At 42.8% G+C, this 57,338-nt stretch overlaps 1 protein-coding gene and 1 pseudogene across 1 annotated transcript; both read left to right on the top strand.

The window, feature by feature from the left end:
- The first annotated feature begins 4,395 nt into the window (after window positions 1-4,395).
- Window positions 4,396-5,823, top strand: LOC147897292 (uncharacterized; annotated as a pseudogene).
- Window positions 5,824-10,114: 4,291 nt separating this feature from the next.
- Window positions 10,115-51,491, top strand: LOC147897291 (uncharacterized). The gene is made up of 4 exons (XM_087380844.1): window positions 10,115-10,227; window positions 26,934-27,358; window positions 49,723-49,763; window positions 49,996-51,491. Exons 1-4 carry the CDS (start codon window positions 10,115-10,117, stop codon window positions 51,010-51,012), a joined length of 1,596 nt encoding a protein of 531 aa, XP_087236970.1. The 3' UTR covers window positions 51,013-51,491.
- Window positions 51,492-57,338: the final 5,847 nt, after the last annotated feature.

Here is a 57,338-nt window from a genome sequence, read left to right as displayed (position 1 = left end):
GGTAGAGGGGGGATGTCGATGGCTACAAAATTTCCCTTTTCATTAGTATGTATCCTCAATAATTCTTAAGACCATTTTAGGAAAAGTGGGAAAATCTCATAAATTCAGGACTATCCAAATTCTTTAAGTAGTAGGAAAGTGTGTACATTTGTACAAATGGACCATGCTTCAAATTCTAAACTTTTGCTTTTTCATGTTAACAACTTCTTGCATCTTTTCTTCTAGCTTTTAGAATGTTCCAACCAAATTGAGCTAAAAGGATTTCTATGCATTTAAAAGAGCTAAGGTCAATTTATCTTGCATGCTATAGCTACTACTGTGGATCATTCATGATGTGCTACATACTAAATGTGCAAGATAGGTGCTTCCACTGCAAAAGGTTGCATGCATAAAATTGTTGTCATGTACTCATAGTTAGCTAAAAGGAGTTATAGTATCTTAACTCTCTATGCAACTTCATTGGTTTAATGTTGTTAACCCCTAAGGGTTAACGAGGTTAGCCCAATAACATAAGCAATAAGGAGCAAGCATGAAGAAGACCTTGGTGTCCAAAAGAACCAAGAGTAATGTACTATTCCATGTAAAAGGGTTAGCCCTCCCTTCAAAAGATAGAATGTAATCAAGGGAAAGAGTATGCAACACCATATGGGACAAAAGCCATCAAGACCAAAAGCAAGACCTAACCTAGTATTGTGCTCTTCCCTCTTCTTAAGATAACGCTTGCGTATGCCCATGACAGTGGGCCTACTCATGGTGGGAGTGGCATGTGAGAAGGCATGATCATCAACAAGTGAGCTAGCCCCGTGATGTGTGAGATGGGGTAACCATGACACAACCATGTGTAGGCTCCCCAAGGCAGTCCCACTCGTTGCGTACCCCCAACGAACCCAATTGGGCTTACCAACTCCACCTCTCGCGTCAAACCAAGGGGCAAGGCTACCACCCACAGGCATGTGTAGGACAACTGAGGTGCCTCTACCACTGCCTGCCAGAACCACCCTTGCCTAGAATAACTCCGGTGAGCCAAGTCACCATTGAAGAAGTGCAAGTGGGGAGTGAGGAATACAAACACGAGGCATATGATCAAGGATATTATGCCTTGGAGGAACAACCGAGCTGTCCAAGTTATTACATTTTGCATGACAATTTCTCACTGATAGTTTATCAAACCACCATTGAAGAAGTGCAAGTGGGGAGTGAGGAATACGAACACGAGGCATACGATCAAGGATGTTATGCCTCGGAGGAACAGCTGAGTTGTCCACGTTATACATTGTGCACGACGATTTCCCACTGACAATTTATCAGACAACTCCTATTCATTCACAAGGGACATGAACTCCATGACCCAACAACCATTGATCCAGTGCTACACCTACATAGGCCCTCACAAGGCGAGTGAGTGTCTGCACAACCTGCCTCAAACCCAACCAATCCAATGTTACACTTGCCAAGGGGAATATAAGGCCACAGTGAATGCCCGACTTCAGGCTACGACAACCACAACCATGACCCCTAACAACAATCCTAATGTACCCACGTGTACGGGTTGTGGTGTAGACCATCTGTATAAGGACTGCCCAATGAGGAGACGAGCAAACCCATCTCTTGAGACCAAGCTGATAAGTATAAATCTGTTGAGCATCGAGTGGGGACATGTCACTACTATTCCCATTCGTTGATAAGTATAAATCTGTTGAGCAACGAGCGGGGACATGTCACTACTATTCCCATTCGTTCAATCACTGGGATTTAGGCCAAGGCATTCAAGAGGAGACTTAGGAAGCATGCCAAACAAGACAAGGCCAGTACTTCCCATTAGGCCAAGAGAAAGGCCAAGGACCTAGAAGCTGATAGGATCAATATCGTCCATAAAGGTAAGGACTGAGTGATCATACAGAGTGGGTCCGAAGGAGACACTGCACCTCTTGCATCAACTTCTTCATCTGGAAGTGCAACCACACAAGGTCGAGAGGCAAAGTCTCCCAGACAAGGACTAGGGTGTCAACCACGAAGCTAGCCATGTATAGGACCTTCAACTCCAAAAGGGTTCGATGAATATCCATACCTCATGTTAGAAAAACAATGACTTATTGAAGCTCAAAACCTACTGGTACGTGAGTGCTAGGAGAAATTCGAGGAGAAACTTAGGGTTAACAAGGGTCCAAACACGGTCCACCCAAGACAAGTATTGAATGCAAAACCCCAAAAACCCTTAGAGTTCTAGATAGGGTCATAGAGGAAGAAACGATACAGTCCTCCAATCAGGGTTTCACCCTCATGAATCGGATTTTTGAAGAGTACCCACTGATACAGAAGCTAGATGAGGAAGGCAACATGTCATTCTATTATTTCATGGAACTAGAGTCTTCCTCAATCTGAAGGCTCATGTGACACGGCTAGTATGGCTGCCGTTCTGGCCATAGAGGTCAAAATACCTCTTGTAACACTACTAAGAGGTAGCCCGGCCCTCTGGAGGGACCTCTCAAATTGGATGAACGGAAACTTTGGAGCCAATGAACCTACAGACACTGAAGTTGTTGATCTAGACCTCCCCAAGGTTACCGTCAACAAACTAGGCCAGTATTATGAAAACGATGACTCTAATGCAATGCTGCCCATTTCCTACCACCATCACAAGGCCACACCTATCTTAGACAAAGGAGCAAGGGTTAGCATTATGACCAAGGACTGTTGGGAAAAATGGGGTCAACCTCCCCTTGAAGGCACATCCCTAGTGGTCCAAGTTGGCAAATGGAAACATGGCTAGCCCCATCGGAGTTCTAAACGACCTTAAGGTGAAAACCTTTGGATTCACCTAAGAGTCTAGTTTGTGATGATGGATTTGCACAACCACAATGAATCTTACGAGATCATTCTCAGACAACCGTTTATGTGCAATGCCGGATTGGTCCATGATTAACTAGCAAATAACATTTACCTATGCAAGGATGGCCAAGTCGCAAGGCTAGACATGCATTAGGAGAAAAGGGAGATCATTTTGGGGCCCTAAGAGAAATTCATGATTTCTTGATGTATTTTGGATCCAAAATATGTAAAAATAATAAAATAGTTAATAAAGTAGGTAAACATGTCAGAGAATGATAGAATATGGGTATTATTCTTTATTTAACACACACCTTTTTGGATTCAATGCTCCTACACTCCACTTCTTTCTTTCAATCAGCCACCTCCACGATTCATTTAGCTTCTTTGTAATGGCACCGTAACGTGTCACCATCACCTCGTTTTTCAAATTTTCCAAAGCTTATCGCCATCTTGAATTGTTTCTATAGGGAGATTTCAAAGCAATGGAACTTCACTACTCTCAAATGATAGAGTCCAACTATAACATGACAAAACAAGCAAACAAGAGACGGCTGCACCACCTTCATATTGACTTAGCAGAAGAATATGCACTTTTGCCAAAACGACAGTGTATAAGCACGATGCAAAAAGAGAATATGAGGAGAGAGGGCTTACAACATATTGACATATGGTGCGATGGAAACATTTATCCAAAATGTTTGGTCAAAAGATCTATGCCTCCATTTTCAAATCTGACAACTTTACTAAAATTTGTTGGCAACAGAAATAAAGGTATGTTTGGATACATTAGAGCCCAATCTAAAGTTGTGCATATGTATAAGTCTTTATATGAGCAAGAAGCACACACAAATATGCAAGAGCTAGAAGAAAGCTCCACATTGAAGAACCAGCTACAAAATGAAATCGAGGAACATACAAGGATGAAGGAGAAGTTACCGAAAGCAAGATCAAAAGCAACCCCATTGGGGGATAGGCTTATAAAAAGAAGTCTCTGCAACATTGCAAAATTGAAGGCAAGAAGTGGAGGATGCAAGTGAAGAGTTCAAGAAGCACGGCATGTTCCTTTTTACTATTTTTTGTGTGAAATATACATAAGTTTTGTTTTGTTAAGGAAAAAGTGGAGCAAAAAACTTAGGTGCATGGTACTATTTGCAGGAAAATATTGGAGCTGCAAAAGGAGAATGTTGATCCAAAAAATCTTCCAGTGAAACTAATGAAAGGTCTATTTTCAACCACTATTGCGAAAGGGATGATTGAAGAAAAGAAGTTTAAAAACATCAAACATAATGTTGTGCAGCAGTTTGTTAATAGCAGCAAAGTCGATGTGAACTTAATCCAAGAGGTTCTCGATGAGAGTGGAGTTAGCAAGAAAGGTTACTCTTCTATTTTCAAAGCAGTATCATCAACTTTGAAAGATCAAAGGATCAAATGTGTGTTTCTTCCAAATCTTGCACAAGTATGGAAGTTAAGATGTTCACTCAACCAGGAATTAGATCAATTTATCAAAAATTGGTTTCATATTGATGGTGTGTATGAAGGCAAAAAGGGCAGCACTTTATATAATCCATGGAACAAATCTTTGCTGATCTTGAACAATTACAGAAAAGAATGGTTGAATCCTATGAAATCACTTTTGAAGAGTGCCAAGGGTGGCTTATATTTGTTATTAAGCTAGACGAATGTGAAATTGTGAAGGAAAGGAAGATTGAAAGAGTAACCATCACCCTTATGAATAGAGCTCTTGATCCATTAATAACAAAAGCAAGCTCAAAGTTTTTCAGTGTATAATTAGAAACACATATTTGGTGGTTGGGGGCATTTGAGGTAACTTAAGAATTTTAATAGTTTCTCGTTCTTATAATTTGTTGATGTATGATTCTGTCCACAATGTCTAGATAATTCATTAGTTTTTCATTTTGTAATGTCAGGTTAAGAGAGAGATGGTAGGTTAAGAGAGAGGACCACGAAACTCTACTTTGGGTATTCTATCATATGGATATACCAGCAGTTATCAAAAACCAAGTGCAAGGAGGGCAACTAAATGTTGAAGGTGTAGGTGATTTCCAAGTTGATTGGCATATGACAGGGGACCTCAAGACTCTTAAGTGCATGTTCAATATATGCAAAGGAGGTAATTCTAAATCTCCATGCCTTTACTGCAAAGAGCCAGCACATGTTATGGATCCTAAATGGTGGCGGAGAGCTCCTAACAGGGATAAGATTGATCCATAATTCCATGCAGTGCTTGATATTCCATTGTGCAAAGTTCATATATGCACATTGCATGCTTTGTGTCGAATCATTGAAAAGTTGGTTTTTATATATATTGGATTTGCTTGGGAGATTAGACTAAAAAAGCATAAGAAGAAAGCAATTACGGTGTTAGAGAGAGTTTTATCAGACATGGGTCTCCATGGAGGAGATGTTCATATCATAACATACATTAAAAATTCAACAAATGGAAAGGATGTTCCAATCAAACTTTCAATTGGTGGTGTCAAAGCTAGAATGTTTTTATCAAAACCACAGAGAGAAGGAAAGCTTGGTAGATGATCAAGATAGGTTTTGAGGGTGAGAGCCTTTGGAAGCTTGTGCATAATGCTGTCAAAAATGATGAGGTAGATGGTGTTGCTGGAAATGTCAAAGCAGAAGTATGGAGATCATTAGATAAGCTTTTCATACTTTGTGACAAACATACATGGATTAAGTGTGATCACTGTGCCTTGAAAGAGGAGCTTAAAACCTTTGGAAAATCTATGAAACAAGCATGGACAAGTTGCAACATAACTCACTACATGGTAAGAAAAAGTCTTTCATTTTGCAACTCACATCTATTAAATCCTTAGCATACAATAGTGACTATCTTTTCTGTGATTGCAGCATATACTCTACAACCATCTTTCATTTTTTGTCAAAAAGTACGACTACCTTGCAATTTGGTCCACTCAAGGAATGGAAAAGTCTCATTACATAGCAAGGAATGCATTTTTCTAGCACACACAACATAACAGAGGAGCACAAAAGCAAATTGTCTTCATGAAGTCTTTCAGTGGTTCTACGAGGTATACTTCAAAGATTACAAGTTAGGAAAAAGGTTGCATTAGCACAAGTTAAACTTGCCTTTAACATGACCCAAAAGACAAGAAGAAGGCAAATCCTGGAGAACTCAACAGTTGCACAAAAACATGCAGAATGGAGGGAGTCAAAGATTTATGTGAATCACAAGTGGACCGATAGACCTTAAATTCTTATAGAGCAGACCAATGTACACCTCAACAAAATGTAATACAAAATTTGAGTTTTTTTGGGTTCCCTAACCATGGAAATACAATTGTTTCACTCTTTTGTTTCTTCATCGACATTCATTCCTTTGATTCATTTTGGCCTAGAATCTACAAGAGCCTCTCTAAATCTAATCAAATGGTGCTTCTCGTAAGTATCTAAATAGAGAGGACTTTCTATTCCATTTGCCAGAGCATAGGTAGTGTACGTGAGAAAGTACCCTGCCGTCAAGCACTGCTGGCCAGGATAATACCCAAAGATGTCCATTGCAAATGTTTTCTTGATTAAAATCACTTTGTCTTTCTGACAATTCACCTGGTAACCACCAAGGACCTGTGACAAACATGTGAAAAAATAGACAATAGCCTCTCCATTGTTGCTTAGCAGTCTATGGTAAATAAGTATCTTGGCAGAAGACATCTTCTTAATGTAATGTGCAAGGGCTGACAATTGTCCATGTCCCTTTTCTCTACTCCCCATGGATATTCTAAAGAAAACTTTCATATTTAATATACAGCTGCAAGACCAAACAAAAGTAATAAGAAAAAATCTTTACAAGGAATAATAAAACTGCACTAGGAAAAGAGTGACATCATACCTTCATGTTCTCATCCTCCCTTAGAATTTTATTCGTCCAAAGGTTGGTGCTTCTTTCCACCCCAATATCTGCTTCCCCTAGTGTCCTGTGCTCCTGTACCTTTGGTTGGAGATTCATCTGTGCTTGGACCTAATCGAAGGTCTCGTTATCCATTTCCTCAAAATTTGTAGCTTCTTCAAAGCATATGGATAGTGCTTCCTTAGGGTCAAACGTGTCTTCTAAAACCATCAATTTGTCATCTTCAATACCAAGATTTTGTCTAGGCTGCAAGCCTGAGCAATTAAAGCAACGGCATAATCTTTCCTCAAATCAAAGAGGATGGAAGCAAAGGGATTGCACTAGGACCAATTTCCAAATCTAGTCTCTGAGTAGAGACTGCTCCTTTTGACCTCAAAGCTACCAGATCTAAAGCTGAGGCCTCTTTTCTTTCTTCTTCAAGATCAATATCTTGCTCTTCAATTCTTTGGCCTCTTCAATACTCTTGCCCTTCTCTTCAAAACTGGATTTTGAATCTTCCTCCTGCTCTTCTGCCATGTCTTCCTCCGCTCCACAATAAAAATGTAAGAACATTGCAAAATCAAGGCTCTCCTCTAAAAGCCTACATCATCAAATCTCCTATTCAAAGATGTCCTTTGCTTTGGGTCCTTGATCAAATCCTTGATGTGAATGTAGGACTTGTTTTGAGATGACCACCCTACCCTTCTCTATAACCCTATCAAATTCTTTTAGCTCCTCTGCTAAGAATTCTTGGTGCATATCAAGTACAACACTATAATCTAGCTCTTTATTCCACATCTCAAAGAATAGATGGAACTCATGAGCAACATCACACTTCTAGAGAAATTCGAAAAGCAATAAATCAGGTTGCTTCTCATGTTCTTCCAAGGTTTTGCCCTTAAATGGCATTTTTCTCTAAAAGGGCATGCCCTTGATAGTATCCTCTTACTTTCCTGTATCATTTGTTTTGCCCATCAAAAATTGATTCTCTCAAACCAAAAAATTGCAGCCAATCACAAACATGAGGAAAAAGAGATCCATGCAATGTGAGGATGTGGGGGGGGGGCTACAATGAGAGCTATTAAGCCTAAGAGCTATAGTGGTTGAGGGGCATCACATGCAAGAGAGAGAGAGAGAGAGAGAGAAAGAGAGAGAGAGAGAGAGGCTGGTTGTGGTCCTAGATTGTGACCACCATGCTAGTTATATGTGGTCCTAGATTGTGACACCACCATGCTATTCCAGATCTGTTGTTCCTTGGCATGTAGGTCACAAGTTGAACATGGATGTGACCATCCCCTGAACAAGGATTTCACCATCCCATACAACCAAATCTTAGGAAAAATATGCTCAAGAGAAAGGCTTTAGAATAATGTGCAATAAGATGCGATTTGGGGTTTTGGAGGCTCCCAACCCCCTAATCGCATTCTACTGCACATATGGGGGAGGGGATGATTCAAGCTCATATGGGACATGGAAGCTGATGAGTAGGGACTAACTACCAATGTCATTGACATTCAAGCATCTTTGTTAAACATATGCTCTCTAACATATGTGCAACACTTGAATGCAAATGAAGGGGGCTAGGGGGGGGGCTTGGGTGAGTGGCAGATGGGGGGCAGGACTTGGGTGTGCAATAGAACGTGATTTGGGGTTTTGGGAAGCTCCCAAACCCCCTAATTGCATTCTATTGTACAGGCACCATATTGGGGATAGGGGGGGGGAGGGAGAGGGAAAGGGACAGAGGGGGAGAGAGGGAGGGAGGGAGGGAGGGAGGGAGGGGGAGGGAGGGGGAGAGAGAGAGAGAGAGAGAGAGAGAGAGAGAGAGAGAGAGAGAGAGAGAGAGAGAGAGAGAGAGAGAGAGAGAGAGAGAGAGAGAGAGAGAGTGGGGAGGGGGGGACGTGGGCTTGGTTGAGTGTGCAATAGAATGCGATTTGGGGTTTGGGATGCTCCCAAACCCCCTAATTGCATTCTATTGCACATATGGGTGGGAGGGAGGGTTTAGGGTTTAGGGAGCACGGGGAAGGAAAAAGGTCTTGAGTGGCACATGGGAGGTGGGGGGGCTTGGGTGAGAGAGATGGGCAAGGGGGGGGAAGGAGGGGGGGAGGGGAGTTTGGGTGGTTTGGGTGTGCAATAGAACACGATTAGGGGGTTTGGGAAGCTCCCAAACCCCCTAATTACATTCTATTGCATAGGCACCATATTGGGGGGGGGGGGGATATGAACAAACGGACAGAGGGGGAGGGAGGGGAAGAGAGAGAGGGGGAGGGGGAGAGGGAGAGGGAGAGGGAGGGGGAGAGAGGGAGAGAGAGAGGGAGAGAGAGAGAGGGAGAGAGGAAGAGAGAGAGAGAGAGAGAGAGAGAGAGAGAGAGAGAGAGAGAGAGAGAGAGAGAGAGAGAGAGAGAGAGAGAGAGAGAGAGAGGGCGAGGGGCATACCATGACACTCCATGGCAAAGGCACGGACGGCGAGAAGTGAGTGGCATTGGGAGTTGGACAACGTGGATGATGAGGAAGATCTCAATGACCCAAACCCTATATCAGAGGAATAGAAGGTTGCTGAGGCACAAGCCTTAGTACAGAAGTGCTAAGATAAATTTTAATAGTGATCAGAATGAGTAAGGGTTCAAACATGGTTCACCAACAAGGGCTAGTCATAGGAAGTCCATACAAATACCATCCCAAGTGACAGAAGAGAGTGTCCTAGACTCTTCCAAAGAGGATTCCACCCTCATGGATAGAGTGTTTCAAGAAGACCCTAGGGTTCAACAAAAGCAAGCGGAGGCAAGGGACATCATATGATTAGCTACATTCTTGTCCACGAAAGTCAAAATGCCTATTAGATCTCTTTCAAGGGGAAACCCAATCCTCTCGCTTCATCGTAGATTCTAAGACAAAGGAACTTCCCAAAGTTTTTGTAAACAAATTGGGCAAATATTTTGAGAGGGATGTCACAAATGCCATGCACCCTATCTCTTATAAGCATCACAATGTGAAAACCATCTTGGATGGAGGAGCAGGGGTAAGCATCATTACCAAAAAATGCTAGGAAAAATGGGGACGACCACTCATCAATGCCACCTCGTTTGGTAGTGAAGCTTGTTGATGGAGGTATGGCTAGGCCAATAAAAGTGTTGAATGGCATTAAGATCAGAACCTTTGGCTTCATATATCAACTCTCATTTGTATCAATGGACTTCAAGAACCTTTCAAACTCATATGACATCATTCCAAGTAGGCCATTCCTCAAGACTTCCGAATTGGTCCACGATTAGTTGACAAGCACCATCTACCTGAGTAAGGATGGAAAGAGAAACAGGGAAATCATGAGGATACACCTGCCCACTGAGTAAGAATGGAAAGAGAAACAGGGAAATCATGAGGATACACCTGCCCACTTGGAAGTCACACCCAATGGCTGGAAATCTCTTTGCAGTGGAATTTAACATGATAGACCGTAAAGTTACGATAAACAACTTCCAAGCATGTAACGAAAAGGAGAAGCGCACTGATCATGATGATAATTGGTACTTCCTTAGCCCGAGCTCTTGCACAATTGGATCACCTGTTAGCCACCATTGATGTGCCAAAAGGAAGAGGGGAAAAAATATCATCTAATGAACAAATACCAAGACGACCAAGTATCATCCCACTAAACATGATTAATTTGGCACGACAATCAATGGAATGAAAGTGGAGATTCAAGGTAAACTCAAAACTACATTGGCTGAGGTATCTAGGAGTTGTCTCTGCCACAAACAAGTTCACTAAAGATTGAGGTACCCAAATGGAGAAACTTGTCGTCCCAATGGGATCAATCACTATAGAGAAGACACCAAAAACTCAATTGAGGCATGATAAGGCTAAGACCCCAAAGATCAAGGCCAAGCTTGGATCCCAAACTACGTAAAGTTGAGAGTGAAGATGAGGAGGATCTCAAGCAAGTCCCCCCTCATTTAAATTCTTACACGATCCAAGATTGTAAGATCTGATTCAAACAGGCAAAAAGATCTACTAACAAAGGCACAAGCAATGGATATGATGCCCCACCAAAGTAAAGGAACTTGACTTGGTCGACGAGAGGGAAGACCCAAAACCTACATTCATAGTAGCAGACCTTATCCCTTAGTAGGAGCATGATCTGGTCTCCTTACTTAAGGAGTCGAGGACTACTTTTCCTAGACCCACAAAGATATAAAAGGTGTTCCACTTGAAGTGGTCCAACATACAATCCCTATGAAGGAGGGATTGAGGACACTCCGTCAAAGGCCCTACCTGATGAATCCCAAGTATGTAGACCTCATCAAAGAGGAACTTCAAAAGTAAATAGATGCATAATTCATCTATGAGATTGAGCACATTGAATGGGTGTCACCAATCATGATAGTGATCAAGAGGAATAAAAAGATACGAGTCTGTGTAGACCTCAAAAAGGTCAATGGAGTAATATGAGGTGATCACTATCCCTTAGCATTCATAGAGCACATTTTAGAAAGAGTATCTAGAAAGGAGGCCTATAGCTTCCTAGATGGTTTCTTAGGCTATAACTAGGTTTCTATAGACCCTAAAGACCAACACAAAGTGGCAGTTAGAACCAAACGGGGGTCTTGCCTTGAGGGTGATGATTTTTGGGCTAGTCAATGCCCTAGCCACATTTCAAAGGCTGATGATACTAGCTTTCAAGGTAGTCCTTTGAGTTTTCCTTGAGGTGTTCCTGGATGATCTATGCGTCTACTCAAAATGGAATGAACACCTCAGTCACCTCAGATTGGTGCTAGAATAATGTCGGTTCTACATAATCTCCCTCAATATAAATGCCACTTCTAGGTCAAACATGGAGTGCTACTTAGACATGTTTTGTCCAAGAATGGCACATCCACAGATGTCAACAAAGTGAATCTCATTTTGGAGGTTCCCCCTCCCACCAATGCAAAAGGTGTCCAACGTTTCACTAGTCACACTGGTTACTATTGAAGGTTCATCATCTTCTATGCGAACATAGCTCAAACCCTCTACCATCTACTGTTGTATTCATTTGGACAGAGTAGTGTCAATAGGCATATGATATGTTAAAACAACACTTGCCATTGCACTGATCCTTAGACCTTGAGCTAGGATCTAATATTTCACGTGCATATCAATGTTTCAGACTATGCGTAGGATGCGTATTAGAACAACCTGGTCAGAAAAACTTGGACTTTCTAATATACTTTGCTAGTAGCTTCCAGTTGAATAGTGCTGAGAAGAACTAAGATCTTACAATCCTGAATCATGTAGGCCTTGTAATGGGATGGTACCTACTGTAGGTCTTATTTATCTTTAGTTTCCTCCTCTACTTCTGCCAGAGTAGTGGTCCTTTTGGCCTTAGCCTGGCTTGCCTTTGCTGTGCCTTTGGATTCAGGGGGTTTGGGACCTAAAGGGGGCTCTTCCATTACGCTTATAGAGCCGACGGAGGAGGTTACCTTACTCGCCCTATTTCCCCACTTGGAGGAGAACTCATGGTGAGCAGTCATGGCACCTACGTAGGATAGCCAGTGAAGATATGATTTTACCCTCAAGGTTCCCTTGCTTACCTCTCAGGGTTTGAGCATGTTAAACATTCTTAGGGGAACCACCAGGGTCAAACCCTCTAGCTCTGGAGTGGTGATCTGAAACCCTACTCTTTTTGGGACATCTATATTGGCTAAGATGTGCATCCAGTTTTGTGAGAATTTTGGCTTGGGGAGAGGTGCATACCAGAAGTCGTCAGACTCCTTCTCATCCTCTTCCTTGTCACAGGGTTGGAATAGCTTTATGAAGGTGGTTTGGGCGATGGTGTTGGATTCTGTGGCAAAGAGATGTCCTGAAAATGGGTGGGCCTTGTAGGCATCCAAGTCCACTCTCATGGTTTGCTCCTCGTGCCGCAAGTAGATGTTATCATTACGCCAGTCATGCACGAGTCCGGACATTCACAAGAAGGGCCTACCTAGGATATCTTCATATCTCGGTTGCCGAGTGAAGTCCATGACTATGAACCTGAGTGGGTACATGAATCCAAATACCTTAATGTTTGTGCCAGTAAGCACTCCCAAGGTTCAGCAATTCCCCCATCAGCTAACTTTACTACTAGATGGGTCTGTTTGAGTGCAGGTTTTCCCCATTTCACCCAGCATTCCTTGGTGCAAACACTCACTCCTACTCCCCCATCTAGGATGGCTTCAATCTTCTGGTTTTGATAGACTATGGGGATAGAGGCATTCATGTCATCACCCTCGAAGTACTGGCCTAGCTTGTTAATGGGAACCTTAGGTAGGTTTTGCCCCTATTCTAGAGTCAATTGGTTGGGCTTAGGGCTGGCAGGGGCTAGAGGTAAGAATGGTCTATTCATTCAATTGGATAGATCATGCCATAGGATTGGATTTCCTCTTAGCAGGGAAGCGATTGGAATTTTCACCTCTGTTGATAGGAAGGTAGCCAACTCGGCATTGTCACAAGGCTCTTGTGAAGCTTCTTCCTCCGTGGACAACATGTCCTTGAAGCCATACAAGTCTCCTGCATCTTGGAGGTTATGCAACACTAGGTCTTCTTGGAACATCTTCTACATCAGATCCGAAGCTTCTGATTGCTTGAAGCTGATGTGTTCCTCTTCCTCCATCCTCTCCAGTACCTTGAGCAATTTTGCCCATCAGGTGGGTTGGATGAATAGTATCTGACCCTCTATTGGCCTTTAGTCGATGCTCAAACTTTTCTTGGCAGTCCCATACCAAGTTCTGGGCATCTTTCACGTATTGCTTTTCTAGGACCGGGTCAGGATAGGTCTCCTTATAGGAGGGCGAGGGTGCTAGGCCTTGATCCCGCACTGGGTTGTTTACCTCTGGGCTCAGAGGCACTTCAAGGTCACCCTGGGTGGAAGCTTGTTCGAAAGCAAAGGAGGTGGCAAGAGTAGCTATCTCCTCATCAGAACCATCTTGGATGAGCACCTGGTTGGAGTCGTCACCTACTCGAATGGCCTTCTTGGACCGGGTTAGGGGATGTGGGGGAATCTCGGGGCTGGGCAATGGGGATCCTTTACCCTTCCTTGTGAGCTTCCTCATTGCTTTGCCTAATGCCTTGGCTTGCATCTGCGTGACGACTTGTAGGGGCACTGCGGCCACATGGCCCTACTCGATGCTAAGAAGATTAAGGCTGGTACATTTTGGCAAGAGGATTGGGGTTGGTGGTCTCCTTGTGGGACAGTCCTAGAATAGATGCTCAGTTCCACACCCCACACACAAGGGTGTGGGGTTGGTCATGGTTGGAGCGCCGGGGGTACGATCCCTGTATGGATAGTCCTTCAAGAAGTGTGGGCCCTGGCATTTGAAACAGGACACCGAAGGGTTTGAAGCACCTCAGTAGGGGCATTCGCTTGCTCTATGGGGACCTTGGCAGGTGTAACATTGGAGCGGAGGTCTCCGAGCAATTGAGTTTAGGTCTCTCGCCCTTGTGTTCACGAGGGCGGTCTAGAACACGGGAACTTGTTGATCCTTTGGTGGGAGGTAGTGGATCAGGGTGCCCTTCCCTCCTCATAGGGTCGTACTCGTGAGGTCCGTGATCAAGATTTGTCTCCTCCCAGTCATCATTAGGCACTTCTTCTACCAACACTTGATTGACTAGGGCTATACGAGGTAGCGAGGACTGCGGACCCAATATGGGTGGGGGTAACGGAGCTAGCTAAGTTCTGTATGGGCTAGAACTAGCCATGGGACCACCTTGAGTGATCAGGGGGTTAGGTGGGGCCATTAGGGCTAATGGGGGTCTCATTTGATACATGGGTTGGGGAAGGGACCTCAGAAATCAACATTGGGAGGTATCATGATTTCCCCACCTATAGCAGTGTGCACGGTAGAGTGTCGGCCTTGCCCTTAGGCATGGGCACTCATTGCATACCCCACACTAGACATTGTCTCTCCGTGGAAACAAGTGGGGGTTGCTCAGCGCCTCCTTGGAGGTTCCTATCCTCCACTGCTGGCCTAGCTAATCCAATAGATTGGAGGCCAGCTCACTCATATTCAAGACCTTGATCTCATTAGTCTCCTTCTTGATCGATTCTACACTCGAAGACCTAACCGATGGAGCTATCTATGAGGGGTCCGGGGCTTTATCCGAATTTGCCTTGTCCATCATGGTCACATATGCGGATGGCCACCTTGGTGCATAAATCGAAGGCAGTAGGATTCATCACCATGAGGTGGTCATGCAGCTTTGGGTCTACCAATCCGATAAGGAAGGGGGGCAACAGTTGTTCATCACTCATACGGTTCACAGCAGGCATTGAGGTACTTGATCCTAGCAATGTAATCCCTTAGGGATTCCTTATCGTTTTGCTTTACACCATACAATTGGTTGATCAGGCTCCATTTATGGCCGCTAGGGGCGAAACCCACAATAAAGGCCTTTCTCAATGTCTCCCAGTTGATCTTCTCTTCTGGGGTGAGAGCCCTATACCATTGGCCTGCTTTGCCATCCACACTGAGACCAAATGCATTGGCCATCTCTAAGTCTCCGGGAGCACCAAAAGCTTCACAAATCTATTCAAATCGCTCCACATGGGAGACCGAGTTTCCTTCTCCAAGGAACTTGTTCATTAGCTTGGAGATGGCTCCTCGAGGGATTCACAATCCCTGCGGGAAACATTGGGGTGGGTGGTTGTGGTGTGGCCCCCCTTCCTAGCATGTTTGCATCACCTCATCAGTTAACACTATTTGAGTGGCTAGCAGAGGTGGTGTTACAAGGGGCCTGACGGGGCACAAGGCTGGCCTTAAGCTTGGTCCAAGTGGTGGTATCCATGTAGTTGCTGGTACCGGGGATGTGCCAAGTCCTACATTCATTGGTGCAACCGATATGGATGTGAAGGGACGTACTTCCGAATGGGGTGGGTCCTGGGGCATGGGAACATTAATTCCATGCAATGGGCGGTTAGGTGGAAACTATGGTGCCCCATAGTTGGCAAAGGTTGGTAGCACTTGAACTATTGGAGGTTCATAAGGCACTCCGCCACCTTGGAAGTTCCTAGTATCCCCTCAGCTAGGGTCTTGCCTTCGGAATTCCCTCATCCATGGATCTTCATCATCCATGTTTTCCCACTAGGAAGGCCTAGCATAGGTGGAGGGTCCTGGATTGGCAAAGGTAGTTTCTGTCCCGGTCTGTGGTTCGGGAGCTAGATGTTGCTAACCTTCCCTCCCTGCAGACATGTTGGCGAAGGGGTTCTCCATGTTTGCTGACTCTGTTCAGCCCAAGCAGCCAAACATGTTGGAGAATGTACCTCTAAGCCTGGATGCAACCGAAGGTGTAGCCAACTCCCTTTAGTAACAAAACTTATCAAAATCTTGAGTATGAGATGAATTTAACAATATGCCATGAGTAGAAATTATTCAAATTAACATGGTTGTGTTCTACACTAAAAGAGGTTCAAATACATCTTTGCACCTTGAAATTTGGGTAACACATGAAAAAGTTACATTGATTTGAAAGGAGATGGGTTTTCATATCTTAGTGTATTTTTTGTTTTACCCCCCCCATCCAAAATACCTCCCCCCTTGGGCCTCACATATTATGAAAAATATGTATGAATCTTAAAATCTTGCATATTTTTCAAGGTATATACCTTATATTTTGTGGGGGGGGGACATGAGATTTTCATATTTTTTCCTTGCATATTTTAAATTTTTTAAGGAAATCCATGTATATTATATATGGACCTTGTCCCCCCATACCTTGGATTTTTTATGAGGGTAGTAACATATTACACATTGAGTTGGCACCCAGGAAGTGCAGGCGAGTTGGGAGAGGCTACACTTGCGAATGGAGCTTCAAATGCCTTGGACTTGAGGGGTCTTGCATCACTTCGTCCAGACTCTCTGTTTTATCAGAACTAGATAGAGTCTCTGGTTGGGGGCCTACTAACAAGTGGAGACTAGGGATCGAGCTTCCGGATTCCAAGCTAGGATGGAGGGTTGGCTGAGCATAGGTTGAAGCACTCTCTTCCGGCACAGGATCCTTTGGCAAAATTCTTTCGAACCTCAAGTGCATGTGGGAGGCCTCTAGCTGAGCACCCTCAGGCTGAACTAAGGTTCTGAAAATTTTTTAGTTCTTTGGCTACCCCAGAGGTGTCGCGACAGTCAGCGGGATAGCTCTATATTGATGGTCAGAGGGGTAAGGTATTGCACCGAGTGGTGGGATACAGGTATAGCAGTGGGCAACGGCATAAGCGTATCGCGATGGCGACAGAGTGCACATGATAAGGGTGGTGGGATCGACGTAATGCGATGATTGGCAGGATAGATCTTACCATGTGTGCGGCAAGATCACAAGTCGGTGGGATACGGATGGAGCATCGGGCGACAATATAGTTATCGCGACAAGCGAGGAGATCGACAATCACACCGGGTAGTGCGATAGGAGTGAAGCGACAATCGACGAAATGAATAGAGTGACGATCGACAAAATGAAATAGCGATGGGCGGTGTGATCGGTCGTATCGCGATGGGAGGAGGGATACGAATATGACCACGAGCGTGGGGGTGGGTTCACCGCACTGGCAACAGAGTAGTAGAATAGCAACAGTCGGCGGGATAGCTCTACAGCGCTAGGTCAATGGCTATCAGGTCGACGGGATAGCAACTCAAACACACATTTAATTGGGGCGACAGGTTAGGCCATGGTCAGAAGTTAGGTCGGCGAGGTAGGTCTATGGCACTAGGTCAACGGGGTTTGACTGACAGTATACGGCTAATGCACTGACCAATGAGATATGTGATTGGTGGGATAGCTCTATGACGCTTACTCGACGGGATAGGAAAACACAGTGTCACCGACTAATTTTTGTGGATTTTTTGCAGGATTTGAGTTTCTATCTGGGATTTGTTATGCTAGGGGGGTGCTACACTACCTAGTTCACCTACACAATGAAAAAAACACACTTGTTGCAAGCAAAAAATGTCAAATTTCATGAGAGGTGAGTTCTAAAACACAAAACAACTTCAAGATCTGGCATGAATCAACATTTTAGTTGTTTTTTGATGGGATTAGACCTCACACACTCCTTAGCAATCACACATACTACGTTCCTATCAACTTAAAACACTAAAAAGCATCAAAAGCAAGCGTTTGAAGCTCCCAAATGACTTTCCAACAAGAAAAAAACAGTTTTCCTACTTTTTTGTCCTCCCTCTCTTTTCTCCTACAACTGCACTAACAAGCTCCAAGTTAGGCTGGAAGACTTGTGCAATGGGTAGATATCGAAGGGAAACAAGTGCAAATATAAAAGCATACCTTTTATCCCCGGCAGCGGTGCCAAAAATGTGTGGGTCTCACGGGTGACTCACGTGTCATGGGGATGTTGAAGAGATGCTGATGAAGCCTCCACTCCAAGCTACTCCTTGTGGGAGCATGCAAGGCACGAGTCGTTCGCATGTGTCACTCAAGCGGCCTTCGGATTGTTGCAATGTGTCTCCACGAGAGAAAGAGGGAAGGGAGAGAGGGGAGAGAAGAAGGGAGAAGAGAAGGAGATGGAGAAGGAGAAGGGAAGAGGAGAGTGAAAGGGGTGGAGTGGCAGACACAAGGGCACTACAATGGAAACAAGGGAACACCCCAAACACTCTCTTGGAAGAGAAGAGGGAGCTTATATATTGGTAAGATCAAGCTATTAAGCTTTCCCTTGGGAATTATGGGATGGGAGAATTTTATTAGATGATTTAATGTTGTATGGACCTTTGATAGTGTTAAGACTAAGGAGATTTTAATGCTCCAAGCCGTATGGAATGATGGGAATGACGGATGTTCATCAATGCTTCTGATTACCCTTTTAAATGTTTCCATAGAATATTGGAGACTTAATCTTGTGGCCACTCATTTTGGGAGCAATCTAGTGATCATGGTTAAGCTCACTCTATGGGCAACTAGTGAGCAATGAGGTTGGTATAGACTTTACTTGTACTTTGGCCCTTAGTTTGAATCGTATAAAGCATTTATGAATTGCATGGGGTAGTACCTTCCGGCCCCTCATCCCACATTATAATTCCACTACAATCACTTGGCTAATTGTTTGATAACCACAAGGGGAAGCACATCTTCCCCCCTTCCCCAAGTTTGGGCAGATACAATCAAAACTCAAGTTGCACAGCTCACACGAATGTGCATTTTCAAAGCTCGTTGGATGGCGAGCAACGTGACGTAAACTAGGTAAGGGGTCCCTTGCCACCCTGAGAACCAATAGCAAACTCCTTGGTTGATCTTGCTATGCGAATATTTTGGGAGCCAGGGAAAAAAACGACTATACATGGGAGCTGTGGAGATCGAGAGCCTTGAGTCGATAATGACCTCTACCATTCATTCTCCTTTGCTCTTCACAATCTGTTGGCTACTACCTTTCCCTTCATTCCCAATGCTTGAAGCATAGACCTTCACTAGGCTGGCCTTTCTTGAAGGGACTCATTGGCCAGAGGAATTCCATTGTTTTGACACCACAAATTGCTCAGGCCACAAAAAAATAGTATTAGCTACTAAAAACTGACGCTCAGATCAAACTGCCTTGTCTGATGATAGCTTATGCTCGATTACTATTTTTGATTTAGTTATAAGCCTGTCAAGGACTTCGTTGGTTTGTGCTGTAGCCTTCACTTTATTCTGATCCACCTCCCACTTTTTCTAGACCTTTTGCTTCTGCTCTTTTTTGCTCACCTCTTTCGGTTCTTGAATGAGTTCATTATCTCCGTTGCGACTGTGGATGCATAAGATTGCAGGAAGATTGCATATGTGGTAACTCCTTCAGTCCCATATGACATTATTTTGCCTGCTGTTCCAACCAACTTACTCCATCCAGCTCATGATTGCCCCCGCTGGCATCCAAGGCTTCTACTTTGGTGCATGATCTCTAGGTCTCCCCACAGGCACATTACTTTTAGAAGCAATACTTCTCAACATGAAAGAGCACATGAGGGCTGGCTGGGTTATGCTTCGAACCTTTATCTCTTACTCTATGCTCTTTGCATGGAAGCTCTACGTGAGCTCAAAGGCTTTGCACTAGTTTTACCCAGCATAGCAATATATTGGAGTATTTAAAAAACTTCCTATAGCATTGTTAGAACCTCGACTTCTCCCTACAGCTTGAGTTGGCAATTAGGCCGACTGTGCGTTGAAGGCTCCATCACGAAAAATGGAAAAAACTAGCTCCTCAAACGACAGATTGTTATCAGTTTTTCAGAATTCATATCTTCTCTAACAATATCTGACTGGGTCATTTGTGGAACGACAATTGTTGATCTGCTCCCACCAGAACATCGTGACTTGGTTTGGTGGTCAGGTAGCTTCACGCTGTGGGCAACCCTACAACCAATATACTTTGATATAGACTTTTGAAAACAATGTGGCAATTGGGACTCCCCGTCATATTGTTGGGTACTAAGTTGCATATGTTGTGTTCGAGTCATAACTACTTCACCACCATTAAGAAAAGAATATGCTCTATATTTCTTCCAGGTTTTACTTGTAAATGGGACTAAGTGGGAGACATGGATTTACATATGTAACTGGGAGACATGGATTTATGTGGAACCATAGGCAATAAACTCCTCACTGATGATTGAAGCTCTGCCAGAAAACTCCTCGCTCGTTACTACTTTGAAGTCGTCTTTGTCCCAAAACATCTTACCGTGCTCTATTAACCTTGGTGATTTCTTGCCTTATAGTTGTAGTAAGTTGCAACTATACAATGGACGTTTTTATAGTTCATTGAGGATTGGGAAAGACTTTAGACTAAAATGTTATTTTATCAAATGCAAAGCAATGATATTGCTTCAAGTTGTGCTTGTAGATATATATGGGACTCATTATTATGTTTATTTTCCAAGGCTCAAATATAATAAAAGGTAAAATCATAAGGGAACTCCCTTAGGATATTTTGCTATGTAAACTAAGTATTTCTACTAGTTTAGAACGAGAAGTTTGCAGGTCGGAATATTGGGAAGAGACTTTCTAATAGGATCATGATCTGCTCTTTACTGTTTACATGAGAATAATGTATCTGGGATCGGTATGGGTTTTCTGACTTTAGTAAATGAGTATGGATCGTGTGGAAGTAAACACCATTTTTTACTAAGACTTGAGTTTTGTTGAAAGGGTTGAGCTATGTTGAACCACCATGTTTCTTTGGAGGCTCGATCATGCAGGTCACTTCGATGACTCCCCAGTAGCAGCTGAGGGATTTATGACCTTTTCTAGCTCTCCTTTGTACATAATAGCCAATAAAAAGGAGATGGTGGTTGATAAAATTGAATTGGCCTAACACTAAACTAATTCATGGTGGATCCTTATGTTAGCAGCTTTTGTTAAAGGGTAATTATCCTGGTAATTGGAAGTGGCTTGAAAACTTAGCCAAAGTTTTAAATTAGGGAATGTGTTTTTCAAACTTAGAGGTATGATGTATTTTGAATTCAAAGATTTTAAAACTTCTTTCATTATTGGTTGCTCATAGGAATACTTTGACTACATGGGGTAGTCAATGTGTTACATGAGCACCAAGTTTGGTGTCTAATTGCCCTCCTTACTATTTATGGACTATGATATTAAGAGCTTTGTCTTCCTATAAGACTCGGAGCTTTATAAATTTAAAGAGGGAGCATTAGAGATTTTAAATGGATTTTTATATATACATGAAATTTCTCTAAATATTTTCTTTAGAGATATAAGGTTGTCATTGATTTTAATGATAACGTTTGGAGGAGATGAACCGATGAGGAATTCCCTTAGGAGCTTTGGGATTTGACATTGGAATTTTTTACATTGTTATACACTTGGGACGTTCTTGAGCATTCTCCTTTATTGTTTGTGGAATGATCGAGTCTTTTTTAAATATTGTTAACATCCCAAGGGATGTTGAAAGAGAGATCTTATTGGCCCCGTGACATTGTATGGGGATTATTTAGAGAATCCCTTTTCTAAAACGTTTATGAGATCCCTCTATAATTTGGTGTATTATATTAGGGATACATTTATGTGTTGAATATAGATACTAGAGCATTTTTGTTATGAGGATGCATGTATGTATGGGATAGAGAGATGGAAGCATTCTCATTTCTAATAATTTGTTGGAATTGTGGAAGGAAATAAGGATAACTATGAAATGGATTAGAGTTAAGGAGGATTACTGGCAAGAGTTTGGAGTAAAACAAGAAGGAACTTCCTTCGAATTTTTTGTTTTAATAAGATTTGACCTTGCCTTTTATTTTAGATCTCACCTTCTGAATTTAATATCGGGGTTACAGCATTGACACTCATGGTTCCAACTTCAAGAGTATTCTTCACCCTCACTTTATTGAACACTTCACTTATGATATTCTACCTTTCCACTATACTTTTTGACATTTTTTGCCAACCTATGTTTTATGAGAATGCTAAAATTTGATGCTAATCTAGATAGAGTGACAAGGATAACAATTGTGTGTCAGCAGCATTGAAGCCTGGCTTCCACAACTGAAATGGATTGTTCTAACTTTCATTTGGTTGTGATGGTTCCAGGTGAGTCGCCATACCTCTCCATCAGGTTTGCATTGAAAAATCTAAGGCATGAAGATACGGAGTTGGCAACTTTGAGTAGTACTCTATGATAAATTATCTCCAACTACTGATAAATAGGATTGGACTTCTATTGGAGACTAGCCATGAGTATTATAGTACTTTTTGCAATTTAGTGACATGAATGTGAGTATGGTAATTGACTCCCACTTTGACACTTTGTCAGAAAGGATGATGTGTTAATGGATTATTCTCACTTATGCGGGTTTAAGGGCAATGACATATGCTTGTATTGAGAATTGATTCAGTAGTATAGTTGATAGGACAAACACACACATTGAGAATTAATTCAGTAGTATAGTTTATAGGACAAACACACGCACACACACACTTTTTGTGCGTGCATGTGTGTGTGTGTGTTATCAAGGTCTAGTGTTGGTACCATGACAATCACATGTGCTATAAAAGAAGTCAAGTGATCTTTGTATGGATGAAGTTGATTCATCGGTGAGTACGAGTACCTGATGGATGAATAAGGGTACATTGTTACTATATCCAATACCCTTCTTTTGAGATATGATGAGAAAGGGTGGTTCATGTTGACACATGGATGCTAGCATACATTCGCATGGATCAAATAGCATGTTGCAATGAAATGATACAAGATTTTCTACGAGTAATACATAGATTATTCATTGTGGTTAGTGGCAATAAGTTTTCCATACTTAATGTGTCAAACTTTCAATGAGTTTCTAGCTTGAGTCAAAGTGGATACGAAAATACATGTGTGATCAAAGATACATTTTGGTATATCTACAACATGTGTACAAGAAAATGGAAATGGAAATAAGTGACATGAAGCTAGATAGTCAAGTGGCCTATGAACCAACTTTGCCTAGTATTCAATTAAAAGGAAACATATGTTCTTATTATGCTCATATTTTGCATTGCCTTACTTTTATGACATATACATTGACTTAGTAGAGGCATATAATGTCTACTCTTGATCGAACTGCTTGGCATGGACTTGCTCTATAACCTATCATAAATTTTTGGATGATAAGTCATATTTTTTACAAACTCTTGATCGAACTTATTGGCATGGGCTTGCTCTATAACCTATCATAAGGTTTTGGATGATAAATCTACGATTAGAAAGATGGCACATACTCACATGAAGGTGTCATCTTGTCTTGTTTGGGCATATATACGCTCATGGTACACTAACCTTATGCTTTGGTAGTAAAATTGGGCATATCTATAAACTTGAAACTATGAATATGTACCAGCAAATATGCATAGAAAGTGTCACTATGCAACCCCCTTTTTTTCGGCTCATGGATGAAAACGTGCATAAACTAGGATATGAATCCATGGATATGCATATAAGTTCTTGCTATGCACCTTTTTCTTACTCATGGATGACAGAGCTATTTTGGAGCATGAGAAGACTTTTGTTTATATCTAGTAGGAGTCAAATGATTACCTATGAGTTAGATTGGTCTAGTGATACATGCCAACATATTGCAATTATGAATTCTTAGGCCAATTACTAAGGAAGCTTGGTATGTGTTAAATATCCTTGATAGATCCCCAAATACATGAGGTATGGTGGATGCCCAAATACATGGGAAATAGATGGTTATGTTTTGCCCTTTGTGGACTATGGATGGTCAATGCTTGCTCACAACACTATGGATTGGCAATGCTTGCTTAAAAGACTATGGATTGGCAATGTTTGCTTTATGGACCATGGTTGAGTATTGATTTTTAAGGCTCCATTTTAAAGTTTTTATATGGTGAGGTCCAAATTCGAACACTTGGTATGAAAGGTTTGGGATACTTGCTATAATAGTGAACATACCATATTTACTTTGACTACGAAAAGGATGGTGACTATAAAAAGAGCTATTAGCTTTGTGAACTCTATGATATTCCCTAGTGGTCATACAAGCACACACATATTTATAATCCTACATGCCTCTTGAAATACATATAGGACCTCATGATGTGCAAAATTCTTATGGAACATTAAAAGGCTGGTGACTCAAAGAATGAGTTGCCACATAGACTACCTCTTGCTAAGGTTACATATTTGATTTGTATTGATGTATACTGTCATTTGATATTGTGACATCAATAACAAGTGGAGCTCTGCGTTGAAGCCTGCAGTCCCACAAGAAGAGGGTTTTGTTCTAACATATCCTTACTGTGGATGGATGTAGGTGAGTGGAGCTCCTTTGATATCCTCTGCAATTTACAAAGCTTGTGAAGTTTAATATTCCTTAGCAATGCAAAATTGCACCATATGGTTGTACACAAACCATACTTTGTCTTGTCTAGTATGTAATTTATTGTCCATTTTTGTTTATTTTTGTGGAAGTTGAAAGTGGGTATGTCAAATTTAGTTTTACAAAACACACACACGCATGCCCACATGCACTCACACACAAATCTTTTGGCTTCTTATTAGCTTTCCTCATGCATTTACCCCATTTAAACTCATGGGGAAGCTTTGATTAGAATCAATCTTATTTGCATTGAATTGATTTTATTTTAAGTAAGCTAATCTACTACTAGTGTATTCATATATGATTTAATATCACATACAATTTAAGAGATGGATGATGAAGCTTCAATGAATAATAAGTCAATGCTCAAGCATTAAAACATATAGCGATTCGGCACATCATATGACTTTAAATTAGAACAAAATTAGCACTTTCATAGCGCGCAAGTGTGTTTGTGTGTGCATGTGTACATGCATGCTTGCATATGTGTGCATCTTTGCATCCATGCATGCCTATAATTACACACATGCACATAGATATATAAATATTCTATAAGTATATTAATAGCAATAAATAAGTTTATAGTTTGTGTCGGGGTGTGTGTATGCCTGTGTGCAAGAATGTATGTATATACCATAAATGTATATCTGTATGAATCTATCTGTAGTTCATGTATGCATGTCTGGATGTGGACACACACATGGCACACACAGACACACACACGCACGCATGCACACATATGTACATGCATGTGCATGTGTGTGCACATACACACACATATATGCATGTACACTTACACACACAAATGCACATAGATCTATAAATATAAGGTAAGTATAAAATATAAATATCAATAAATAGATAACTAACTAAATATAAGTCTCTCTCTCTCTACACACACACACACACACATATATATATATATATATATAGAGAGAGAGAGAGAGAGAGAGAGAGAGATCACACACACACACACACACATGCGCGGACGCACACGCACGCACACACACACACACACACACACACACACACACACACATATATATATATATAGAGAGAGAGAGAGAGAGAGAGAGAGATTTTCAATGTCAAATAGAAATAGGAGAAGGAGATTAAATCATGCATCTTGGCCATGAAATATCATGATCTAGACATTCAAGCATACATGTTCATCCACAAATTCAGATACGGTATGAAAAGCAATGGGGTGTAGGACTTGTGGAGGCCAGGTGTGATGATAAGATATATGTACCTAATTTGTATTTCTAAATGGTAGGAAATTGCATTCCATTAGTCCACATAGCTAGGGGCGCATGGGTACATACTACGGTACATGCATGGAAAGGACAAAAGCATTGCTCTTACATCTCATAGAGAGATGATTCAAGAGTATTCCTTTTGGAAAAGGGTGGAAAAGGGCTATTTGAGAGAAAAGTCAAGGGAAAGGACAATACATAGTCTTTGATGGTGGAGAGTTGGATTGATCCAACTCTTATAAGGAGTCTAATACCCAAAGGAGCATGTGACTAGGAAGGGTTACATAGTGGAAGCCTTGTGGTAGAGCTTGTGCCTACCAGGGCAACGGCTTGCATTTGAACCTTTTGCGTTCAAGGTAGCCCTAAGTCAAGGTGCCCTTAGATATGGCCAAAGAAGTGGGTGACTTTAAAAAAGAAAAAAAGAAAAAGAAAAAAGAAGGGTGTCATCATTACAAGCATTACACATACTTCTAGCAACTCTATGCAAGTAGATGAATCCATTTAAAGCGCAATCCCTATACTGCACCATGATGAAGAAACACTTAAACAAAGTGGACAATCTACAAAGTTTCCTCCTAAGAGGAGTAATGGGAAGGTAGTGAGATTGTTGCCGTTTGCTTGCTTCCCACAAATAAATGAAGGAAGGTGGTCACTCCTAGCTTATAGTTTCTAAGACAAAGACGATGCCATATTCAAGTTTATTATTATTGTGTTATTGTCACCAAGTTCTTAGGAAGCTTTGAATAATAGGGCCTCCCCCCCCCGTTGGTGAAAAGTATGGGGCCAAAAAATGAAACCTTAGTGGGCAGCATTTGTTCGAGCATCTCGGCATTTGAGAATGAGTCATTTTGCACGATGGTTTTGAACCACGTCAGCAGAGAGAGCGAGTTTGACTCTTGCTGCCACTAGCTAGTGACGTGCTCTCTTTGCCATAGCCACACAGCATAGCACAGCTTCTCATCTCCATCTTCCTCACAGTAGCTCAGCATCTTACTCGTCGGCCTCGACGGCTCCAAACTCCTCAAGGATCCATAGATTAGCTCAGTTGGTCTCCCGCGAATTGGTCTGTCCCAGAACAGGGAGGAAGATGGCCTTTCCTCTCACTCTAGCTCTGAACCGAGGAAAGAAAGCTTTCGATGATGCAGCTGAGTTTTGAAGTTTACACCTCTCTAGAAGGAAGGGTTCTCTTCATTCTTTCAAGACGGGGTCAGTCTGTTGTGTGGCCTCAAGGCCACGGGCCTCGGTAAGAGCTAGTGATGGCTGGTGTGTCGGACCCAATGAACCTCACTGGAGAGTTAATGGAGGGTTTTCGCCCCCTTTTTCTTCGAGATGGGAGCACAAATATCAGTACGGAGATTTGTCCTCTTCCTCTCAGCCGTTGCAGCTGCATAGGACTTCGTTTTCGTCCAGTCGAAGCGCTAGTAGAGTGGGAAGCGGCCGCATCTTCAATATACAGCAAGAGCGGGATATTGCCGACCGCATCGTCTCCTATTCGAACAGTCCTTCGGAAAGTTTCCGCGTGCCACAGTGGACCCCGCTTGCTCAAGATGCTAGCGTTGACGACTTTGCTGCTGCTGTCTCAGGTATTATTATGTTAGATGATTTACGAGTTCATCATGCTTTTTGAATCGAGGTTGTGGGCAGTATGCGGCTTGCTTTGACTGTTGTTAATCGGTTTCGCAGCATGACATTTCTCCGCTCTGCGAAGGGCATCCTAATTGGATCTTTTGCAAATGTTTGTGATAGGGAGGTTCTATTGTAAGCAGTTTATTTGAGCCGTATCAGCATTCAGAATGTAGCTGCTGGGTGTGAGATGTGCATTTTACCCATATGTTATTGGACAATATCCATCAGTAGTATCATAGTTCATCAGAATTCGCATATTTGAAGATGATGTGATTGCCAAGAACATATATTACAATCTAGTTGGCTTCACTGAATTGCTCATGTTGGCCCCTTCTGTTGTTTCCAAACGCTCTTATTAGCCTGGTGGGCTGCCCAACAAGCACACAAGTGCACCAATTTTTTTACCTTTGCGTTTTGCCAAATCTTCTTGGTCTCTGGGCAGAAGCAGGCTTAGTCAGTGGGGGCTAGGATCAGAGCTACCCTCCGTCAGTTGGAATTAAGAGGGGTTGAAAATGAAAAGGCTACCCTCCATTAGAACAGTTGTACGATTTACAAGCATTGAATCCACAATGCCCACCCTCCCTTACATCTTCGAATTGCCGCCTTTTACGTTCTTCCTCAGCTTCTGTTTTTCTGTCCCTTTCTCCCCTTCACAGTCCAGTTTGGCTTCTTTGCTTAATCTATCCAGCCCCCTTTCATTTGGTATCAGTGCCCGAACTTGGCCTTTGTAGAGTAGTCACCCATCTCTTCAGCTTGGTCTTCACCCTCATCTGCAATGTACTTTTCTCAGCCATGTTGACGTAACATCATGCCGTGATACATTTCTATAAGCAAGGTGGCTAACCGCAAGCAGTTAGGTGGATAAAGAGTGTGGCACAAGGACTCGATTTGGCATTCTTTCAGATAAGCTGTACAAGGTAACTGATCTTTTTGAGGACATACAAGCAGTGAAAGCATGCACGCAGCCTAAAACAATTATAATTTTTTATCTCTGCCCATGGTATCACTCAAATAAGGTTGTATGCTATTGGCGAGATGGGGGGAGCCTGTCAAGCTGGGATGCTCAAGGCACAACAGCAGGCCTCAGTTCTAGATCTACAGTGAGGGTTTTTCGACCTCTATACAGCAAGCTCTATTCTCTTTCATAGTGAGGGTTCTCCCCATGCCACAGTTTCACTTGTGTTTTGAGTGCATCATTCTTTCAGGTAAGATAGTAGTGAGCATGAGTGAGAGTGAGTTAGGCTATCTCCCTAATACCTATCAAAAGCTTCAGATTTTCTTTCCTAAGATAGGGAGGGTCAGTTTAGGGACAGCCCCACTGTTTTATGGTACAAACAAGATCCGGAAGGGACAACATGAGTACAAGTGAGAATCCAACACAGTTGGAGATGAGGGTCCACTTCCTAAACCCTATCACCACAGAACCATGCAAAAGCTTTGAGGTTTGCCTTGATGGCCACGATGCAGATGCAGCAATCAAGAGTTTGAGAGTAGCCCTACCAGGCCTTTTCAGCTGCCTGTTCTTCTACTGTGACTCCTTGGTGTGCTACCTTTGTCAGCCTCTTGTGCAGCAGCTTACCACCAGCTCTTTCCTTGACAGCTCCTGTGCAGTTCTGCATAGCAGCCATACAACTAATCCATGGACCTTGTCGATGGTCGAGGAAGTCCTGCAGACATTGCCGTATGGGGTACAGCCTGAACCTCATGTCCTACATGCTGCTCACAGCCTACAGGTTTGCTTTCTTCCTGAGCTTCTGCCCACTGCTAACAGTGGACCATGTGGCAGCCCAAATGGCAGTCTACAGTGCTGCCCATGTGGCTGTCCTGTTGAAATTTCCCTCCACCTAGATCTACCCATGTGGCATCCATACCTGATGCTCAGTGCTCACACAGTAGACTCTTGTGCCCCCCCATTCTATAATGGCACTATCTCTCTGTGCTCTTTGGATTATAATTTCCAACCACACACTTTTTTGGGTGATACCACTAATTTAATCAATTAATGCAATTTACAATTGCTACCACCAAGCGTGGCAGCTAGAAGCAGTGGGAAAACACCTTTAAAAGATGCAGAGAAATGTCACCTATATGATAAGCATCATATAGAGAAGTATGCAGAGAATGCCTGAAAAATGCGTAGGTACTGAAGGGGCATGAGAGGACATGTTCTATCATGCCAGATGGTCCAGTATGCAGTAAATCTAACCTACGAAAGCAAAGGGTTATACTCAGCAAGAGAGGAGTGAAATTGCTTGAATATCCAGAAGTGCTTGGAAAAACTATGTGAAGGGAATCGAATCCGAAGATCGGCCGATAGGGTCCCAAGGAGATCCTTGGTAGCTGAACAAGTCCACAAGAGATGAAGAATCGCTTATCTTGGACAAGAGCAACACAAACAATGCGAGGTGCAATACGGCGTGAGGCTAGTGTGATGCTCACTGGTAAACCCCCTAGCAGAGACCGCCACATGAAGACCTTTTGCTTTAGAGGAAGCCCATTCTTCCATATGGTACGTAGGCATCTTGTCCATTGTTTGAGAGGTTTATTCAATGGCCAAAGCTCATTGGCATGATGCTGTATCCACGGCGGGGGATCAGTAGTAGCCGATAGCTCTTGCAGCAGTTGGTTTAATCATCGGAAGGTTCTGGCAACTAGTCTCTGGTCTTGCAAGTTTCCAATCCCCCAATCGATCTTGCACCTAAAGATGAGGAATCAGGAGGAATGGCTGAATTAATTTTTGCATCTTGAATGACATCCTGCACATATTTGACACTTTTGCATGCATGATGCAAGTGTATATGCCTTTCAGGGCTCTACCATAGCAAGAGGTCTAGGAAAGAGCCTACTCCAATGTGTATTCTCCAGTGCCATACTATTTCCCATATCTAGCGGACATCCAAACCAGCAGATGTATTGCATAATAACTTGCCAATCAGCATGTAGAAAAGGGGAAGAGCAGATTTGGAGAAAGGGGGATAGAATAGCAGAAGGGAGAGAGAGATGGAGTGAGAGTAAGGAGGAGAGAAGGTGAGGGAGTGTAGGGAGCAAGTAGTAGGAAGGAGGTGAGAGAGTAGATAGGATTAGACGTCACATGAAGAAGTACATAGTAGGGGGTGGATGGGGACTTATATAGTCCCTCCACATTTTCCACCTAAGGGGCCTCTAGCTTGGCCCTTTTTCCCCTTCATTATAGCCATCCCTTCCCATAGAATTTTGCCCTCAAAATTTCACAGCATGGCTGTCCAAAAAGTGCAGCAAACAGCAACTACTAATCAATCCGGTAGGAGATAGGGGTGGTCCTAGACAATGCTTTCTGGCTGCCATGAATTTTCAGCCTAAGGGAGTCCCCGCCACTTGATAAGATACTCTACGTAGACCTTGTTTCGGAGTACATGGTCTCTGAAACCCACGATGCGCTCCCGAACATAGAGGATGTGGCCCTCTTCATCCATAGGTGGCAGGTCAGGAAGAACATGGACATGCTGTCCAACATGTGGTTTCAGCAAAGACAGATGGAAAACATCATGGATCTTGGAGGTACTGGGTAGCTCCAATTGATATGCTACCTCCCCAACCTTGCGGATGATCCTGTAAGGAGGTTGCGGATGATCCTGTAAGGAGTGTAATACCTATGAGCAAGCTTTGTGTTGGTATTACCTTTCAGCGAGGTATAAGGTTCTTACGGAGACGTAAATACACATAATCCCCCTCTTTGAAAGACAAATATCTCTTGCGTTCATCCGCATATTTCTTTTGCTTGGCTTGGGCATCTTGCATATTCTTTTTTGCCAATTGTAGAAGGGCATCCATCCTCTCCAAGTCATTCTGTGCTTGCTGATTTTTCATAGCCATGTCAGCAATTGAAGAAGGCATCTTGACCTTGTACCCGTACATTGCCTCAAACGAGCTCATGCCAATGGAGAGATGCTTAGTGCTGTTGTAGCAAAATTTAGCAAGTGCCAACCATTTATCCCAAGACTTCTGAGTATCATGACAAAAGTGCCTCAAATATTCCTCCACTCATTTGTTCACCCTTTCCGACTATCCATCAGTCTCAGGATGGTAAGCAATGCTAGGTGTGAGTAAAGTATCCATTGCTGTAAATATCTCCTGCCAAAAGTGACCCATAAATTTTGCATCTCTGTCTCTGAAAATTTCCTGAGGGAAACCATGATGCTTAAAGACATGCTTAATGAATTGCCAAGCAACTTGTGATGCTGAATACCGGGTCTTAGTGGGTATGAAATGGGCTTGTTTCGTCATTCTATCCACCACAACAAAGGTGCTGTCCCATCCCCTCTTTGTAGCAGCCAATTATCTTGTGATGAAATCCATTGCTGTGTGCGTCCATTTCCCCTTTGGAATGGGTAATGGCTGCAAGAGACCTGCGGATAATTTGCTGTCCACTTTATTCTGTTGGCAAGGAAAGCATTCAGCCACGTATTTAACCACACCTCTCCACATGCCTTTCGAGGTAAAGATCTGCTTGATTCTTTCATATGTTTTAGTGATACCTGCATGTCCAGCCATGGCAGAGGAGTGCATTTCTTGCAAAACCAACTGCCATCTGCCTCCACAATGAAAGGATGCTAAAAATCAGGGCATACCAAGATAGGTGCATGAGTGAGAGCAAATTTCAGGTCTTTAAAGCTGCGTTGTGCCTCCTTTGACCACCCAAAAGCATCCCTCTTCAAGAGGTCAGTAAGAGGAGCTGCCCTCTTGGCAAATTTGCAAAGGCCTATAGAAGGAAGCAAGACCCAAAAATCCTCTCAATTGGGTGGGATTTTGTGGCTGTGGTCAATCTTTGATGCATTTCACCTTTGCGGGATCCACCCGAATGCCACGACTACTCACAATATGCCCCAGGTACTCAACCTCCTTTGCCATAAAAGTGCATTTGCTGGCTTTTGCATAAAGCTGATGCATCCTCAAAATTTCCAACACTTGCTTCACATGCTTAATGTGCTCTTGTCTATCCTTGCTGTAAATGAGGATATCATCAAAGAAAACTAGCACGCATCTGAAAAGAAGTGGCTACAATATCTTGTTCATCAGTACCTGGAAGGTGGCCGGTGCATTAGTCAATCCAAAAGGCATCACCTTGAATTCATACAAGCCTCGAACTGTGTGGAAGGCCGTCTTGTGTCATCTCCTTCTTTCTGCGTGATTTGATGGTAACCAGACCTCAAATCTATCTTCATGAAAAATTGAGCACCCTTGAGTTCATCCAACAAGTCATCTATCTTGGGGATTGGAAACTTGTTCTTGATAGTGGTCTTATTTAGATCCATGTAATCAATGCACATGCGGTACGATCCATCTTCTTCTTCACTAGAAGCACCGGAGAGGCAAAAGGAGAAGTGCTATGAGAGATGAAGTTCTTCTCAAGCAATTCCCGCACTTGTACTGCCACTTCCTCCCACTCAACCTTAGAGAGACGGTATGGGGCTTTGTTTATGGGCCTATTGCCTGGCTCTAGAACAATGGCATGATCCACATCCCTCTTAGGAGGCAATTGGGATGGCATATCAGCAAAACAAAGTCCAATAGCATCTGCTGCATATCACACTCCTCAACACTACCCCCCTGAGATACTGACACATTCAATGCGTAGAGGGCATGCTCCTTCCTGAGCTCTCTGGCCAACTACCTTGCTGAAATGACCTGCTATTTAGGAGTGGCAATGCCATGCAATGCTACAATTCTACCCTTGTGGACAAAGCTGAGTGATAGGGCATTTAAATCGATGCTGATTTTACCCAAAGATTTCAGCCGATCACAGCCCAGGAGAGCATCTATTGGACCCATATTTAGTGCCAAGAGATCCCTAGCAAATTCATAATCCTCAGAGAGCTTGATCCTTGCATCCTGGCAACAAAATTTACTGACCAAATACTGTCCATTTGCCACCTCTACTCGCAGCCCATGATCAATCTTAGTAGCAATTAGTCCTGCCGTTTGTAAGGTCTTAGAATTGATGAAACTATGAGTGCTACTGCTTTCCAAGCATATGAACAGTCCTGTCATTAGTTTGTCCTTTCAATGTGATGGTTTCAGCACTTTTGGCACCCATCAAGGCATGAAAAGAGATAGCATAAATTGTTTGCTGTGCATTCCAATAGATCTCCTCTTTGCCATAGGAGCATTTCCATTTGCATCCTCTCTCACAAGAAAAGGCATAGCAATTTGATGCTCCACATGAAAGACTTCAGGCCAATGGCCTCACATGTTACATGTGGGCTAGTGTCATCGGATTGTATACCACGCATATTATGTTCATTAGTACCACCGGGATCAAAGGGGAAATTAGCCCCCTTCATGGCTCCAACATCTGGAGCTTCTTCCACGACCTGTGTACCCTTTGAATCATCATGAGTGGCATCCAAAGTCTCAGTAGCATCCATTAAATCATCATCATCCGATATCTCAATAATCATGCTGAGTTTTGTAGTACCACTGTTACGCATTTTGCAAACTTTCCGATGCTCAGGAGGCCACTTCGCACCATACTTAAAGCATAAGTTTGCTTGCTTTCTGCTGTCCATAATAGCCCTGGTGTGTTGTTTAAATTCTGATTTTTCATTTCCAACACTTGGCTTAGCTGCCGGCTTAGCATCAAATGACTTGTATGGCTTGGCATATGGCATCTTGCTGCTTGTAACAGTGGGAAACCTCGAAAATGGTGCTGCTGCTGATTTTCTTTCATGCCAATCAATCACCTTAGACTTCTTCTCAGTCTCATTTGCATTCCCATATACGCTGCCCGCTGTCATCTTATACTTGCTGGCATATTTGGGCTCAAATACCTCTACCAATTGGGCTGCACGCTCAATTGTTTGAGGGTTATGTGATTTCACATCTGTAGTGAGAGGACTCAATCCCTGGATGAAACGCAGCAACTTCCCTCTCTTAGATACATCTTGTACAAACAAGGAAAGTCCCCAAAAACGCTGCAAGTACTCTTGGATGGTACCGGTTTGAGATAATGCATAGAATTCAGCCAGATATTGCTCCAGTATGAGCGGGGATACAAATGTGGTGATCATCAACTCCTTGAACTCTTTCCATGTGGCTGGCCTCTGAGGCGAGTCTCTCATATAACGCCACCAAGTATGTGCGTAGTCCTGCATGTGCATATCTGCAAAGATTATGCGATCCTCATCCTGCTTTGGGTAGATGCGGAAATAATCTTCCAACTTCGTAAGCCACTCCTCCAGCTCATTAGGTGTGCAAGTGTCCCCTTTGAACTTATGCACTGTGAGTTTGTCCTTGATATCCTTGGTTGCATAATTCTTGTGTGTGTAACCTTCGGAAGTGCGGGCATCATCACGCTTGAGGTTCACATAATCGGAGGAGGACATCTCAAGTTTGATGGCCTCAGGTAGGGCCTTATATGAACGCAAAGAATCTACCAACATGTCATCAAAAGTGGCTTGTTGTCCACCACTAACCCCCTGGACCAGCAAGAATGAGGGCTCCAGAGGCTGCCAAACAGCTTGGGAAAGCTATCAATGGCTGAGGTAATGAATTCTCGACCTGTTGTTGGGTGTTTGAAGCAATGGAAGCACAATGGAGAAAAACGAGATGTTAAAATAGATTGCTGCAAAACTGAAGTGTGGAGGCTCAAGGGAGAGCCAACATAGCAAAACCCTAGGCCTAACTGCCCTAACTAGACTAAGTGTCCTAACTGACCTAGATGGTACATAAACTAACTGTACCAATAATCCTAACTGACGATAACTAGGCCTACAAGGCCCATACCAAGGTATAAGTGGCATCTACACCGTGGTCTACGTCATTGCGCTTTTGGCAACCTTGCAAACCTTAGCCTAAAAGGTTTTGCTCCTAGGTTAGACTAGTAGGTGTTAATTAGCTTAGGGTTAGGTTAACCGACTAGGTTCGGTTGTTAAGTCTAATTAGGGTTGGCTACTTAAGGTTAGGTTAAGTTACTTGGCTTAGGTCAATGTCCTAACTGTCTTACCAGTCTTTAGGCTAGGAGTCCCAAGTGTCTTAGGTGATTTAGAAACCCCCTCCCCCCCCGCCCAAAAAAAGCAAAACTCAGAATTTTCCAACCGTTTTAGGAGCTTTCCACAACCCTATTTTGGCTCATTTGGGCCTCGGTTCGAAGCTTCTTCGACGACCTTTCTTCCAAACCTCTCCATCAACCTTTTCATGGTTCCACACGCTATCTAAGGTGCTCTTACAGCAGGAATTTACTGTCCATTTCTCTTTGCCGACATTCGAGCTCCTCTCTCCAGGGCCAGTCACCATGCCACCGAAGCATGCCCCTCGTGATATATTGCATGACAACGATGAGGTCGCTCATTATGAGCAAGTGCCTACCACAGTGGTTGCATCCACTGGTGATAGAGAGGTTCCTTCCACTCAGCCTCTCTCTCTTGCATCCCAGGAAGCGCAAGCAGCACAAACACAGTTTTTGGATGCCCTTTTCTCTATGCTCCAGGGTGCTTTCCGCCAGATAGGACAGGAGTTCAGCCAACAGCTTACCACAGCCATGGCTAGGCAGGATACCGCTCTTGCCCAGATGGGACAGCAGATTGGTCAGCAAATCACATCTGACATTGCTATGCAGGATAAGGATAAGCAACCTGCACCACAGCAAGGGGACCACTCAGACAATCAGGATGTTTTGTCTGCTCCACGTAGGGGTTTTATGGCAGATGCTCATCGTGCCTATGAGCATCAGTCTTCTAGCCCGTTGCATGTATTATCTGGACTTAGATGATGCATTTTCTGTGCCATAGAGCACCTTCTTGCAAAATGTCTGGCCATCTTTTGGCTCACAGCTTTCTGCATCTATTCAATCTGAGCCGTCTCTTTTGGGCCGACCCATTGGTGTGCATCTGGTTAGTGCTCCTTTCACTGCACCAGCAAGTATGCTTGGAGCTGGCTTGGGTTTATATGGCAACCCACACCCCTGGGAGAGAGGTCAGTCCTCTTCCCAGCCCTTTGGTATGCTATCATTTTGGAGAGATGCATTTGGCAGAGAGACCCAGCCAGGGATTCATGCACCTATCGCTCTACCCGCGAGCGCATATAGCTAGACGCAGCCAGTGAATCAGATGGCTGTAGCTACTACGCACTTGTGCATATGCTATGGTAGGCAGGATGCATTGGTGCATGGTTTTACAGATTCAGACTATGCAGTCTTGCTGGTTTTCACACTCCCACGAGTGTTTGAGACCTTTCCAAGCAATTTTGTCGCGAAAGATCTCATTCTGACACGAGAAGATCGCATTTTGGAGTAGCTACTGGGAAGGAGATGCATTTTGGAGCAAATCTGAGCACTTTTCTGCAGCAAAACCTCATCTGTACGATTTTTGGCATCCCTTTGCCTCGGGCTGCGAGCTTCTCTCCATTGGATCTCTTTCTCTCCATTTCTACGCGCTCTCTTGCTTGTGGGAGCACTTATTTTGCTGTAATTCTTATTTCCAGCCCTCATTTGCTCGCTTTCAGAGCCTGTCACTGCTGCTCATCATTGGGTAAGCCGTTGTTTCATTGGCTTTTTCCAATTTCTGCTTCATTTGCATTTTGGAAAGGCCTCGTGTTGCCTTTGGGGATTTTTCTTGCAACAGGTACACCTTGGGACAGCAGAGTCTTTTGCAGACATAAGCTTTGAAGCTTGGGCAGTTTTTGGGCACTTGATTCTGAGAGGTTGCCTTTCTCTCATTTGCTTTGCCAGTTGGTGCATTTGCCTTGTATTTCAGCACCATGTCTGGTGGCAAAGATGATTTGTTTGGGCTGATTGGGGCCGATGACAAGCTTGATGGCACCAATTACCCCATGTGGTCATACATGATGGGACATGTTTTGGTTGCCAAGAATCTATGGCATATTGTTTCAGGTTCTGAGGCCAGGCCTACACGCACTGTTACTGGTGCTACACCTACAGCCTTTGCTTCTTTAGGTGATGGGTCTTTAGGTGATGGTTCTACTGCTACAGCTAGGACTCCTGCATCTCCTGCTCTAGGTGCTTTGCCTCCTTCATAGGAGTAAATTCAGTGGGGTGGTCGTGATGCCAAAGCACATGCCTTGATTGCTCTTTTAGTGAAATGGGTTATTATCCCTCATATTTGGTCTTGCAAGACAGCTAAGCATGTTGAAGATAAGTGCACACTAAGTGTACTATTTTCTAAGTCTAAAGTCTAAGTCTAGTCTTTATGTCTTGAGTGTGTGCCATGTGGCACTTCTACAATTATCCCATAAGCACTCTTGCTTTATGTCTTGTACTTTGGCCCATATATTCATGGGTCACATCATTGTAATCAATCAGTCTAGCTTGTGTCTTGTCTACACTCTTCTCAAGGTATTTCTTGTCTTTCAATCTTGTTATTTCATTTCCAGTTTCTAGTTCTAGTTCTTGCTTCCATATTCCAACATGGTATCAGAGCTAGGTTGATCCCTCTTCTCTCCCCTCAGTCTGCCTCTTCTCAGATCTCTCCCCCGCTGCAGATCTGCCCCTCTTCTCAGATTTCTCCCTCTTCTCATTTCTCCCTCTTTCTGCCCCACCATTGCGCTCCAGATCTGCGCGCCAGATCTGTGTATTCCCGCTTCAGATCTGCGCCAGATCTGCGCTCCAGATCTGCGCACCATTTCTGCCAGATCTGAGCGCCAGATCTGCGCAGTTCAGCCACAGATCTGAGCGCCATTTCTGCCAGATCTGAGCGCCAGATCTGCGCAGTCCTGCTGTCACTCCTGCACCCGCTCCTGCATCAACGTACCTGCTATCCGTACAGATCAGCGCTGTCCGTACGTCGTCCGTACATCCTCCGTACGCCGTCCATACTCAGCTGTCCGTACAGTTCGTACAGTTCGTACGATTGTACGGAATCCGTACCTGTACCTCTACCTCTGCCTGGGATTAAGGTACTGTACTTTGCCTCTTTCAGTTTGCTGAGCAGTCTCTCTTTTTTTGCTGGTTCCTCTTGCTTCGATGGGCTGTCATATGCTATGGCCTTGACAAAGTGGTGAGAGAACCGGCTTCTTGGATCTCTCCTCTTATTTATTTTTGCAATATTGTAAGGGAATAGACACTGCCCTTGCATCCTAGCAAGAGGTAAGACCTTCCCACATGGCATCTTCCTCTCATTCTCTCATATCTATCGACAAATTCAATGGGTCCAACTTTCATACTTGGCAAATCAAAATCAAGTGCCATCTTATGAAAGAAGGCCTTTGGGACATTGTTCACCGTGCTGCTCCCGAAGGTCCATCTGAGCAAGTTGTCACTGCCAAGAACGACAAAGCCTATGCTATCATATTGCTCGGCCTTGGAGATGATTACATTCATCACATCTCCGACATACAGTCTGCTCCTCAAGCATGGATCACTTTGGATACCCTTTTTGGAGCCCGATCTAAAAACTCTAAGATTGCACTTATGATCTCATTCTTTGATCTACATATGCAGGAAGGAGCTACTATAGCCTCTCATGTCAATTATCTTCGCAGTCTTATGGTTCAGCTTGCGTCAGTCAAGTCTCCCATCTCCGAAGACATTGCTATTGCTGTGCTTCTCAAAAGCTTACCTGACACCTATGCTACTCTTGTCACTACCTTCAAGTATCATGATAATCCTTCTCTTGAGGGTATCATCAATGCTCTCCAAGAGGAAGAAAGAACTCAACAACGAAAGGTAACTGACACTGCATTTTTAGCAAAGAAAGGAAGTTCTAAGGTAAGAAAGCCTTGCACCCATTGTGGCAAAACTAATCATATGGAGAAGGACTATTTCAAGGCTCATCCATGCACCATTTGTGGCCGTGATAATCACCGGGAGAGGGACTGCTACTCCAAAACCTCTACATCAGCCCCTACATCTACCTCAGCCCATGTTGCTGCAACATCTCCATCAGCTGATCCTGCTGTTCCTTCCTCACATGATGAGAAGTGGGCTTTCTGATTACTTCTATGTCTTGTCTACCACCTTGACCACCGATGATGTAGGTCAAGGGGTTCTAGTGTCTTGGTCTTTCTGTTAGTCTACAGTCAGTCTTCTGTCTATCTAGTCTTGTCTGTCTGTCTATTTGTCTATCAATCTGACTGTGTTTTGTTCCATCTTGTCCCTACCCTTGTGGACCCATATGAGGATATCACTTGAGGAGGGGTGTCTCAGGATCTTTGTCTGTCATGTCTTCTATCTTGTCTCTCAGTCTATCAGTCTTTATGTCTGTCTTCTAGTCTTGTCTTTCTGTCTTACTCCTAGTGTCCACTTAAGGAGCGTGTTGAAGATAAGTGCACACTAAGTGTACTATTTTCTAAGTCTAAAGTCTAAGTCTAGTCTTTATGTCTTGAGTGTGTGCCATGTGGCACTTCTACAATTATCCCATAAGCACTCTTGGCCCATATATTCATGGGTCACATCATTGTAATCAATCAGTCTAGCTTGTGTCTTGTCTACACTCTTCTCAAGGTATTTCTTGTCTTTCAATCTTGTTATTTCATTTCCAGTTTCTAGTTCTAGTTCTTGCTTCCATATTCCAACAAAGCAAGCATGGGATCAGCTTGCATCTTTGTATCAGGTGCGGAATGACGCGAGGGTTGCCTATCTCCGCAGGTAGTTGAAAGATTTAAAGCTTGATGAGGGTGGTAACATGGATGCCTATCTTACTAATGTGAAGGATTTGAAAGAGCAGTTGGCCAACATTAATGAGATTATGCCTGATTCTCAGCTAGTTTCTAATACCCTTGATGGGTTGCCTGATTCATATCAAGGCTTTGCTATCACATTGAGGTTGGTTGCAGGGGGTGATGCCAATCATTTCTCATTTGACCAGCTTGTTGCTCTTCTTCTTCAGGAGGAGCAAAGTCGTGTGAATCACAGCACGGGCATAATATTGCAGGAAACCTGAGCATGATATTTCTGAATGCAGGAAGTGCATAGCATCTGAAAAGAAAAAGAAAGAGTCTGGTCTTGCAGTATCTGGTTCTTCAAGTATATAAGGTCGACATGAGTCCGCTAATTTCACACAAGACCACCATTGGGCTTTCTTGGTTACTACATGTCAGTATAATCCTGATGTTCGTGATGCTTGTATGGCAGTTTCAGATGTTCGTGATGCCTGGTTCTTTGATAGTGGTGCTAGCAAGCACATCACTTCTTGCAGGAAGTTATTCAGCTCATTGGAGCTTACATCTCAGGGGGGGGCAATGTCACATGTGCCAATAATGCATCATATACCGTGTCTCTGGTGGTATTGTCACTCTAGAGAATGTGCTTTATGTTCCAGGCATTCGTAAGAACCTCATTTCTATTTCAGCCATTGCTACATGTGGCTTTCAGGTTCTTTTTGATGGTGTGAGGTGTGCAATGTATGATGTTACACATGCCTTTACCCTGGTTTTGACTGGCATATTGTCCAGCAGTCTTTATAGACTTGATGCTTATGACAGATCTTCAGATGATGATGCTGCACTTGCCGATGCACATGCCTTTGCTATTGATTCTACCATGGCAGATACTCATCTGTGGCATGAGAGGTTTGGACACCTCAATTTTGGAGCCCTGGTGAAGTTATATAAGGAAGATATGGTTGTGGATCTTCCCAAAATGCATATGCCTACCAAACATGTTTGTGAACCATGCTTACTTGGTAAGATGCACTGTGCTGCGTTTCCCAAGGATGGGAGAGTTGGTGCTTCACGTAAGCTTTATTTGGTTCATAGTGATGTTTGTGGACCCATGAGAGATGTAGCTCCTGGGGGATTTTACTATTTTGTTACTTTTATTGATGATTGACCAGGTACACTTGGATTTTTGCATTGAAATCCAAGTCTGATGTTTCTTCATGCTTCAATCACTTTATTATTGCCTTGGCTGAGAATGAGAGTGGGCTACACATTGCTCACATTAATACAGACAGGGGGGGTGAATACATGTCGAAGGAGTTTGCTGTTTTTTTGGCTTCCCGTGGCATTAATCATTGATGCACGGTGCCTTATACTCCTCAACAGAATCCCGTGGATGAGCAGAAGAATAGATCAGTGATAGAAATGGTCAGATGCATGTTGAAAGGCAAACATTTGCCTAATAAGTTGTGGTTGGATGCGGTCATGTGTGCAAATTACATCTTGAATAGATGTCCTACAAAGGCATTGCAGACTATCACACCTTATGAGGCTTGGACGGGTCGTAAGCCTTGCATTTCCCACATGAGAACTTTTGGATGCTTAGCTTGTGCTCATGTGCCTTCACAGAGACGCACTAAGTTGGATGATAAAGCTGTTAAATGCATTTTTCTTGGGTATAGTTTTAAGAGCAGGGGCTACAAGCTATATCAGCCCCGCACGGGCAAGTGTTTTGTGTGTCGGGATGTTGTGTTTGATGAATCTTCCACTATGCCTTTGCTGGACTGTCAAAAACAGCCCGTTGTTGATGCCCCATACATATTTTGACAGTCTTCCACTATGCCTTTGCTGGACTGTCAAAAACAGCCCGTTGTTGATGCCCCATACATATTTTGACAGTTTGATGCCTTTGTTTCCATCCGATGCTCGGGATGATGTTCCATTTGAGGTTGTCTCTCCTCCATCTGTTGGTCATTTGCAGCCACATGTGCATGCAGAAATTCAGCCTGATATGCTATCATTGATCAGGATCATTTGCACCGGGCTCTTGAACAGGAAAGAGCAGAAATTCAAGAGCCTAAAAAGGTACCCCGTTGGCTCCTTGACACATTAAAAGATAGCAAACAAGACACTCCTCTGCCAGCCCGTACGAGAGAAGCTGTCCGGAAAGAGCATGCTAGTTTTGTTGCTTATGCTTTGGTTGCTACAGCATGCAATGAAGAGCCATTATGTCATCAAGATGCCTTTCAGAATGATTGTTGGATGAAAACCATGCAAGCTGAATTGGATTCTATCCATCAGAATGACACTTGGGAGTTGTGTGATTTGCCTTGTGGCAAGAATGCCATTGGAACTAAGTGGGTTTACAAGATCAAACGGAAAGCTGATGGTTTAGTGGACCGTTACAAAGCCCGTCTTGTTGCTAAGGTCTATGCTCAGCAGCATGGCATTGACTTTGAGGAGACTTTTGCTCCCACTTCCGAGATCACTACCATTCGCATTGTTATTGCCTTTGTTGCCCACTTTCATTGGCAGATACATTAGCTTGATATTAAGACAGCTTTCCTTCATGGGCATTTGCAGGAAGAGGTCTATGTTTCCCAATCTCCTGGCTTTGAGGTTGAAGGTTCTGAAAGCAAGGTATGCCGCTTGAAAAAGGCCCTCTATGGATTGAAGCAGGCACCTTGGGCTTGGTATTCGAGAATTCATTCTCATTTGCTCACACTTGGCTTTCACTATCCGTAGATGCCACTTATACCTTGGTATGAGCCTTGTAGGCTTAGTTATAGTCAGTTAGGACTATTGGTACAGCTAGTTTATGTACCATCTAGGTTAGTTAGGACACTTAGTCTAGTTAGGGCAGTTAGCCCTAGGGTTTTGTTATGTTGGCTCTCCCTTGAGCCTCCACACTTCAGTTTTGCAGCAATCTATTATAGGATCTCGTTTTTCTCCATTGTGCTTTCATTTTTGAGCTTCCATTGCTTCCAACACCCAACACATGGGCGGCGTCACGGCGGTTCAGTAGACGAGACTAGAAGGGAGATAGTCGAGCTTCTGGTTCAGTCGATTGGCCAACAGCTCTTCAAGGCAGCCAATAGAAGCATGCGATATAACAAAGGGCAGAGGGCAGGTCAGAGGCGTCTGAGGGCGGACCAAGGTACATCACCCCTGCTCACAAAACCAGTTGCTGACGGCCAAGCCTTGCTTATGCCTTGATGGCAGGTTCGCCCCTTCGTAGGCAGCAGGATCTTTGGTGCAGGTTCTTCTTTTCATTTGGTTCGTCATGGCGGGTGATGCAGTGTAGGCATCCACGCAAGTGAGGAGACTAGCAAGGTGCTGCGGTTGATTTTCGTCAATAAGGTTCACTAAATACCCAATCATCGCTAGGGTGTGTTAGAGGTTGAGCATAGATGCTTGCACTTTGAATGATGTAGTTGTTAAATCGGTGTTTGGTGTTGGTGCGCTGGTGGTGCTAGAGTCGTGCTCTGATACCAATGTAGAAAAGGGGAAGAGCAGATTTGAAGGGGGATAGGATAACAGAAGGGAGAGAGAGATGGGGGAGAAGAGAGGGGAAGGGGAAGGAGAGACAGAGAGAGAGAGATGAGGAGTAGAGAGAGAGAGTGAGAGAGTAAGGAGGAGAGAAGGTGAGAGGGTAAGGAGGAGAGAAAGTGAGAGCGTAGGGAGTAGGTAGCAGGAAGGAAGTGTGAGAGTAGATAGGATTAGATGTCACATCAAAAAGTACATAGTAGGGGGTGGATGGAGACTTATATAGAGAGAGAGATGGGGGAGAAGAGAGGGGAAGGGGAAGGAGAGATAGAGAGAGAGAGAGATGAGGGGTAGAGAGAGAGAGAGTGAGAGAGTAAGGGGGAGAGAAGGTGAGAGGGTAAGGAGGAGAGAAAGTGAGAGAGCGTAGAGTAGGTAGCAGGAAGGAAGTGGGAGAGTAGATAGGATTAGATGTCACATCAAAAAGTACATAGTAGGGGGTGGATGGAGACTTATATAGTCCCTCCACATTTTGCACCTAAAGGGCCTCAAAAGGGCCTCTAACTTGGCCTCTTTTTCCCCTCCATTAAACAGCGCTCAGTCGGCTAGAGAAAGGACTGCAGGGATGTTTCCTAGAAATAAAATCCTAGAAAGTGGTCTCCCATTTACCAAATGCATGTGTATGAACCTTAGTGCACATTCTAGCCAGCCAGCATTTGTGTCCACGGTTCCTTCTGAGCTGCAAAAGTAAGTAGCATGGTGGCTTTTAGAGCAATCAAATGATAGTGTAAATTCAAAATGCTGAGCCCTCCATGCATTTTTGGAGAACAAACTAGCTCAACTTGCAGGAGACAGAGAGCTTTCTTGTCTTTTCTTGTTTTCCAAAGGTATTCCATTGCTTGTGACATGAAAGCATCCAAGGTTTTCTTGCTATGAGCTGCAAGTGGAACTGTATATGAGCCATGACGACTGCTTGTATAATGCGCATGCGCACATGCAGCGGCCAAGTAGTATCATTTCCAAGGTGAGTAGAGGTAGCTATACTAGGTTTACCTTTAACAATGTTAGTCCATAGGACACCAACCACAGTAACATCGTGGGATGTAGTAGTGAAACCAGATGCAACTTCACACTCATCCCATGCTCTTGATATTGGAGACCTCCAATGCTGGTCTTTTAGGGTTGTTTAGGCCATAAGCTCTGGACAAACTTGTCCACCTTTTGAGTTTCTCTAATTTCGGTCATTAGAGCACTCTCTAATACCGTGAAACTCAGGTTGTGCATAATGCGAGACAACGCATCAGCAACCTTATTATCTTTTCCTCTTCGGTACCGAATCGTTAAATTAAACTCCTGCATGAGCTCTGCCCACCTAGCTTGGCGGTCCCTCAAGTCAGGCTGTTTACAAAAATGTTTCAGAGTATCATGATTAGCACATAAAACTTTGAACCATACAAATAATGCCTCCATGTTTTCAAAGCATGGATAACAGCATACAACTCTAATTCATGAGTTGGCCAATTCCTCTGAGAGGGAGAACGCTTCTTGCTTTCAAAGGCTACTGGCCTTCCCTCTTGAAGGAGAACTGCTCCTACCGCAATGCCACTTGCATCGGTTTTCAGGAACAACGGTTTCTGGGGATCAACTATTTTTAACATCGGTTCTGTGACCACAGCTTGTTTTATGGTGTTAAAACTTTCTTGTTGATTCTGTCCCCAAATAAAAGGTACTTTATATGAGGTCAGATGAGTCAATGGCGATACTATTTCGGAATATCCTTTGATATGCCTTCTATAAAACTAGAGAAATCCCAAGAATGATCGCAACGCGGTCAGACTCTGAGGGATTGGCAAGTTAGTATCGCAGCCACTTTCTTCGGATCCATTTCTACCCCCTGTGGAGTAATTATGAACCCTAAATATTCAAGCCTAACCATACACAGTATAGTTTTCTTTTTATTTACATAAAGACTGGCTTTCCTCAAAGTACTGAACACTATTCTCAAGTGTTCACGATGCTCAATAATACTTTTACTGAACACTAGAATATCGTCAATAAAATGTACTACAAACTTTCCGATATACGGACGTAGTAAATCGTTCATAAGCATGACGAATGTCACTGGAGCATTGGTAAGTCCGAAGGGCATTACCAAACACTCGTAATGACCAAACCTGCTTCTGAAAGCGGTTTTATGCACATCCTCGGCTCTAATCCGGATCTGATGGTAGCCACACTTAAGTCTATCTTGCTGAAAATCACGGCTCCATGTAATGCATCTAGCAAATCATCAATCCGAGCCATCGGATACCTATGCTTAACAGTGATATTATTCAATGCTCTGTAATCTATACAGAGGCGAAACGTATCATCCTTTTTCTTCTTTAATATCACTGGCGAAGCAAAAGGTGAGAAACTTGGTTGAATCTGCCCCAACTTGAGGTATTCTTCCAGTTGTCTACGCACCTCCGCCTCTTCAGTAAAGCTCATTCTATAGGGCGGTCTATTTACAAGTTCTGCCCCTGGGATCAGTTCAATCTTATGCTGAACTTTCCGCTCTGGAGGTAACCCATAAGGTAGTTCATCCCTAAAACATTCAGAGAACTTCTCTGATATTTCTTTAGCCAACTCGGCCATTTTCCTATCTTGGGTAGCCTCAGTGCTAGTCGATGCATCATCAATCGACTCTACCGATGCTATACACAGACACAGAAACTCTTTCGGAGTCCTCCGAATTTCCATGGCTGAAATCAATGGTCCTCGAGGTAAATCCTTTTCACCTCGCAAAACATATTCTACCCCGTTCATCTTGAACTGGTAAATATGCTTTTTCCAATCAATGGCTGGATTTTTTCAAAAATGCCAAGCCATGCCTAGGGCTATATCTGCGTGAGCAAGTCTAGTGAGTTCAAAGTCCAGCTTCTCAACATAGTCATGAATTCAAAGTTTCAACTGGGTAACCCTTTGGTCCCATACTTCAGTTGAACTTCCGTCCGCCATCCTGACCGTATAAGCATAGTCAGACGGACTAGTTTTCAACTTGAGCCTCTTAACAAGCTTTGAGTTGATTACATTGTGTGTTGACGCTGAGTCAAAAAACACAATCACATCATGACTGGCTACTTGTCCTTTCATTTTAATCAACTCGGGCTCATCGAAAACCGTATACCCCGTTGCTGCGGGCTTTGAAAGGATGTTATCAGGTGCACCGCTTACTAACTTAGTAACAGACACACTTAACAACACAGGTACTAACCTCTGAGAAGGTCCCGCCAATTGCATCTGCATATGTTCCGCATTGGGACTCTCCTGCATTTCCGTGTCGCACTCAGATATTATCATATTGGCCGTGCGACGGTCTTTATTCAGTGGACAATCTTTCCACTGATGTCGCTGAAGGCAGCCGAAGCACAATCCTTCTTTTCTAGCTTTCTCTTTTTGTTCAGGGGTCAACGAGGACTTTGGCCAAGCCCGGGCTGCCATTGGAGTTATTTTCCTTTTCACCCCAATGGTGGTACTTGTTTTTGCTGGTCCCTCAACCGGCTTCACCTGCTTGGTTTGGCCACTTGGCTGGGAGACACTTGTCTTTGAAGTCCATTTCCTCTGAAATCCCCCTTTTCTCGGGTACTCATACTTAGTCCCTGCCTGCACAAAACCACTAGTTCAGGGCTACTGCAATAGATTCATCTAATGTAGTCACATATTTAGCCCAAACTTCCATTTTAATTTTGTTGTTCAGTCCATAGATATAGTCTTTCAACTGAACCGACATAGGGAGAGGGTCTGTTATCTTCATAACACATTCCCTGAACTTGTCAGTGTACTTTGCCACCGACAAATTCCTATGACGAAGGTTTCTATAAGAATCCCAAGCTCGGGACACTTCGTCAGGTGGAAGAAAGTGTTTCTTAAATTCAGCTTTAAACCCTTCCTAGGTGGTAGGAGCAACCTGATCTTTCTGTTGCTTTATCCACCATCTATCCGCTGCCTCAATAAACAGGTGAGTGGCCTCACGGATTTTCTTTAGATCAGATCTGATTTCACAAATGGCGAAGGCTTCTTCCCATTTGTGTAACCAAACCTCGATCACATCAGAACTGCGCTCGGTCATCCGACCAGCATACTTCTCCGGTCTATAGTTGGCAATAATAGGCACCTTGACCTTCGCACGCTCTGATGAGTGTATACTGGGCTTTGGCTCTGCTGAAGCTTTGCCCTTATCAATTCTAGATGGCCTAGCCGACAAGGCTTGCACCATCTCCCTAATCTCATTCTGACCAGCATTCACTTGAAGCTGTTGGTTCATAATTTGCTGTAAAGCCTCTTCTAATACTGAAATTCTACCCACTAGAGTAGGTGTTGTGTGATGGGACATTTGTTGTGTAGACCGTGCTCTAGATTCACTAGGATTCACCCTGGAATCTTGTCCTTTTTCCTCCATAGTTTCAAAAGGGAAAATAGGCTTAAAAAAAAAAAAAACTAAGTCACGGTGCTTCGAGGTCTTCCGGCCTGTGTAAAGCGGGACTGTCTATCTATTTTTTTTTTTGTCTGCTGTTACGCAGGTTATCACCCCGCTCCACCTTCGATTTACTCCACGCGGGCGCACGTCGGTGCTCAGCAAAGCCGTACGTCGTCAGCCCACCAGGGAGGTCCAGGCCCTACCTCGTCTACTTGCAGAATACCTGTAAGCTTAGCTTCTGGCGTCAACCACTACCACGCAAAGCCTGTCCGTCCAAGGTACGCCATGCCATCACAACACGTTGCCAGCCTGCTCCGTTCATCGAAACCTTATCGAAATCCCCCGCAACCTGAACTCAGCCACCACGAAGGTCTCCCGCACAACGAACTCAGCCACCACGAAGGTCGTCGTCACGGGCAACAACCCTTCCAATCCGTCGCACGTCACGAGCAGCCAATTATCACGCTGCACTTCTCATCCCGTTCGTCCAGCCTTTGATCTCTACCATAGGCTCTGATACCAATTGAAACGAACCTATTTTCTATCTCTCTCCTTGGCTTCATCAATCACGGGCGATGGCATCACGTATGTCCACCCAGCCTTATTTTCATGGATCGCATGTTTTTCATCAGATACATAATTTTTTTGTCTCTCATGCCTATCCACAAAACCCACAACTCCCTAGATGGTTCCCTCTGCCACATGTCATCATTTTAGCCCTTTTTACTTGGTACACCATTTACCCCTCTCTTGGGGCACAATTAAACCATTTACCCCTTGGCATTATTGCACATTTAGGTGCACCTAGGCCTTAGCACTCAGAACCACCTAGTCAATGCCATTACACCCTCACCTAGGACCTTGGCAGTTACTTCTCTTGACCATTTTATTTACGCACATTAAATATTATAGAAGTCAGTCATCCAAGAGAAAATGCCCACCGATCTTTCCGAGGTCATGCTATCTCGGCTAGAGCATAACAGAAAAGGCATATCCATAGTGAAAGCGTCTTGGGGAAGCACGATAGGCATTATAGTATCCAAAAAAAGATTTCTAGCTGCAATCTGTGGTGGAGTAAGTGGCAACGGTGCTGTAAACAAGTGGCTGAAATGGGCTAGACATTCAGTTTTAAGCTCAAAAGTATCCATAGTCCAAGTCCCATCCAATCTTTTAACCTGAGCAACGGATGTTTTTTTTCTAGAAGTGTGCAAACTTTTGAAGAAGCTTTTGATGAGCACCCTTATCCTCAAAGGCTTTTTATCATGCACGAATTCACCATTTTTGAAGCTTATGCAGGTCATTTTGTCTTATGCAGGTCCTAGCTGCAAGAAAATCAAGCATTTGCAATGGTGGAAGTTGACACAATTCCGAGTAGTCCTGCCTTTTCTGTTTTGCAATGCTACATGATGTCTTTGGTCCCCTAAATATTGGCGGCCATACTGCTTAATTACATACTGCATCCAAGCCACATCCATATCCTCATTGGCTTGCATGAGCAAAGACCGAAGTGCATGCCTCCCCAACCCCCCCCCTCCCCCCCCCCTCTTCTCTCTCTCTCTCTCTCTCTCTCTCTCTCTCTCTCTGTACTGCAGGTTTGTGGCAAGAACTTAACTAATGGATTGGTGGTTACAATGTTTCAATCAGTGTTGCAGGGGTGTGAAAATCTTGAGCAATTTTTAATTTATGCCCCCTCCCACCACTTCTTCCCGCCCGAAAGTTTTTTTTTCAGTTTTCTATTTTCCAGTCTGTCACATGTATGTATCCTGATTAACATTGCAATTGTTACTGCAGATTCAGTGTCAAGAACATCAGCTTCGACTCCAGCTAATGAGGTCTGCCACAGCCTCCTCTTTCAAAACTGACGTCACCACCACACGTGCTCCCCTTGGGGCCTTCCCCTCCCCTCTTCTTTCTTTGTGCAAAGTCAGCTCATGTTGTTCAGCATGGAAACTGATTTACTGTTCTCTACAAAGCTCGTGTATTCAAATGCCATGATCTATGTTGTCCTACCTGCATCTTGGCTGAATGATGGACTGATTCAGAAATTTCAATTGTTGTTTGTAGGCATGTTTCCAGACAGGGTCTTCAACACTTCCTGACACTCCAGGATCCAGCTCTTATAAGGGTACAGGGGACATAGCACCAATAACAGTAAGCAGTAATCGTTCATCTCTACAGCGAAATTGGAGTGCTAGTCATTTGTCTCTATCCAAGCTTGGATCAAGGCGACTTTTCCGCAGGCAGAACTCAGATAGCAAAACATTTCTTAGAAGTGCTGAAGGAAGCAGTCATACCACTCTCCTAGAAGGCGGGCAATCCTCACAGGGATTTGAAGGTCAACAACCAGTTGGAAATGACTGGTCAATGCAGACCTTCTCTCAACTTGTGGCCTCTTCTCGGAGGGAGGGTTTTGGATGGTCCGATACTAACTGTCTCTCTGATGTGAGCTGGAATTTAAATCAGGATGGTTCATATCGAGGTTTGCCCTGTCCTGTGGAGAGAATAAGGGTGGGTCCTTCCACGGCTACTGTTTTGCATAATGGTTCAGCCAACTTCCAAGAAAATTTGCAGAAATGTGGTCTATGTTCTAGGTGGCTGCTTCATAGGTCACCTTGGAGCTCAGATGGAATGTTGGGCAGCAATGATTTGCCAGTTGTGGGTGTGCTTGTATGCGGGCATGTTTACCATGCAGATTGTCTTGAGAAAGTCATCCCTGACACGCTCAGGCACGATCCTCCCTGTCCTGAGTGTGATCAAGATGAAAATTCAAAGCTGAAAGGAATGCAACTAGGGGCGGATAGTGCAAAAGGAATAGGAAGACCTTTAAAGAGCAAGCTTTTGAAAATGGGCCCTCATTTTCGCAGAATATCTTTTCTGAATTCAAAGTCGGTTGATGTTGATGGAAGAAAAGGAGCTGTAACCTCAGTTCCTTCTGAAGAAAGAGGGTTTTTCTCTAGATCCCTCTCAAAGAGGCACTTCTCTTTCAGAGGAAAATCAAGTAAAGATTCATCTCAGCAGACGTTGGGTTCAAGGAAGTCAAGTTCACCAGCACAGGTATCCCCTGAAAACCAGACGCTCTAAGAATTCACATTCCCCCAGTCTAGCTCCTTCCATTACTTGCAGAGGAAGCCACCACGTAAGAGGTTCAAGCTTTGGACACACTTCAGATGTTTCTCAGGTGGAATCTTTCTGAGAGGAGGATGCTTCTGTCTTAAAGAGCAGCAACCGTTTGGTTGGACATTTTGCCTTATTTAAGTTAACATTTTCAAAAACATCCCTATATGAGATGACACCCTGAAGAAGGTTTTGTCATGATATCCCTTTTTGGCCCAAAGCTCTACAAATCCTCATTATAAAACTCTGTTTCAGGGCTCACAGCTGAAATGAGGGAGGCTTAGAGAGCTGATAAACATACTTCTTGAGCTGACAGTATTTTCATGGCCTTTGATTAATATTGAAAGTCTATAACAAAGTTAATTTTGTGTCTACCATGGAACTAGCAATCAAGTGCATACCCACAACTCACCTTCTTAAAATGTATAGATATCACTAATACGCAATTGGCCATAGCTCTCGCTTTAAGACATGGTGTACACTGGCGTGGGTAGATCAGTGCATCCTATCTCTATGCAGTTTCGGTAGTTGTAGTTTGTAATTGAGGCTTACGATATTGTCATTGGGTAAGGTCTTTTTTTAATTTTACTCTTGTTGAGTCCCTAAATTGAGGTACTTGTTTTGTCAAGTGAATTCTCCTCATCTATGAGTGCTCTGCAAAGAAAGTTGCACTTTTTTGCTGAGTCGTGTTGCCTTTGGGTTGAAATGAAAGTCACTTTTTGGGAGTGAAGCTCTAGTTATTCATTAAATTGTGGATTTGTTTGTTTGCTACAAAAGTTCTTTTAGTTGTAGGTCTCCCCTTTTGGTTTGCCAGGTATACAACTCTTGAAAATTGTGAGTGTTTTGCAATTCTGTAGCTACACTTTTTGAAGACCTCATATTTCATAAAATTGAATTGTAGTTGAGTGTACGCCATATCAGGAATAGTGATATTAATTTTATTAATGTCAAACTATCATGTGTAACCATGCACTTTTATTTTTGCTCCTTTTTTTGGAGGCGTGAATCAACTTTAATTAGTAATTGGGAATCAAGTTTAATTAATAATCCGGGAGAACCTTGGAAGACCCCCTTTGTCCAAGGGCCATGCTAACTTCAAAACTGTCACATCAGAGCACTCAACAAAGTATAGTCATTAGAGGGTCCACTATTTTCTCTTTTGCCTCATTTGTTATCATCATCTGCAAGTAGTTGGATTTATAGCTGATTTCTTGACCTGATCCTAATTTCCTCTTCCTTGCTCTGGTGCAATTAGTGAGGCTTCCTCAGCTAGCTTGTACCCTAAAAAATGATTGCATTTAGTGCTCACTCTTCACACATCACGCAAGCGTTGGAAAAAGATTGTTGCAATCCCATTTGCATCAGTTTATTATTATAACATCATCTCCTTCTACCGAGTTTGTTCCCAAAGCACTTCGTCCTTCAGAGTTACTCAAATTAACAATTTGCAACAATTTGTTCGGCTCAGCCTCTCATAATGCACTCTTTAGTTTTATGGAGATAGTGAGGTTGTCATTGCCGCAACCACTTCAAGCAATGCTCTTTTTCATATTTGATGGAAGGCTTAATGGTCCCATTTGCTAGCACAATATATTTGTTATGCCTCATTTGAGACTTGCCGCCTTCATTCGTCATGGTCCAATCACCACGACTGGAAAGCCCTCAAAATTGTCAGCAAGATCTAACCACCTTGCAACTCAATAATGAATTATGTGCATGAACATGTCCTATGAACACTCGCATTCCACTTTTCTTAACAAAAACTATTGGGTCATGCAAGAAACACTGATAGGTGCGGAAAGAAGCTCGGTCGTTGAGACATCAACCTTGACTTATTGTGGAAGTGAGCATCCCTCGTCTTCTTCATCACTAGTCCTCACATGTTTCAAGACAGAATAGGAATCTCATCACTCCTTCATTGTTCCATTATGTATGGCAACGTGTCAATGGAGCATGTCCTTTCTTGTGACAGATCAAAGACTTTGAAGTGCTGCATACCTATTTTCATTGACCCTTGCACCAATTGCCCTAATCTAAACTTTACGTCTTTGTTAACTATTGACTTCTCTTACACATGCAAGATCTTGTATGTTGTCAGACACATTCTTACCTTGTTTAAGAGGGACAAAATCTTCTGAGGTTGCTTTCCTTTGAAGCATCCTCTTGTCCGTTGTCCAACACGCATCTTTAATTTCTTGGTCCAGTGCAAGCTATCCATATTTTTCCTTTTGAATGTCCTTAGAAGGACTCTTGGTAGTCTCACCCGTTGCTCGCTTCTAGTAGCATTATTCTATTAAGCCTTCTTGGAAGAACTCGGGTGTTCTCATCCATTGTGGCATTATTAATAGCACTCTAGTTGAATTTTAGTTAAAACTTAATCACTCATCATGAGGTATTAGCCTTCACAAGGTGATGGTTCTTGTCTACTATTCTTTGGATACAAGTTCTAGTGTTCCTCATTGTGCTATTAACTAGCATTCTCACATCCACATATATATTCTCATTGTTGCATATGTCGATGTTGATCAACTTGTTGTCATACACATTGGTGTATACATTTTCCTTGAATTATTCATAGAAAGCAATCTCATAGTTTGATTTCTTTCCTACTTAGGATGTGACTAATTAGTCCCCAATTGTGGTCATGACTTTATTTGTCATAGCTAGTATAGTATTGCTCAGCATAGGACACCACCTACAAGAACTACCTCCCCAATGTCTCCATGGGAGTCCCAAAATGTTATGGTGAGACTTTCAATTTCAATGGCTAGCTTTCCACTTCATTAGAAGGTAATTGATATGGAAAAATGTCAAAGAAACTATATCTAAAAACATGTTAAGTATAACGAGCTAGTAATAGCAAGAATGGAAAAACGAGAGTTGTAAGTACCACAAAATGGAAAGATAATAAAAAAATTGTAAAGCATAAACTCCCACCCTTTTGCAAAGCCAATAATGTGCCATTTTTAGCATTTCATCCCTATGTTTCTATCCTTTTCTTACAGATTTAGTTTGACTAATCAAAGAGGGTTCCATTATAACTCACAACATAAACCTAAAATCTTTCTGAGAAGAAGTAAGAGGCACAAAGCAATGCTTTGACCAACCTGAAATCCTATTGTATTAAGTCTTCTACCATTTGGGGTTGTACTTGTGGAAGACTTGATTGCCTAAAATGGTCTAGAGAGATGGCCTTCTTCTGAGACGAGCCAGCTTGTTTTCTACATGGAGGAGAGGTAGCTTGATTGGATAATCTATTGACCTTCTCTTCTTTATGAAAAAAAATCTCAAGGATTTCATTTTCTTAGGTCACAAAAACTACTAGAGTCCATGTTATTTTATTCCCAGCATTTATCTATTTCATCGATGTCTAGCTAGGTATCTACTATACCTTCATAACCTTTACTAAAATCACTACTTGTCCATAAGAGAAGCAAAGTGATCCTTATTTTTACCCTAAAGAGAAATACCCAAAATCCAAGAAGGCATTCCAATCCAATTCCACCATTATTTTTTGCAATGACTATACTAACATCCAAGAGAGGTATAAGAACACTCCTTTTGTCCCAAAGATCTGTATTAGTATCAATCTAGGTGGAGTCATTATGGAAATCATAGAATTCTCCTAATATTTGTTGTTTTCGTAGGGATACTAAAAATCTCAATTAGCACATCTCCATATAAAGAATTGAACACTTGTTCACCTATGAAATTCCATGCTGCACACCATGTCTAATCTTTCAACTAGTATTCGCTTACTATAAGAGTTGAGTAACATTCATAACTTTGATAAAAGAGTAAGCTTACCAAAATTTCCAAGAACAAACTTTAACCACAAACATAAATAGAATTTATCGTAATGGTACCATTATTATCTAAAAACTCACATAGCTTGATGGCTCGTTACAATCAATATTTGATTGAGTAGCCTATCCACCTAAGATAAGGATAGTCAAGTCTATTCTTAGGGGATTTCTTAATGTCAAATTATAATTCAAGTAAATCTCTATGGATTCAATTCTAACAAAGCTATTTGCATAAAAGAAATTCAAATAATACATAAGATTCTTGTTTATGACCTTACCATGAATTTATTTCATGGCTCTTAGGTATATGAGTATGATCACTTTTTAAAAGATTTTATCGTCCGGTTCTTTAACCCAATTTCTATATGCATACATCCTCTACGATCTCTATACTAATGTCTTTGCTTGGTTCATCATGCTCTTTGCTTGTCTATGCTTTGTTTATACCTATAATGGTGGTAAGATCATTAGATCGTCTCATTTTGAGACTCTTCCTCCATGTCATGTTCTTGGTTTCATAAGAGAATGATCTCATAGTGCTAGGACTCTAGGGGAGCTTATAATAAAATTTATTGTTTAAGGCTTTGGATCCTTTATAAGACAAAGGAATTGCTTAGGTACTATCAAGTCCATAATGCCAAATCAATGGACAATACAACCCATGAAAATATAATCTATGATTCATATGGCATATGAACATGCCTTAAATTAACTTGACTAGGTATGACTACCCAATAAGCATATACATAAACATATTGCTTTGATTATATAATCTACATTTTAAAGAAGAGAGTGTTTTAGTAAAGTATGATTCTGGGTTCAAACTTGGACCAAGTGTTTAGAATTTCCCAATAGTCATTGTCTAGTAAGCCTTACAATGCTAGTGCCAAACTTGGGTACTGCTGTAGATATCTACTACTACCTTGGGGTCTTAGCTCTAAACTGAATGCTTATCATCCCCCTCTCTATAAATATTGTTTCAAGGTCCTTTTTAGCTTTAAAGGCTCCCAAAATCAAGCCTACCATCTTCCAAAACTATGCTGTACCAGCTCTTGTAGTCCCCTCACGGTCCAAAGGCTATGTGGATGGGCGAATTGTTACAAAAGAGAAATGAATCACCTAGCATACACATAGTAAGAGAGAGGGAGATGGAGGAAGCCTTCTTGTTCTTCTAAAATGAGCATCTCACACAATACAACATAGACTAAGTGTATACATATATACATGGGCACGAAGAACAACAACACAACTAACTGAATTTAGAATGCGAGATAACATAAGTTAGTGTCCTGCTTATTTCACTTATAGTGATGAGCAGGTAGATAGAAACCTGTGTCTCCATACATCTCAACACTCCCCCTCAAGCTCAAGGTGAGAAGGATGAGTGCTTGAGCTTGCACCACTCAAGCAATGCACTGCCATAAACTGACGAAGTAGTCAAACTTCTCACAGGGCAATGCCTTTCGTGAATATGCCTACATCTACTCCTTGGTAGACACATGTTGTGAGCCAACCTCTCCATTAAGTATCTTCTCTTGAATGAAATGGTAGTGGATCTCTATGTGTTTCATGCGAGCATGAAATTAAGATAATAGCTAGCATGCTATTGCCAATATTGTTGCAATAAAGAGGTATGTGATCCACCACATTATAGCCAATCTCTACTAGTAGAGCTATTGATTATTTCCACTATCAAGTCATTAATATATAAAATTATCAACACTATTACTCCCCCTGACTAGTGCAAAGAGGGATGTGTCAGTTGGAAATGCATAAAAATCCAACTGTTGAAAAAAATTAATGCAAAGAGGGATGTGTCAATTGGAAATGCATAAAAAGCCAAATGTGGCAAATAAGTAGTAATGTGACCATGCCAAGTCCATGGAGCTCGCTTCAAGCCATAATTGCCTTATGTAATCTACACACCCTATGAAGATATATGATATCCTCATAACCTTAGACCTAGTGGCTACTACATATATACCACTTCAGATAACTCTCCATTTAAGAAAGCATTCTTAACATCCATCTGATGCATTTTCTAGCCATTAGTAGTAGAGCTGATGCAACCACCATCCAAATTGCTACCATCTTGGCCATTGGGTTGAAGGTCTCTTCATGGCATACCCTCTAGCAACCAAGTGAGATTTGTATCTACTCACATTTCCATCTATATTATGCTTCACCATGTAAACCCCTTTGTAGCCTATGACATTATTGCCCTTAAGCAAGTCAACAAGTAACCATGTCTCTACTACCTCTAAGGCATGCATCTCCTCATTCATGTACTATATCCACTGTGGCTTCTCAATGGCATCCTAAAACTTCTCAAGCTCCTTATCTTGTAACACATTTTTCATATAGCCATGGTGCCATCGTAAATAAGAATTTGCACTTGGTATCTCACCTACATGGACCTGTGAGGTAAAGTGCTTTCTGATGTATCTTTAGCATGAGGTTTTAGGCCAATTCACTTTTAAAGAACAA

Source organism: Dipteris shenzhenensis, chromosome 10 (assembly GCF_047967505.1).
Source record: "Dipteris shenzhenensis isolate YYH24624 ecotype China chromosome 10, Dip_SZ_1.0, whole genome shotgun sequence".
NCBI classification, from domain to species: domain Eukaryota; kingdom Viridiplantae; phylum Streptophyta; class Polypodiopsida; order Gleicheniales; family Dipteridaceae; genus Dipteris; species Dipteris shenzhenensis.
Note: the sequence above shows the minus strand (reverse complement) of the source record. Positions and strands in the feature narration are given on the sequence as shown.

Bases quoted from the DNA above. Each gene is read 5' to 3' on its own strand.
- LOC147897291 (XM_087380844.1), top strand. From the start codon at position 10,115: ATGGCTGGAAATCTCTTTGCAGTGGAATTTAACATGATAGACCGTAAA. The intron at 10,228-26,933 runs GTACTTCCTTAG...TGAGTTTTGAAG, and splicing joins ACTGATCATGATGATAATTG to TTTACACCTCTCTAGAAGGA. The intron at 27,359-49,722 runs GTATTATTATGT...TTGTTACTGCAG, and splicing joins CTTTGCTGCTGCTGTCTCAG to ATTCAGTGTCAAGAACATCA.